The 72,089-nt window shown below is 29.6% G+C and overlaps 3 protein-coding genes and 1 non-coding gene across 5 annotated transcripts; all 4 read left to right on the plus strand.

The window, feature by feature from the left end:
• The first annotated feature begins 8,446 nt into the window (after nt 1-8,446).
• LOC113386802 lies at nt 8,447-32,713 on the plus strand. Its single transcript, XM_026624560.1, has 5 exons — nt 8,447-8,578; nt 8,977-9,144; nt 10,246-10,415; nt 30,578-30,702; nt 32,632-32,713. The coding sequence occupies exons 1-4, from the start codon at nt 8,495-8,497 to the stop codon at nt 30,609-30,611; spliced, it is 456 nt and encodes a 151-aa protein (XP_026480345.1). The 5' UTR covers nt 8,447-8,494; the 3' UTR covers nt 30,612-30,702; nt 32,632-32,713.
• On the plus strand, nt 28,559-28,722 carry LOC113387181. The gene has a single exon (XR_003368131.1). It is a non-coding gene; the product is annotated as a U1 spliceosomal RNA (small nuclear RNA).
• Nucleotides 32,714-35,089: 2,376 nt separating the features above from the next.
• Nucleotides 35,090-57,069, plus strand: LOC113384919 (rab11 family-interacting protein 4A). Of its 2 annotated transcripts, none has more exons than XM_026622693.1 (9): nt 35,090-35,320; nt 39,495-39,794; nt 42,646-42,684; nt 49,034-49,157; nt 49,229-49,363; nt 51,816-52,105; nt 53,764-53,933; nt 54,000-54,154; nt 56,823-57,069. In XM_026622693.1, exons 2-9 carry the CDS (start codon nt 39,748-39,750, stop codon nt 56,940-56,942), a joined length of 1,080 nt encoding a protein of 359 aa, XP_026478478.1. In that variant the 5' UTR covers nt 35,090-35,320; nt 39,495-39,747; the 3' UTR covers nt 56,943-57,069. The 2 variants fall into 2 exon arrangements, with proteins under 2 accessions (XP_026478478.1, XP_026478479.1); XM_026622694.1 differs by having other exon boundaries at nt 54,000-54,130.
• An 8,531-nt stretch (nt 57,070-65,600) lies between these two features.
• LOC113384927 (small ubiquitin-related modifier 2) lies at nt 65,601-71,493 on the plus strand. The gene is made up of 3 exons (XM_026622706.1): nt 65,601-65,866; nt 69,131-69,244; nt 71,110-71,493. Exons 1-3 carry the CDS (start codon nt 65,849-65,851, stop codon nt 71,248-71,250), a joined length of 273 nt encoding a protein of 90 aa, XP_026478491.1. The 5' UTR covers nt 65,601-65,848; the 3' UTR covers nt 71,251-71,493.
• The last annotated feature ends 596 nt before the right edge of the window (nt 71,494-72,089 follow it).

Here is a 72,089-nt window from a genome sequence, read left to right on the forward strand (position 1 = left end):
AGTAGAGTCTTTTTTTTACTATAATTTGCTCGTCAGTAGAGTCCATTTATTTTAATTTGCTCCTTAGAGTCCTTTTTTACTTTAATTTGCTCGTCAGTAAAGTCCTTTTTTCTTTTATTTTAATTTGCTTGTCAGTACAGTCCTTTTTTATTTTAATTTGCTTGTCAGTAGAGTTTTTTCTTCTTTTAATTTGCTCGTCAGTAGAGTCCTTTCTTCTTTTATTTTAATTTGCTCGTCAGTAGAGTTCTTTTTCAATTCAATTTTAATTTACTCTACAGTCATGTTTCTTTATCTTTTTTATTTAATTTGCTCGTCAGTAGAGTTCTTTTTTATTTTACTTAAATTTGCTCGCAGTAGAGTCCATTCTTTTATTTTAATTTGCTCGTCAGTAGAATCCTTCTCTCCTTTTATTTTAGTCTGCTAGTCAGTTACAATTTGTTTAAAATTTTATTTTAAGTTGCTTGTCAGTAGAGTTCCTTTCTTCCTTTTTTTATTTTAGTTTTCTCAACAGTATTCAATTTATTTCAAGTTGCTAGACAGTCTTCTGATTTTAGTTTGTGCGTCAGTAGAGTCCTTATTTATTCATCTAGAGCATAGGTTCCCAAACTTGTTTGTGCCGTGGACCCCTTGCGATATTTTTCGTTTTGTCATGGACCCCCTATATTATGGTTTATCCGGGACAGTTCCAGGTTCCATCTTTTGATCCGGATTTTTTCAAAATCAATATTTATCCCGGATTTTTGAAAAGCATAGGTTTAAATCTTAATTAAAATTTTCTTAATTAAAATTTCTACTTATCAAATTATAATTATAATTATGTGAATCAATGTGTTTTTTTTATCTCTCGTAAAACGTTATGAATGAGAAAATTGCTGAATACAAAATTCCGAAGGCGAATTTAATTTCATAAAATTAAAAAAAAAAGAAAAAAAACAAGCCAATAGTAACTTTTTCAAGTTAATTATGAAGAAAATTGAGCAAACTTTTATAGAAGTCTCAAATGCGAAAAAACATATAGAATAAAAAATATAAGATATAATATAAAATGGTAAAAGATGATTGTAACATATAATCCAGTAATCAATTTCATACTAAAAGTCCGCAATTGTATGTAATTTGAAAAAAATATTTATGAACAAACTGTTTTTTATTGTATTTTTAAATAGTATCTTTTTACTACGTAGCGTATATTTGTTATCTGTGATACTATTAACAGATCGTCCTATGCTCAACTCAATATATCGAGCAACAAAATCAATTTAAAATGAGTTTAGTTTCAAAACTTAAGTAATAAATAGCGGCTTTATCATATGTTATTTTCGAAAATACGCTTTACTAACTTAGACTTTTTTAAATTAAGCAAATTTGATTCTTAACTCCCCGTAGGGTAAGTTATAGTAATCGCAAAAAAATCGACAATGAACATTTTTATATATAGTATAATAATTTTTGCAAAGGCAGGTCTAGCGGTTTCAGAGATCGAGTTAAAAAAGTAAAAAAAATGTCACTTGGCAGTCAAAAATGATCATTAGACAAATGCATATCAAATTATCAGATACTTTATAGAGATTTTTATCGTCATGCGATGCTTACGATATTTTTTCTCTAAAACAGCCGCGCAGCACAATTGCTTTCAAAAAAAGTTCAAAATTTTCAGAAAAATTAAAAGTACATATAAAAATATTTCGTAATATAAAAAAAATCAAATTTTTCAGAAAAGTCAATTTTTTTCAGAAATCTTAAAATTCTCAAAAAATTTTTTTTAATGTTTTTAAAATATTTTAAAGATTTTTTAAAAAATTTAATTAACGGTACGGGAAGTTCCAGCAATTTGCCTTAAGGTACGATCCATGCAACCAATTACAACATTAATCCACGTCGAACAACTGACGGTATGAACTGCTATAATAATCAGAAACATCATTAAACACTACCAGACCTATAACATTTGTCAGTAAACATTTCATATAAGCAACTTTTTTCAATAACCAACCCAGAAATAAACTATATCTGTAATTTACTGTCCACCAAATCACAAAATTACCTGTGTAATTTAAATGTCTAAAAGTTTAGTTCAAATCACTTTCTGAAGAGACTAAAATTCAAATAAAATTTTGTTTATCGAATCCAAATAAGTGGTATCTATATCACACTTTGTGTGATATTGCCATTTAAACCGCTATATTTGGCATGTATAAATTCTAAGGGCAAAAATCTTACCAAAATTAAGCTTTTCAACAGCCAGCGTATAGTTTTACCACAACTCGAATATCTTACACAACTTACACACTTTATATAAATATGTAATGTTTTTCTTTACTTTTTGAATCATTTCTAAATATTGCCAACTATATTAAAAGATTTATTGTAAATCTATATATTTATGATATTATTGTTTAACGTAAATAAATAGATTTTAACATGGTATATTGTAATCCACTGCCGTGGACCCCCATTTTCATTTCGTGGACCCCCAAATTTTGTTTTTGCATCCGTGGACCCCTTGAAAGTTGCCATGGACCCCTGGGGGTCCATATGGACCACTTTGGGAATCACTGATCTAGAGTATTAAGAATACATTTTTCATAGCTTAAGTAAATCCCTTCTTATATTTTTATTATTAATGCGTCATTACTTTAGACTTATGTACCGTTCTAAGAAATTGTACCAAATTGTAGGATTGTAGAAAAATCCCAAATTTTATAGTGGTATTAGTGTATAATTGTAAACTGCCATCCACTCCAGGCAGTATTATAATTTTTATATTATATTTTTAAATTTATAATATATTCAGTATTCATTTAATCGCAATACTAGGCAGATGTTAAGCCTAGCGCGTATTAGTTACTCAATTATTTTAATAAACTTTTTATATTTCTATAACTACTGTCCTCTTTTCATCTTCTAATAATTACAGTGCACACCGGTTTTTAAAAGTTTAGTAATTAATAATCTTTAAAGTGATAACGGCAAAGGCAGCAGTAAGGTGTGTTTCGACGCCTTAACAACAGTTTCTTTCTATTCTTACTTTACTTTGCTCTTGAAAACACAAATTTTTATATTACTTAATCATTTATCTTTTTTCAGATCAATTCATAGTTCTAGACACCAGTAACAACTCTTCCCTCACCAACGTTTCGACTGCAGGAGCCATTCGTCAGGATTCGAACAAACTAAAATCTAGTGCCGACAATGAATCGCTGAAGAGTGTCGACACTTTTAATTCGATGTGTGTGGATGGCGAGAGGAGACGGGAACTTTGCCAGGAGTATGCGACTCTTTACAAGAACAACGACAGCTTGAGGAGGTGCAACTATGTGCTGCACGATTTGATGGCCAATCGACTTGTTGACGAAAATGTAAGTGGAAATAGATAGGAAATATATACATAGATATTATATATATATATATATATATATATATATATATATATATATCACCCCATAATTTTTATTCCCCAGATAAGAATCTCGGTAGCAGAACTCCAGTTCAACTCCGACGAGCAGTGCGAAGACGAGTATTTGCAAAAGTTGCAAGAATACGGTGAAATCAAAAAGGAACTCGACTCCTTCGCTTCGAACCATTACAAAGTGGTCAAGGAATTGAAGATGCTACGTGCCGAGAGGATGGCGATTTTGCAGAAGGAATTCTACTGTCTCCTGATACGAGAGAAGGAGGTCGCCAGCGGCCTGCAGGGGAAGAGGAGCAAGATACCGATACACGAAAAGGTAATACTAGGATAAATGATATGTTTAGATTCAGTTCGTCGAGACCTTTCAAATGATACCCCACACGATATGTTTGACGCGAAACGTTTCGACACCGCATTTGATCCATCGCACTGAATATAGTTCAGCTATCGGTGCTTGTATTTACTAAATCTCTTGTAACTTTTGAACGGCAAGTCAGATTTGAATGAAATAATCGACAAATTTGTACAAAATTAAATAATCTACAAGTTTTCTTAACAACAAAAGTCTCCAGAGCAACTTGGTGTACTATAAAATTGCCATATAAATCTGAAGAGCTACGCATTGTACTAAAATCAAGTGGTGTACAGAATCCTATTGTATTCTAAAGTCTGCAAATCATATATTTGAATTTAGTACGTCGATACCTTTTAAATGATACCCCACACGATATGTTTGACGCGTAACGTTTCGACCCCATATTTGACCCATCGCACTATCGTGCATATATTTACTAAATCTCTTGTAACTTTTGAACGACAAGTCTGATTTTAATATTATATTCGACAAATTTATAGCAAATTAAAAAATCTACAACTTTTATCAATAATAAAAATCCCTAGAGCAATATAGTGTACTTTAAAATTGCAATATAAACCTGAAGAGCTACGCATTGTATTGAAATCAAGTGTTGTACAGACTCCTATTGTTTTCTAAAGTCTGTCAATCATATATTTTAATTCGGGTCGTCCAGACCTTTTAAATGATACCCCACACGACATATTTGATACAAAACGTTTTGACCCCATGTTTGACCCATCGTACTGATGTATTTATTTACTAAATCTCTTGTAACTTTTAAACGACAAGTCAGATTTTAATGAAATATTCCATAAATTTGTATAAAATTAAATAAGTTGCAATATTTTCGAACATCGTAAACCCTAGAACAACTCAGTATACTAATTCATAATAATCTTTAATTATGTCAATATTTACTTCAGTGCATTTGTTAATTATCTTTTGTTTATAACTTTTTAAGTAATCTCGGAAAATTAATGATGCTTTTGGCAAATTTGTACAAAATTGAATGATTTATAACATTGTCTTATTTTAAACTAGTAATTAAAAACAAAAAAATATTGGATGGAACGTTATTGTTTTATAAGCTCCATCAATTTCATATTCGAATTGGAGTCGTCGAGACCTTTCAAATGATACCCCACACGACATATTTGACGCGAAACGTTTCGGCCCCATATTTGACCCATCATACTATTATTCATGCAGTTACTAAATTTCTTGCAACTTTTAAACGGCAAGTCAGATTTGAATGAAATATTCGACAAATTTGTGCAAAATTAAATAATTTACAACTTTTATCAACAACAAAAGTTTCGAGAGCAACTCGGTGTACTTCAAAATCGCAACATAATCCTGAAGAGTTACATCTTGTACCGTGACAAAAGTGGTGTACAGAATCTTATTGCATTCTAAAGTCTATCAATTATATATTTGAATAGGAACCGTCGAGACCTTTTATTTGATACCCCACACGACATATTAGACTCGACGTTTCGACTCTGCATTTGATCCATCATTTAATTTACCATCTATTTTTCCTCCCCCAGGTTATTGAGAAATATCTCCGCCTGCAGCAGCAAAGAATGTCCGAGTTGGGGGCTGCAAGACTACTTTTCATCCGCCAGAAGAACAGAATCAGTTGTCTTATCAATGAAAACAAATTGAAGTCCCTTAAAGGTCAGGATAATCAAGACTCGTCGGACTGCGAGGATTGTCACAATTGCAATTGTTACGGAACCGGGGACGATATCAGCGAATTGAGCTTTGGGAAGGATTGTTTTAACGTTAATGGTGAGTTGGTAATTTTTTAAGTAAAGACTAAATCAAATTTCTATTATTATTAACTTCCCGTAGGGTAAGTTATAGTAATGGGCCGAAAATCGAAAATGAACATTTTTGCATTTCTCGACGTTTTGAAGGTTTCTGAACAATTTACTGCCATACCTCGGAAACTAAATGGATGTGTGTGTGGGTGTATGTGTGTGTTTTATACGTATGTCTGCATTTTTTCGTCCACGTTTTCGGGTGCACGGATCAACCGATTTTGAATGGTTCAAAAAACATTCGATCCCTATTGATAGGGAGATGTGCTGATTAGTTTTTAGCAAAGGCAGTTCCAGCAGTTATGGAGATAAAGAGCAAAAAGTCCAGAAAATACAAATCGAGTTTTTGAGAGAACGGATTATCCGATTTGTATGATCTAATTAACATTCAATTTGTAATGATTGGGAGAAGTGGTTATTAGTTTTTGACAAAGACAGGTCCCGCCATTTCGAAGATACAGAGCTAAATGTGCAAAAAATGGCAGTTTTTGAGTGAACTAAGTGTCCGATTTGAATGATCTAAAAAACTTTCTGCTTGTATTAAAACAACAATTGCTTTTGAGGATAAAAAAATATTACATCTTTTTTTAATATTTTTGTAATTTTGGATTAAAAATTCAAAAAATTACCCAGGCTAAGCACAGTCTAAGTACAAATGTTTATTCAAGTGCGTTTAGACTGTTTATGTACAGGAGCACTTTTCCAATTTTGTGAAAACTATTAAAAAATGTGAAAATGCCGCCAAGCTAAGCACAGTATAAGTGAAAATGTCGCACAGAATTATTTGCAAATGCGTTTAGACTGCGACTTAATTTGTTCGTCAGTAGAGTCCTTTTTCTAATAAAATTTTAATTTGCTGGTCAGTAGAGTCCCTTTTTGTATTGACATTTTATATAATTTCCCTTTTTATATAATTGGTCGTCAGTAGAGTCCCTTTTTATATAATTGGTCGTCAGTAGAGTCCCTTTTTGTATTCCCATTACAAATATGCTCATCAGTAAAGTCTCTTTTTGTATTAGAATTTTAATTTGGTCGTCAGTAGAGTCCCTTTTCTCTTAAAATTTTAATTTTATCGTCTATATATAATACTGTATTATGATACAACTTTCTCAATTTTGTGCAAATTAGGCAACTATTTTTTTTTTTAAATTGAATTCAAAATGCAATGACGATTGTTAATTAAGATTAAGATAAATTGATTGATTTATGATTTACATTTGAATTCAACTTCTTAGGTTCGCGATGTATAAATTAGTAAAATAGAATTTTATTTTTGAAGTAAAACTTCTTAAGTCGCGATGTGATATAGAGTCTGTTTTGATTAAACGTAAAAGAGACAACAGTATACAGTGATAAAATGAGAGAGAGAGATATAAAACACTAGTGCGAAAAAGAGCAACATATACCTGACAGTGTAGAGTGACAGAGTAAGATACATGAGTATGATGTAACCTCCAAAATTTAGCAACTACCTTTTTAAATGTAAATTTTTGATAAAAGGACAAGAGATACCAATTTTTGTTGTTAGTAAAAATTGTAAATAATTTAATTGGCTATAAATTTGCTGAATATTTCAAAATGGTGAGACATTTCGTTTTGAAGTTATAAATAAATAAATAAAAATCGAGCTGGTTCTAAAGTATGAAGCAAGATATACTGATGTAACCTCCAAAATTTAACGACAACCTGTTTCATTGCAAATTTTGGGTAAAAGGATATGAGATACAACATTTTGTTATTAACAAAAGTTGTAGACAATTTAATTGGCTATAAATTTGCTGAATGATGCAAAACAATCGGACAATTTGTTTAGAAGTTATAAACAAATAAATAAAAATCGAACCGGTCCAAAAGTACAAAACGAGATATATTAAAATGCAGCCTCCTCGATTTAACAACAATCATTTTAGTTCTTATAAATGCCGCCAAGCTAAGCACAGTATAAGTGAAAATGTCGCAGAGAATTATTTGCAAGTGCGTTTAGACTGTGACTGTGCGGGAGCACTTTTTCAATTTTGTGCAAATTAGGCAACTAAACTAGTTTTTTTTTAAATTGAATTCGAATTGAAATGACGATTGTTAATGTTCTGGAGATAAATTGATTTATGATTTACATTTGATTTGCTCAGATATAACAAGATAATGCAAAAATAATGAAAGTTACAGCATTTGTTGTAATAATATATTTGAAAACGTTTAAAATTTTTCGAATATTTTATTACGGTACGGAAAGTTCAAGCAATTTTCCTTAAGGCACGATGCCATACACCACTAGTTATCTATATTATTTATTCGTAGATGATGAAATGGCTCAGTACACGAGTGTGATGTCTTTGGATGACAAACAACTGAAAGAAAAGTTACAAGGGGCTCTGAAAATTGTCTCGAAAAAGGATAAAGAATTGCAGGAACTTGTTACAGACAGCGAAGATGTGAGTATTATATATATAATACTGTGTTATGATTTTTTACTTTGAAAAACTATTTATTTTTAACAAGAATTGTTCACCCCTAAAATTTGGAATCAATATTTTCTTATCTTTAATTCTTATATTGCAGAAATAATTTTTACCATCTTTTCACGATTTTGACACTCAAATTATCAGTAATAAATTGCCATGAAAATTACAGGTCTGCTATCACAGATGGCCCAAGAATTTACTTATTAATAAATATACGAAACTTTTGATTGAATTGCGGACTACCTAAATGTTAATATTAAGAGCTAAAACTTTCAGAGAATTTTTTTGTATCAATTTGGAAACATTTGAGCCCTTGGGCGCAAGGAAATTCGAAAATGTCCATATTAAGGACCACCCTTATATTACACAATTTTTTTTTTAGATCAAAGAACGCCTAGAGGCTTTAAAAAGCGAAAAGGAATCAATCCGCAAAGAAATGGACAGACTTCGAAAAAAGTCCAATCTCACCAAAAACATCAAACCGGGAATGGTTTCTGAATTTACATCATTTGTCGATAAGGTAATAAACAATAAATAATTTCTTACAAAAACAAATGTTATGGCAAGGCCCTGTTACATACATTATGCTACTGAATCATACTGAATACTGTCAAATTCTCATGTATTTGCTGTGCATTCAGACGTTTTACGCATAAACTGCAACGACACTTGTATGTTATGAAGCTGAGTCAGAAAGACCCTGTTATTTAAAATGGATTTTTTGACATTTGTGCGGTTTCTACGTTAGGTTTTCTTTTCTACAACCTGAGAAATACGCCTGTCTGTACAACAAGCGCATGGTTTTTGTCAATATTTAGTATGGAAAGTTCTTCATAACATAGCTTTGCCATAACATTTTCACTATTTACAACTATTTTTATTTATCACGTAATTTTTATTTTTTTTTATTAATTGTAGACCAAAGAATTGACAGAATTGCTTCAAACTCTGAAAGACGGCTATGCAAACGATCAGGCCAAATTGGAAAGTATGCGAAGAGAAATCAGTTACATGGCACATTTGAAAAGAAAGGCTGAAAAGCCGCAGGTTATTGACGAACCCGGTGACCCTACTCTTCATTATCAGGTACTAGTTAATCAATCATCAAAATTCTACTAAATTAAATATTAACTAATGGTGTATGGCATCGTGCCTTAAGGCAAATTGCTAGAACTTCCCGTACCGTAATGAAATATTCGAGAAATTTTAAACGTTTTCAAATATATTATTACAACAAATACTGTAACTTTCATTATTTTCGCTATCCTGTTATATCTGAGCAAATCAAATGTAAATTATAAATAAATCAATTTATCTCCAGAACATTAACAACAATCGTCATTTCATTTCGAATTCAATTTCAAAAAAAAATAGTTGAAAAAGTGCTCCCGTGTGTTCACAGTCTAAACGCATTTGCAAATAATTCTGTGCGACATTTTCACTTATACTGTGCCGAGCTTGGAGGCATTTTCACATTTTTCAGAAACAGTCTAAACGCACTTACAAATATATTTACACCAGGTTATCACTTAGACTGTGCTTAGCCTGGGTAAATTTTTGAATTTTTAATCCAAATTACAAAAATATTTTATGAAAAATAAAAAAAAAGATGTAATAATTTTTTATCCTCAGAAGCAATTGTTTTGTCAATACAAGCAGAAAGTTTTTTAGATCATTCAAATCGGACGCTTAGTTCTCTCTCAAAAACTGCAATTTTTTGCACATTTAGCTCTGTATCTTCGAAATGGCGGGACCTGTCTTTGCCAAAAACTAATCAGCACATCTCTCTATCCATAGGAATCGAATGTTTTTAGATCATTCAAATCGGATCCTCCGTTCTCTCAAAAACTTGATTTCTATTTTATGCACTCTTTGCTCCGTATCTCCATAACGGCTGGACCTGCCTTTGCCAAAAACTAATCAGCACATCTCCCAATCATTACAAATTGAATGTTTTTTAAACCATTCAAATCGGTTGATCCGTGCGTGAAAACGTGGACGAAAAAATGCGGATATACATACGTACACACATACACACACATCCATTTAGTTTCTAAGGTATGCCAGTAAAATGTTCAGAAACCTTCAAAACGTCGAGAAATGCAAATATTTTCATTTTCGATTTTCGGCCCATTACTATAACTACCCTACGGGAAGTTGAAAATTGACTTTTAATTAAAATTTCAGAGTCGTCTGAGTAGAACTGGACTATGCCCAGCTGTCAGAAGAATCCCTAACCAAAGTTGCACCAACAACAAGCCCTTGGCGAACACCAAAAAACCTGTGTTCAAGGCAACACTGTCATGTCTACCTTGCAGACCGCCACCAGTCGGCAAGAGCGAATCTGCCAGAATGTGGTAAGTGGGAAAAAACATTTATATATATATATATATATATATATATATATATTGTTTCCACCATCCATCCCTTTCCTTTCCTTTACCCTTTCCTCTCCAGTTCGGGTGCAAACTCCGTCGTCCAGGCGCCTCGTTATAACAAAATCCTGACAAGGAGCACATCGTTGAATCGAAACGTTACGCAATCCTGTCGAAATTCTAAGGCAAACACACCCAGGGGAGTAAATTCGAAGGCGTTTACTAAAGAACCATGGAGAAAATATTAAGAGGAATAAAAAAAATGTTGATGTCGTGATTTGTGCGTTTTTATTTTATTTTAAGAATTATTTTAAGATTCATTTTACGATTGGTGTTTTATGCTGTATTTTAATTCCTTGACAATATCCCTGTGGCCTTTGTTCAACGCGATTCCTAAAGCAGTTTGATGAGAATCCACGTCTAATTTTTTGAGATCGGCTCCTCGTTTTATTAAACTTTGAATCATCTTGACATCGTTCCAATACGCGCACAGATGGACAGCATTGTAGGAATAACTAGGAAAACACCAAAATTACTTTATTCAATAATAATTACTTTATTTAATAATAAAGGATAAGGATTTAGACAACTAGTGCAGTAAACGGAAATTAAAAAAGTGTGTAACCTCTGAATTTTTTTACTGTCCTCCAATTTGCGTGAAATGTTGGAATTATGTTCCTCTTAACCTCAAGTTTAAAAGTGAAAACAATTCGGGTTCCCCCTTAATGAATAAGTGGACATTGAGCCATTTTATCGCTAGAAAACGTTTTTAATATTAAAGGATATAATTAAAAAGTATTTTTTAATACATTTACCTTGCAATAAAATCATTTTCAACCCCGTGAAAACCCTAAAAGCTTTCAAGTAACCTCTCAATTGAAAAAAAAAACATTTAAAAATAAATTTCAGTATGATATAATGAGAATTACGTATAATGCAAATGATATTTTATGTTTTCTATCTTGATTATCAAATTTTTAACCCTTTTTAGACTTTTAAAAACAACCCCTTGATGAAAAATTGTTTAAAAAAAAGAACTCTAATGATGAACAAATAAAAATAAAAAGAGAAAGAAACTCTACTGACCCGCAAACTAAAATAAAAGAAGAAAGAACTCTACTGACGAGCAAATAACATTAAATAGATAAATTAAATAAGATAAATTAGAGTAAGAAAGAAAAGGACTCTACTGACAAGTAAATTAAAATATAAAAAAGAAAGGACTCTACTGACGAGCAAATTAAAGTGAGAGAAGAAAAGACTCTACTGACGAGCAAATTGAAGTAAAAAAAAGAAAGGACTCTACTGACGAGCAAATTAAAATAAAAGATGAAAGAACTCTTACTGACAAGCAAATTGAAATAAAAGGACTCTACTGACGAGCAAATTAAAATAAAAGATGAAAGAACTCTACTGACGAGCAAATTAAAATAAAAGATGAAAGAACTATTACTGACAAGCAAATTAAAATAAAGGGACTATACTGACGAGCAAACTAAAATAAAAAATGAAAGGACTCTATTGGCGAGCAAATTAAATTAAAAGAAGAAAGAACTCTACTGCCGAGCAAATTAAATTACTGAACTAAGAAAAATTGAATTACTAAAAGAAAAAAGGACTCTACTGATGAGCAAATTAAAATTAGAAAAGAAAGGACTCTACTGACGAGCAAATTAAAGTAAAAGGACTCTACTGACGAAATAAAAAGCGACTTTGCTTTATCAAATCTTGCTTAATATTATTCCTAGAACACTTTTTGAAACACCGATTTGTTAAAAAATTTATTGACATTATTTTGTTCATTACACGATTTTCGTTAAAATGGATATTTTAGGAGATATTTGCAAAAAAACGAAGAAAACCGCCAAAAATATATGAATTTTTAGTGACTAGTAACTTGAAAAGCATTAGTAAGACACATTTATTTCTTATAATTAGTTCTTCTATCGATATCCGACGTTATTTTGAAAAAAAATGTAATTACACAATTGAGAAGGGATGTCATTCCTCCGGAAAGTGGCAAAGGAGTCTAAATAATTTTTACTTTTAAACTTGAGGGTAAGATGAACCTAATTCCAAAATTTCATGCAATTCGGAGCACGGTAAAAAAAATTCAGAGGTTATACCCTTTTTTCTTCCCCGTTTACTGCAATAAATATCCCACAGGAATTGTTAAATTCCTAAAGAATTGATATAGTATTGCTATATTTGGTAAAGTTTTGCAAAAAAAACTGCACTAAACTTACCCTAATGCATCATCATAGGCATTTGGATCAACTCCTAAATCTAGTAGACGTTCCGCAATTGCATGGTGACGGCAATAAATTGCTCTGTGCAAGGCTTCGACGCAACTAGAAGATTCAAGAAATGTTGGTTTTATTTTTAAGCGATTTATTATACCTTACTTTTAATTATCTTACCCAAATTTGTTGTCTTTAAATGCTGCAGATGTATACTGTTTAGCAATTTCATTAAACGCATCTAAGGAACCGCTATCAGCAGCAATGTACATGGCGTTTTTATCGTGCGGAGGAAGCTTTCTAAAGACATCGGCTCCATGTTTTATCATTTTTTTCACCTACAAACCAAACATGTTTTATAATGTTTTTCACCTACAAACCAACAACTTATTATTGTGTAATAATGCATTTCGTGCGGCTTTGATAAATAATCAAAGTACATGGCCAGAGCGCGAATGCGGAAGTGCACATATGTTACGTCCTATACCTAATAAATAAAATAGAGATCGTTCATCGAATTTAGTGAGTCTTAAGAGAGAGTCTAGTAGACTCTACACTCTCTCAGTGGTTCCTAACCTGGTGGTAATTTCCCCTGCAGGGATAAAACGGAGATTCTAGGGGAGTTACACAGGTACAAAAAGCAATGAACATAATGCTTTGTGTTTACAATTACTGATGTTCACACGATACATTAAAGATGATGATGTTTAGAAAGAATAATTGTTTTGCAAGGTATTTGCCCACTACTACTCGCGGCAAAGACGTATTTTGAAAATCAAAGGTCACAAAAAGAAAAAGAATATTATGCAAAAATTAAAGACCAAGCATTTCTTCTAAAAATGACATACCTCGCTGGTTTTTTTTTTCACTGAAATAAATAGTCTGAATATTTTACTGCAAGGAAATGAAACGAATATTTTGACGTTGCAGGATAAAATCGCAAGTTTTTTGCGCCAATTGGAACTTTACCAACGCAGGGTTTAAGCTGGTGATATGTCAATGTTTACACAACTAAGTGAGCAATTAGTAAATAATAACAAAGACAAAATCACGTTTGAAAATTCCGTGGTTCAACATTTTTTATATTACTTTACTTCACTAGTTACCTAAACGTCCATTTTGTTAGAATTTAATTAGATAATAAACATATTTTTGTTCGAATTTGTGTGGTTTCAATAATTTTAAATTAGCTAGGGGTAAACTCAATTCCCATACTTGTTCAACGCCTGGACCAATTTGGCCAATTCTTTTTTTAAAATGTTCGTTGAAGTCCAAGAATGGTTCTTACGATGAGAAAAAATCGAATAATTGCCGAAAAAAACCCTAAAAACAGCCCTTTCTCTTTCTCGTACAAACGTTTTCTAACTAAAACGTAGAATCAATTTCAGCTTTATTGCTATTATATAAAGTTCATAATAAATTACAAGCACTCACTCCTTCTAAACGATTATGCGGATTTTGATAAAACTTTCTGAAGTTTGTTAAGGAAATTTTCTAGGATGTATGTGATTATAAAGTACTGAGATGTATGTGCAATATTAATATTGTAGAACGACTACGACATGTCATTGTTTGCATTGAAAACAAATGAAAACTATCATCTGCCAAAAATTTCAATTTGTTTATGAACCTAGACAATATTAGAATATGTATAATAAATTTATGATTATGAATAAGAAAAATGAAATGTCTACATTATTATTGCCAAAAAGCAGCTTCGATGTGCCAGATATTAAAATAATATAAAATACAGTGCATGTATGGCAGATAGAATGATACACATATGAACAGGATATGACAAATTAATTCACTTAAAATATGAAATTAAGTATTAATCAGGGCCGGTTCTACCTTTAATGCGATGTATGCGAAAAATACGAGCGCCAACACAAGATTCGGATATTAAATTTTCAATATAGTTTTTTTTAATATATAATTTCTTTGCATCTTTTATTAATCTTACCACAACATTTTTAAAATTCGTAAATATTCCACTTTAAAACAACAAATGGGAAAGTAAAGATGAATACATACAATTCGGCCCTCACGATATCGATTAGGAGAAGTTTAAGATGCAATTTTGGATATCTTAAATAATAAAAAATTAAACTAATTTAATCCAACATGAAGTACCAGTGTTATGTTATGGTTATGGTTATGTTATACCGTTTAAAAGAATTCAATTTCCAATATAGTGTGGGAATTGAGACTCATTATTTTATTTAAAGCAGTTCTACATTTACCATCGCTCATATTATAAATGTATATGCATTTTGGCGTGAAGAGTAATTTAAAAAACAATAATTATTATTTTTAGGTAAACGGTAAATATTAGTATATTATATTAAAAAATTGTAGACATGGGTACAGGACAACGTCTGTCGGGTCATCTAGTAAATAATAAATATTAAAAAAAAAGTTACCATTGGATAGTTATTGTATTTGATCATCAAGGAGAAGGCGATATCCGTGTACTTTTCAGGCAAGTAAAGGTTGACCAGATGTACGACTATTGCTATATTGGAATCCATGTGTATCAGATTGTCATCGGCATTCAGGAGCTGGTGTGTCACTTTGGCAGCTGCTGCATAGTCCCACAACTCCTTGTTTTGCTCGGTCATTTCACTTTGAACAGCCTGGGTAAAAAGATAAGAAAAACTCATTTCTACAATATTGCACATATATCCCAGTACTTTATAATCACATACATCCTAGAAAATTTCCTTAATAAACTTCAGAAAGATTTATCAAAATCCGCATAATTGTTTGGGAGGAGTATACAGCGAGTGCTTGTAATTTAATATGAACTTTACATAATAGTAATAAAGCTCAAATTGACTCTACGTTTTAGTTAGAAAACGTTTGCTGAAATGTAATGCTGGTTGGTTGGTAACGTGGTTCGTATTGACCTCCTAGTCAATACAGCCTTGCCAAACGGTGGTTATAATAAAAGTAGCTTCGGATGCCTTGAGCTCTTATAAAGATATTGGCTGAAATATCTTGTCACTTCTAAGAAACAACACTGATTGACTAGTTTTAACTATACTTTATTAAAACCCACTTACAACGATTAACTATTATCTTATTAACGACTAATACCGCGACTCTGGCTAATCGCACAATTCCATACTTTTATATGTGCCCATAATTATGAAAGTGGTCTAAGTCATATATTTCTTGTTTCGAGATATTTAATGATTTGCATTTGAATAAATTAAAAAATATTTTTACATTATGCGACAATTCAATTTTTAATTTTATTAGTCTTAATTAATGTAAATTTATTATGAATATGAAATTTTGTGTGAATTTCATACGATAATATTGATTTTAAAGTTTGAATTGATTTAGACCATTTTCAAAATTAACTGTATGTCCTATAAATGACTTAAAGAAATAAAGAACTTTGAGTTTTATTTGAAACAATAATTTTATTGAAATAATTCGTGAGCATTTATTAATTATTTTTAAACGGTAATCCATTTTTATCATTATCTCAAGTATTTAAGATCCTTAAAATGTAAAAGGAGGGATGTACGGTAGTAAACTCATAATATCTTTATGTTTTTCTTCCGATACTGGTCTAATGCTGGTGTATAATGGAAGTAATTTAATATTTCCGTATATTTTTGGTCTTTCTCTTTTAGGTGAAAGATCCAAAACGTGAAATGTGGAATCATCTAAAGAAGTTTTATAAAACATAAAAAAATTTATAAGGTTCATTTTTCAAGAATCTCATTCATTGAATTTGTAGCCAAAAGACAGATTCGCCCGCGGTATTTTTTACTCTTCTTGTTATTGTATCTACTAATGATTTCGTTGAAATAAAATCCGCCTGCGACATTCGCTTTATCGAAAATGTATTGCTTCTGCTTCTTCTGCACTTTTCTATCAATTCAAAATAATGCTCAGGGTTGTATAAGTAATTTGCTTTTTTTATTTTCATTTCTATCAACCCAAAATCACGATCATTCGGTAGAAAGGAATGACCTGATACCAAAAATTTTCAAGATGTTTCTATAATTTCTTTAATTTTTTGACTTAGACCACTTTCATAATTAACACTAAATGAATTCCATATAATGTTGAAATTACAACCACTATCTAATGGTTCATTTTTGACAATTTCGTAAAAATTACATTGAATATATTTAGTTTAAACTAATGTGGTATGAAATAACTGATAAACTCATTTTTTTTAAATTTTGACTTAGACCACTTTCATAATTATGGGCACATATATCCAAAAAGTAGGACTGCAAACACCTTACGATGGCGTATTTAAAATATTTGCTGATGGTTATAATGACTGCAATCGATATCGAATTTAAGTTAATTGGCATTTCATAACATATTAACAATATTGTATATGAAAAATAAAAGGGCTGTTTTTAGGGCTTTCCCGGCAATTATTCGATTTTTTCTCGCCGTAAGAACCATCCTTGGACATTAACGAACATTTAAAAAAAATAATTGTCCAAATTGGTCCAAGCGTTGTTGAGTATGCGCTTACCAACACATTTTGCGATCCATTTTTATATACATAAGATGATAAAAATAAATAATGAAGATTTCCTTCATCTTACCTTGTTTAAGACTTCGTTAAAAAGTGGCACGGATCCATTCTGTGCAGCAGCAGCTATCAAAGACACCCCACTGTCGTTGCATTGTCTGGCATCGATTCTTGGGACTTTAAACAACATATTGGTAATTTCCAAATTTCCACTAAGCACTGCCAGGAAGAGACAAGTGTCACCACACACATCCTTTTGGTAAGGATCAGTGCCTAATTTTAGCATCCTTTTGAAGATGTCGGCGTAACCTCGCACGGCTGCGAGGTGAAGATAAGTTTGTTCGCGATGAGTCCTGGGAAAAATTTAGTTGAAATATCTTGAAGGTGTGGGGATATATATATATTTTTTTGATTTACTTGTAGTTGACATCCAGAAGTCCGTTGCAAGTCAACTCTTGCCTGAATGGTATATCGGAATTGTGGAAGGTCACGAGGATAACTTCTGGATATTTGTGGTTATACAGCAGGACCTTTTCTACTGAGAATGTCTGAGGAAAAAAAATTAGGGTATTTCTACAAAATAGAGAAGCTGGTCAAAAATGGAAATTGGCATGAACACTAAAATAAGGGGACAAAGCGTTATGCTTGTTTCTTGTTAATGTCTATCTATTTGCTGTGCGATTAGGCGTATTTCACATTTAAACAAACAAGGAATAATGTTGCGATAACAGAATTCCAGATGGTGCAGTTATTATAAAATTTTTTTTTTTAAATTTTATACTCTGCTGGTTTTGTTTTACGAATATTTTATTCATTAATATGTTTCTTTTAGATTTTAGCTTTTTGAAATTTTGTTCTTTGAAATTCCTTTTTTAAATTGTATGCTCTAAAATTTTGGCCTGTAAATTTTTGTTCTTTGAATTTTGTTTTGCAATTTTTGTTTTTTTAAATTTGTTCTTTGAAATTTCTCTTTGTTTTTAATTTTGTTGCTTGGTACTTTATTATTCTGAATTTTGTTCATACAATTATGACTTTTCTTCTTTTGAATTCTGTTATATTTTGTCAGTAGAGTTCTTTTTTTAAAAAAAAGTAAAAGAAGAAAGGACTCTACTGGCGAGCAAATTAAATTAACAGAAGAAAGGACACTACTGACGAGCAAATTAAAATAAAATAAAAGAAATGACTCTACTGACGTGTAAATTAAAGTAAGAAAAAAGAGGACTCTACTGACAAGCAAATGAAAGTAAAAAAGAGAAAGGACTCTACTGACGAGCAACCTGAAATAAAATCTTCAAAAACTACTCACGTGAAAATTAAAATAAAAAAAGAAAAAAAAAACTCTACTGACGAGTAACCTGAAACAAAATAAAGAAAAAAACTACTAACGTGAAAATTAAAATAAAAAAGTCTACTGACGAGAAACCTGAAATAAAAAAAAAGAACTCTACTGATAAGCAACCTGAAATAAAATTTAAAAAAAGAACTCTACTGATGAGCAAATAAAAATAAAAAAAGAAAGAAACTCTACTGACAAGCAAATTAAAACAAGAGAAAAAAGGATCTTTACTGACAAATATTTACCCAATAGAAACCCATCGAAATATAATCAAAATTTATACTAATTGTTAAAATCTCTATAAAATATCTGATAATTTGATGTGCATATGTCTAATGATCATTTTTGACCGCCAAATGGTATTTTTTTTTACTTTTTTCATTAGATCTCCGAAACCGCTAGACCTGCCCTAATGAAAATTTGATCAATTCTTCATCTTGTCCATACAAGTAAAATGTTTTTTGAATTATTCAAATCGGACGCTCCGTTCTCTTAAAAACTGCCGGGTGTTTTCGGCACTTTTTGCCCCGTATCTTCGGAACGGCTAGACCTGCCCCCGCCAAAAACAGCACGTCTCCTTATCAATACGAATCGAATGTTTTTTGAATTATTCAAATCGCTTCATCCGTGTTCCCACAAACACACACACACACACACATACATCCATTTTTTCTAAGGTATGCCAAAATGTTCAGAAACCTTTGAAACGTAAAGATATATGAAAATTTTCATTTTCGTTTTTTTTTGCGATTACTATAACTTGTCCTACGGGAAGTTAATTATATTATTTTTCTTCCCTTCACCTTTTTTCCCTCGATCCTGGTGCTGGTCCTCCCGCCGCCGTCGTCTTCCGCTTCCGAATCGCTGACGTTGAACATGGCAGCATGGGCCATGTCCCTGACTCTGGCTATCTGATATCTCCCGTGGGCCACCAGGACCGGCTCGTAGTTTTTGCGTCCGGCCCAAACGACTCGCATGTCGCGCTCGTAACACTGGCACAGGATGTGGGCCATCTCCTCGTTTTCGTGCATCATGGCGTGGAAGAAGGCCGTGTCTGCACCCTAGAATAATAGATAATGGGATAAAGGATTCAATGTTATGGGTAGGCTGTATATAAATGGTTAAATGTGTTCATATAATTTTCTCGAGATTTTCCGATTTTCCTGAAATTTTACAATAGCAACTCGCCTGTAGGCCACACCGTTCGGAATTCGGAATTGCGATATATGGGAAAAAAACTAAGAATTTTGAGACCTTTCTAACGATGTATAATACTTTATATGTTTTCTTTACAGAAATATCGAATCGTGAGGAGTGTTGCTTAAACCTAACCTAACTTACCTAACTAACTTAACCTAACCATACTTTGCCTTTGAACATTTGAATAATCACACAAATTCCATACTACACACTAAACCGTAAAAGATGCGCAAACATGTTATTTGGAGAAAAGATGCAGAATAAAATTACGAATAAAATGATGTATAATTAATATAATAATAATGATATATGTCGCAATATAATTTTCTTGAGATTTTCCTATTTTTATTGCTTCTCACGACTGCTACTTGCCTTTAGGCCACACCGTGCGGAATTCGGAAGTTACGATATATGGGAAAAAAACTAAGAATTTTAAGACCTTTCTAATGATGTATAATACTTCATATGTTTTCTTTTGAGAAATATCGAATCGTGAGGAGTGTTGCTCTAACCTAACCGCACTTTGCATTTTGACAAGTTAATAACTGCACATATTGCTCTATACTATCTAAACCGTGAAAGATACGAAAAAACTTTGTTCGTACGAAAGATGCAGAATAAAATTAAAAATAAAATGGTATATAAATGGTTAAGTGTGTTCATATAATTTTCTCCAACTTGCATACATTATGCTACTGAATCATACTGAATACTGTCAAAATGTCATATTTTTGCTGTGCATTCAGGCGTTTTACACATAAACTGCAACATCACTCGTATGTTATGAACCAGAATCAGAAAAACCCTATTATCTGGCATAGTTTTTAGACATTTGTGCGGTTTCTAGGTTAGGTTTTCTTCTTCTTTACAATTCTTTCATAAGAATTTGCTCGTCGGTAGAGTCTCCTCTTTGTTTTTTGGTCGACAAGCAGTTTGCTCGTCAGTAGAGTCCCTTTTTTATTTTCTCATCTTTATTGAAGCTCGTCAGTAGGGTTCTCTTTGTTCTTTGGTCAACAGGCAATTTGCTCGTCAGTAGAGTCCCTTTTTACTACCTCATTTTCATTAGACTTTCTTTTCCTTCTTTCATGTTTGTAATATTTGCTCGTCAGTAGAGTCCCTTTCTGGTTTTTGTTAGATTAAAATTTAATTTGCTCGTCAGTAGAGTCCTCAATGTTCTTTGGTTGACATGCAGTTTGCTCGTCAGTAGAGTCCTTTTTTACTATCTCATCTTTTTTGGATTTTTTTTCCACCTATCTTTTTTGGTCGACATAAAGTTTGCTCGTCAGTAGAGTCCCTTTTTAGAAATTGAAAATCATCTTTACTGAACCTTCTTTTACACCTATGAGGTTGAAAATAATTTGCTCGTCAGTAGAGTCCCTTTCTAGTTCTTTTTTAGATTAAAATTGAATTTGCTCGTCAGTAGAGTCCCTTTTCTTCTTTGGTCGACATACAGTTTGTTCGCCAGAATTATCAATAATAAATAAAACACCAAGAACAATTTCACTTTAACCTAAAAAACTGTCATTTTTTCATCAATATAATTAGTGCAAAATAGTGTTGCATGCTATAAATAAATTCCCATCTATAACTCCTTGCTCGTTAATTTTATCTACGCAAAAATTAACAAAAATTAAAAAACTGCTAAGAAAATTCCGACCTTAACCTAAAAATCTGTCAATTTTCTTTGCAACAATAGATAGTCCTAAAAAGTGTACCCACATTATAAATTTGTATGGATAACAATAACCATTGAACCGATTGTGCCGCACAACAGACAAATGTCATGGTAAAGATGTGTTACATGCATTATGCTACTGACTCACACTGAATACTGTCTAAATGTCTTGTATTTGCAGTGCATTCAGGCATTTTGTACATAAACTGCAACGTCACTCGTATGTTATGAAGCTAGGTCAGAAAGACCCCGTTATCTAACATCGTTTTTTGATATTTGTGCGATTTCTATGCTAAGTTTTCTATCTGACAACCTGAGAAATACGCCTTTCGTCAATATTCAGTATGGAAAGTTCTTCATAACATGGCCTTGTCATAACATTGGTCTGTTATTCGGCAGAATACAGGAATTTTCTCATGGGTCCTTTACCTTGACAGGTCTGTAGACGCAAACTCCATCTGCGAGTAACCTTTTAGCCTCCTTGTTATTGTGTTGCTCGATGGCCGTGTACAATTTCTGCACCCCGATCATGTTTATTGCTTATTTATTTATTTTTTTGTTAATTTTAATCATTAATTAATTTTTGGTCACATGTTTGAAATTTTGAAAATGAAATGCATTTTTTTGACAGGTGGAAACAAAACATTCAATCGCTCGAAATTTGATAGAAAAAATCAGTTAAGATGTTTGCAATGTTAAAAGATATTTACAGTAACAGTTATAACTAGTGGTGTATGGCATCGTGCCTTAAGACAAATTGCTGGACCTTCCCGTACCGTAATGAAATATTCGAGAAATTTTCAATAAACGTTTTCAAATATATTGTTACAAATACTGTAACTTTCATTATTTTTGCTATCTTGTTATATCTGAGCAAATCGAATGTTAATCATAAATCAATTCATCTCCAGAACAATCACAATTGTCATTTCATTTCGAATTTAATTTAAAAAAAAATAGTTGCCTAATTTACACAAAGATGAAAAAGTGCTCCCGTATAGTCGCAGTCTAAACGCATTTGCAAATAATTCTGTGCGACAATTTCATTAATACTGTGCTTAGCTTGGCGGCATTTTCACATTTTTCAATAGTTTTCACAAAATTCGAATTGGAAAAGTGCACCAGTACATAGACAGTCTAAACGCACTTGGGTGAACCAGAGTGGCGCTTAGTCTGTGCTTAGCCTGGGTAATTTTTTGAAATTTTGATCCAAAATTACAAAAATATTTTATGAAAAATAAAAAAAAGATGTAATAAATTTTTATCCTCAAAAGCAATTGTTTTGTCAATACAAACGTTTTTTAGATCATTCTAATCGGATGCTTAGTTCACTCAAAAACTGCCAATTTTTGCACATTTAGCTCTGTATCTCCGAAATGGCTGAACCTGCCTTTGCCAAAAACTAATCACCACTTGTCACCATCATTACGAATTGACTCTTTGTTGGATCTTTCAAATTGGATACTCCGTTCTCTCAAAAACTCGATTTGTATTTTCTGCACTCTTTGTTTCGTATCTCCGTAACGTCTGGACCTGCCTTTGTCAAAAACTAATCAGGAAATCTGCCTGTCAATAAAAATCGAATGATAAATGAATCATTCAAATCGGTTGATCCGTGTGGACGAAAAATTATATTTATACATACATAACACACATGCATTTTTTCTGAGGTATGCCAAAATGTTCAGAAACCTCTGAAACGTGAAGATAGGCCAAAATTTTCATTTCTTATTTTCGGTCCATTACTATAACTTATTCTACGGGAAGTTAATTACAATTTTATTATCTGACAATGTCAATCGTCAATTTGTTTTTTGCAAATTTTGACGTCTCGTTAATAATTATTATTTTATGATTTAATTTTTGTCAAAAAAATCTTTAGTATTTAATTATTTTTTAAAATGTCGAACGATTTCGAGTACGACGTCCCGGAGGATGCTCCGGAGTTGACCCAGGAGGAGTTGATAGAAATCCGGGAAGCTTTTTTTGCATTTTCCAGAGAGGACAGGGTCAGACCTAAGGTGACGGGATAAATGAAAATTATTAGTACTAATAATAAGTCTAATAATGTCTATACATTTGCTGTGCGATCTGGCGTATTTTACGTTTACGTTTCAATGTTTTACATATATCTTTACGTTTCAAAGGTTTCTGAACTTTTGGGCATACGTTAAAAAAAAGATGTATGTGTGTGTGCGTGCGTGTGTGTGTGAGTGCGGATACAAATTTTCGTCGACGATTTCGGAAACACCGATCAATCGATTTGAATAATTTAAAAAACACTAGATTCGTATTGATAAGGAGACGTGCTGATTAGTTTTTATCGAAAGCAGGTCTAGCCGTTCCGAAGATATGGGGCAAAAAGTGCCAAAAACGGTAAATCAGTTTTTAAGAGTCCGATTTGAATAATTCAAAAAACATTTTATTTGTATTGACTAAATGAAGAACTGATCAAATTTTCATGAAGGCAGGTTCAGCGGTTTCGGAGATCTACTGAAAAAAGTAAAAAAAAATGCCATCTGGCCGTCAAAAATGATCATTAGACATATGCACATCAAATTATCAGATATTTTATAGAGATTTTAACAATAAGTATGAATTTTGTTTGCATTCCTATGGGTTCCGTACCAATGTTTATCCGTTAGACGGCGGCACGTCACTTGCTTTGACATTTCGTCTCTATGCAGTTAAAGCGGTACGATTGCTTTGAAAAAAAAGTTTAGAATTTCCAAAATATTTCAAAATAAAGAAAACATGTTTTTTCAAAAAAAAAATTTTCCAAAAAAGTAATTTTTGACAAATTTATAGTTTCTTAAAAATCTATTTTTTTCGAAGTAAAATTTTTTCTAAAATGTTAATCGTTTTTCAAAAAAATTATAATTTTTGGTACGGGAAGTTCCAGCCTTAAGGGCAGTGGTGTTGTCGAGCCGGAACGCGCCGGAACGTCGTTCCGGCAAATCATTTTTGAGCCGGAACGCGTTCCGGCAAGAAAAAATATAAAAAAATCGCTACATACAGAAAATGATTTAATAAGTAAATTTTATACGTTATTATTCAACTAATTTTTATTAAATGTTATTATTGTAATAAACATACATATATGTGCACAAAATGGGTTTTGTGATAATTTTTGTTTCTTTCCTTTTCGAACAAAACTGGAAAAAACTGGTTTTAGAACCGGTTTTTAAATTTTAGCGTTCCGGCAAAAAAATATTAGCGCAACACCACTGGTTTTATCAAAGTCGTTTTTAATTTAGTAACAAATTGAGGTGTATGAACTTCTTATAGAAAAATAATATTTATAAATTAAATCTTATATTCATTCGCATTTCTTATACGCTAACACCTACATCATAGGTTCCTTTTTGTATATTTTCATAGCCTTACGTGTGCCTATACGTTGCATTCTATACTACACGTCTTACATCTATACCATACGCTATATTTCATCACATACTCTCAAATCCCTACATTGTATACCGAATACACCTAACCTATATCTACTACTATATATCCTATTACCTATAATTTTCCTTACACGCTACATTAACCCTACCGGGAATCGAACCCGGGTCCGCCGCGTGGCACGCGACGACCTTATCCACTACACCACCGTAACGCTACAATCAACCGTCTTTTTTCGCGTGTCGTCGCGCCACCTTAGTATTAATTACCCAATTAATTAGAAAATGACCCGCGGAAACAACAGTGCGTCCCATATTATATTATTGATGGGGGTAGCCGATAGGGTAGTGGTTAAGGTGCGCGACTTCCACGCGGAGGTCCCGGGTTCAATTCCCGGTATAGACAATAGATAGGTAGAAATAATACATAGGGCGTAAGGTAAACCTATATAATATAGGTGAATATATAAATTAGACAGTAGTATTTATAAGAAATAAAAGATATGTAGGTATATAATAAGTTAATGACGGTATAGGTATCTCACGGTATGATAGATAATAGATATCTACCTATAATATACAATAATATAGTATAGCAAGATAAGTAATAGTGTGGCGATATCAAGCAGGCTGGTTTTGATTTGTAAAAAACGATCGGACATGTCATGTATATTTTTGATATCGAAATATTTTTACAGTTAATAAATTTATATTTTTTTATTATGTTGGGAGTTTCTAATTAAATATATTATCATAATCATTACTACTCCCACATTGGTGACCCTGACGTGATGAAGATGAAGATAAAGGAGTTTTATTTTTCGAAGATTTAAGAAAAATTGATTTTGACGCAGCACCATAATCACTGGTCTTCAGTGACGACCTATAAGGTATGTCCAGTCCAATCCATCATAGTTAACGCACTTACTATCTGGATCAGACTTCCGAGGTTACTCATTTGGTATACCCAGACCTCAGTGTTTATTGCTGACAGAAAAAATAATTTGGAGCCTGAACTTTTCATTGGAATGCAATTCAACCTCTCTTTCTCTGTTAACTCAACAAATCGTCTTATAATGCTACCTCCTATTATCGGTGACAACGGCGAATCAAAACAAAATTTGACATAATTTATTGGATTCCACAATTCTGGACTCTTATGTCAAAGAAACCAATGATCCTGATTTGGATAAAGAGCCAACTTCTTTCTCTGATCGGAACTCATCAGATACGAATGCAACGCTTGCAGAAATGGAAACTGTACCCATAAATTATGCATTCTAAACATTAAGTTATTCTGATATAACTAATACCCATTAGATCGAGAACATTATGCAGAATATGGAGTTGATGGCAGGTCGAATCACCACATACGGTGGATCTGCTGACGAAACATGGAAATTTGTAATTGACCAGTATTACAACACTGGTCTGCTATAATCTGCTTTCCCACCACATTTTTATAACGTGTTTCCCTGTATTTTTTTTTAAACTGTGAGATCAACACTGGGCAGGGAGTGTGTGGCGATATCAAGCAGGCTGGTTTTGATTTGTAAAAAACGATCGGACATGTCATGTATATTTTTGATATCGAAATATTTTTACAGTTAATAAATTTATATTTTTTTATTATGTTGGGAGTTTCTAATTAAATATATTATCATAATCATTACTACTCCCACAATAGGTTATCTATCGTATTATTAGGTTAAGTCTTATAAAGTATTGTAATAAATCTTGAGTACTTTTATATCATAATAAATACTTGTAAGTATTAATGAATACAAATAATACCAGAATAAATATAATTAATATTATTAAAGAATATAAATTATGTACTCAATAATTCCCTCATACTTGTACAATTTAATGTATAGACTAGCTGTGTATAATAGAGTTAATTATATAAAAAGTCAATATATTAGATTTGTGAGTTCTTATCGAAATATATCAATTTTTTTGAACCGGTTTATGAACCGGATTTTAAATTTTAGCGTTCCGGCAAAAAAAATATTAGCACAACACCACTGCTTAAGGGGCACAACTAGTGTAACCGCCTAAAAAAAGGTGATTTTTGGGGTTTATATTAAAAACACTACTGTATCAATCATTTCAAAATTTTAGGAATATATTTGTACATGTTTTAAGAATACATAATAATAAGTTATCATCGATCTCCAACGGCGCGACAAAAAAAAGCTCTTCACTGATGCAGTGATTCCGGCCCTCTACGTGGATGAAATTTAAAAAAAAAAATCTCGGTAAACCAGATAATATTGTCTGTAAAATAAACTACGATAAAGAAAAAAAATCAAAAATTGACATAATGACGGCGTTTTTTTAAAAAAAGTCGAATTTTACCCAAAATTTTGGTGGTTTTTGGATCCGATAAAAAAATCGATAGTTCATTTTACGGAGAACTATATATAGAACATGTCAAAAAAAATTGAGTAGTGATCGGAAAATGCTGTTTCGAGAACAACGCGTTTAAAGATTAAATGATCGTTATACTATACGAGTATACTATGTATATACTCTTTAAATGGCTGTAACTCAAAAACTATTTAAGATATCAATTTAAAATTTTGATATGTTATTTTTAAAGGTATAACCTATCAAAATATGGAAAAACTGAAAATTCGCTTTTTTTAACTTCCCGTAGGGCAAGTTATAGTAATGGCAAAAAATCGAAAATGAAAATTTCTGAATATTTTGGCATACCTTAGAAAAAATGGATGTATGTGTGTGTGTGTGTGTGTGTGTGTGTGTGCGTGTGTGTATGTATGTGCGGATACAAATTTTCGTCGACGATTTCGGGAACACCGATCAACCGATTTGAATAATTCAAAAAACATTCGATTCGTATTGATAAGGAGACGTGCTGATTAGTTTTTGGCGTAGTCAGGTCCAGCCGTTCCGAAGATACGGCGCAAAAAGTGCCGAAAACGGTAACTCAGTTTTTAAGAGAACGGAGCGTCCGATTTTGATAATTCAAAAAACATTTTACTTGTATTGACAAGGTGAAGAACCGATCAAATTTTCATAAAGGCAGGTCTAGCGGTTTCTGAGATCTAACAAAAAAAGTAAAAAAAATGCCACCTGACGGTCAAAAATGATCATTAGATATATGTACATCAAATTATCAGATGTTTTATAGAGATTTTAACAATAAGTATAATTTTTTTTTTACATTCTTATGGCTTTCGTACCAATGTTTATCCGTTGGACTGCGGCGCGGCGCTTACGCGCTTTGACATTTCGTTTCTATGCAGTGAAAGCAGTACGATTGCTTTGAAAAAAAGTTCAGAATTTCGAAAATATGTCAAAATGAAGAAAACATTTTTTTTTTCAAAAAAAAAAATTTAAAAAAAAATTTTTCTTTAGATTTTTTTTTTAATTTTTTTTTTCAAAAAAAAGTAATTTTTTGTCCAATTTATAGTTTCTCAAAAATCTAATTTTTTCGAAGAAAAATGTTTTTTAAAAATGTTAATCGTTTTTAAAAAAATAATAATTTTTGGTACGGGAAGTTTCAGCAATTTGCTTTAAGGCACGATGCCTTAATTGCCTTAAGACAGAATAACACTTACAGCTAGTTCCGCTTATATTCTTGTATCGTAGAACCGCTCCCCAGTGTTATATTACCGATTAACAGATGTCTGCGCGTAGCTCACCCTCGGCGAGAGCGACTATTATTATATCTGCACGCCGTGAAACATAGACCGTTCTCGGTTAGGCAACAATTTTTCGACCGTCGAGCATACTTACCTGGCGTGGGGGCTACCGTGATCACTAAGGCGGTTCCCCCAGGGCGAGGCCCTTCCATTGCACTTTTGGGTCGGGCTGACCCCTGCGATTGTCCCTAATGTGGATAACTCGGGCGCGTAATTTTTGGTAGTCGGGACTGCGTACGCGCTGTCCCGGTAATAATAAACTTAGCATAGAAAACATAAAACAAGTAATACAATATACTTGTGTTAACATTAGAATTAAAATTGGAATAGTTAGACACTTGGCCACTTTATCAACAATTTTTATTATGATGATTTATTGATAAAACTATTGGTGTATGGCATCGTGCCTTAAAGCAAATTGCTGGAACTTCCCGTATCATAATGAAATATTCGAGAATTTTTAAACCTTTTCAAATATATTATTACAAATACTGTAACTTTCATTTTTTTGCTATTTTGTTATATCTGAGCAAATCAAATGTAAATCATAAATAAATCAATTTATCTCCAGAACATAAACAATCGTCATTTCATTTCGAGTTCAATTTCAAAAAAATAATTTAGTTACCTAATTTGCACAAAATTGAAAAGTGCTCCCGTACAGTCACAGTCCAAACGCATTTGCAAATAATTCTGTGCGACATTTTCACTTATACTGTGCTTAGCTTGGCGGCATTTATAAGAACTAAAATGATTGTTGTTAAATTGAGGAGGCCACATTTTAATATGAATCTCGTTTTATATTTTTGGACCGGTTCGATTTTTATTTGTTTATAACTTCTAAACAAATTGTCCGATTGTTTTGCAATATCCAGCAAATTTTTAGCCAATTAAATTATCTACAACTTTTGTTAATAACAAAATGTTTTATCTCATATCCTTTTACCCAAAATTTGCAATGAAACAGGTTTTTGTTAAATTTTGGAGGTTGCATCAGTATATCTTGCTTCACACTTTTGGACCAGCTCGATTTTTATTTATTTATTTATAACTTCAAAACGAAATGTCCCACCATTTTGCAATATTCAGCAAATTTATAGCCAATTAAATTATCTACAATTTCTATTAACAACAAAAATTGGTATCTCTTGTCCTTTTATCAAAAATTTACATTTAAAAAGGTAGTTGCTAAATTTTGGAGGTTACATCATTTTTTTCAATTTTTTCATTAGATCTCCGAAACCGCTAGACCTGCCTCCATCAAAATTTGATCAATTCATCTTGTCAATACAAGTATAATGTTTTCTGAATTATTAAAATCGGACGCTCCGTTCTCTTAAAAACTGAGTTACCGTTTTCGGCACTTTTTGCCCCATATCTTCGGAACGGCTAGACCTACTTTCGCCAAAAGCTAACCAGCACGTCTCTTTATCAATACGAATCGAATGTTTTTTCAATTATTCAAATTGCTTCATTCGTGTTCCCGAAATCGTCGACGAAAATTTGTATCCGCACACACATACACACACACATACATTAATTTTTTCTAAGGCGTGCCAAAATATTCAGAAACTTCTGAAACGTAAAGATATATAAAAATTTTCATTTTCGATTTTTTTGCGATTACTATAACTTACCCTACGGGAAGTTAAAAGGAACATTCGGTTGTTTCGTATAGCAAAGTTTACGGGATTTTACACGTCGGCTAACAGGACTATACTCGTTATTACAGTGTGGACAGATTGTAAAAAGACGGTAACACAATTTATGTAATAAACTATTTATATTCTAAAATTGATGAAAAACTAGTGGGGCGTATGGCATCGTGCCTTAAGGCAAATTGCTGGAACTTCCCGTACCGCAACGAAATATTCGAGGAATACTGAATGTTTTCAAATAGATTATTATTAATATTGTAACATTGTTTAATATTTATGAGAATTATATAAACTGAATTACAAAGTTGAAATTATTTGTTCAAAGTATATTAGAACTATAGTCAGAATTAAAAATAAAATCTGAATTATTTTCGTTATTGATTAAATCGAGCATTATTTAACTAGCTTTAACGCTAAATACCTCTTACACCTTACATTTATTTACAGGATTTACCGTACGTTTTGCGAGCTTTGGGAATAATTATCAGCGAAGAGGAAACTGAAGCAATCATCCAGCAATGTCTGAACCTGGTAGATGTCTCCACGGTGCAAGACGATGAGGATGATGATAGGTAAGTAAATAAATATATTATATATATATATATATATATATATATATATATCTTATATATAAAAATATATCTTATATATAAAAATGGAGCTCACGATAAAATGATCCGCTAAAACTCGAAAACGGCTGAACCGATTTGGCCAGTCTTAGTCTTGAAAAATTCGTGCCAATCAGTAGGTTGTCGGAAAGGTGAGATATTGTTTCAAAATCGCGTAGAAACTTTACATTTTTAATTTGAACATTTTTGTAGAAGTGTAATTTGATTAAAACAGTGGACGGTGGCTAATACGTCAAATGTCAAACGTTTTTGACAGATGATGTTCAATTACATTTAATACAATGTTTTACGTGAATTTTATTTAATTATGATTAAATTGTAGTAAGCAGTTTTGTTTGTAGTTATATTTATACACAAAAACGTTAGTAAACGGGCCGCAAGTGTTACTAGAGACTCAAAATATCAACTTTTTTGGAATGTTAATATGAAAATGCACCTTTTGGCATATTTTTCTCAAACACGGTACTTGGAAAGATCTCATTTGTATAATTATATACTCATTGGTATTTAAAAAACATTTTCAAGTTTATATTATTTTTTATTTATGTTATTTAAATTCAGAACCTAAATTTGGTATCGATCAAAGGGACATTTTGTTGAATAACATTTTTCCAGTTTTAATTTCCCAGAATTTATCGAAAAATAGATAGTAATATATGAAGGTCGGGGGTTAAAAACCAGTAAAGTTAAGCATTGTTTAACAACAATATTTGAAAGTAGAGGGAAAAAGATGTATAACCAGCTATAATCTTGATTCTCATGACTTTGCTATCGGGAGATAAACGGTAATCTTTGAAAATCTATAATAAAAGTATTTTCTTCCGTTGGTAGTTTTTTGGCATTAGTTAAATTCTCTCTTAAATTCGCCTATTCTACTTATGTCCTCTAACTTTAACTTAATTAATAATGAAATAGATATTCACAACACTTCACCTAATCAAATAATCTCCATCTGCACAAGTTAACCTTTTTATTTTCTTTTCAAATATATCATTATTTTATCTTATTTTGCTTATAAATAATATTGTTACATTCTGCATTATATGTAATTATATCTTAAGCATTTTATGTTACTAACTATATATTGTAATTTTGTATATATTTTAATTGTTATTCATTATGTAAAATAACTGTATTTTTGAGTCCTCTTGGAGAAATCTGTGGGCTATATATTTAAATATCGATCCTTCTCACGCCGTCAATTAATATATAACTGTAATAAATGTAGCTGAATGTACTTTGTATAGCTTGCTATGAATAATAAATCAAATATATATATATATATATATATTTAAATAAATAAATAAATAAATAAAAGTGTAATTATTGTGTAAAATACCTTTAAAATTAAAATAAGAACGTTAAGCTTTAAATTTTGCTTTAATTATTACTTTGAAACTTTTACTTGAAACTTTTAAAAAAGCAGGTCAAAGAATAAATACTTAATTCGTTTTCTATCTCTCCTTGCAGAAATTTGAAATTTTTGTATAAGTTCAGTAGTATTATTCACAATTATACACAAAATCCGAATCTGAAAAACTTGAAACGTAATCAATAAGTCGAAAGACCAAAAAAGACTTGGATTGGATTATACCATGTTTTCTATAGAAAGTGTATAAATCTTCCAATTTGCTTATGCTGAAAAAATATAGACAAACTAATGGGATTTATTTGTTTTTATAGAACTTCATTGTATGTAGCATTCAGACAACACATCCTTGTACACTTGAAGTATTAATATTTTTGATTCTCTAGAAATTGTTTAGAATATACCTTACTTAGCAAAACAACGTTTGCCGGTTCAGCTAGTATATATATATATATATATATATATATATATATATATATATATATATATTTCTATTACCCCAGGCCTCCAATTGTGACCCTCGATCAGCTCAACAAGGTCCTAAGGGGCAGAATGCCGGATGCCCTGAGCCAGTCCCAAATTTTCATGGCGTTTGCGATTTTTGACCCATTGGGCAATGGTTTTATTGAAACAGAAGAATTGAAAAGATGCCTGACGACTTATGGTGATAAAATGACCAAAAAGGAGCTCAAACAGATCATCAAACTTGGGGATCCTGATAATATAGGTATATATTCGTATGAAAAAGTCGCCGAAAAATTGGCATCGTAATAAAAGAATTTTGTCGAAATGTTCGTTTTTTTTAATATAGTAATTGATATATATATATATATATATATATATATATATACATATACTAGATGACCCGACAGACGTTCTGCCAAACATATAATTTCATTTCATCTGCCAAGCATTTACTGTTGACTGTATCTTATATTATTTTAATTCCTGGCACATCTCACCTGCTTTTCGGCAATAATAACGTAGACATTACATTTTTCTCGTATATTATATTCTATTATTATTTAGGATCATAATTTCAGCAAAATTCAAATTTCAAGTGAATTGACATTTCTATAGCAATTGGCAGTTTAAATGTCAAACAATGGTAAGTGTTTTTTTTGTAATTTTTGCCATTTATTTCTAGAATATCACTATTGTTTTATCGTTCATTAAATCCTAAAAATTTCCTTTGACAAACTCTAAAAAGATTTATCAAAATCCGAATAACCGTTTAGGAGAAATATTAAAGATGTATGTAGTTTTAGTGGCAGCATCTGTCGATACGTTATAGTACTATTTCAAGCTTAGTTATGAACCTAAAAGTGTAGTTCTACGTTTTTGCATGAGTTTTTATTTGGCAAAGAGCTGTTTTAGGGCTTTTCTGTGCACTTTTTTATTATTACTTCTTAATATTATTTATTGTACAATCTGCTTGTTGTTATTGAAACCAATATAAATGATTTATTTTAGTTTTCTTGTAGTTATAATGCTAGAAATTAAAAAAAAAGGTTTTTTTTTGTTTCATATTTTCAAAGTTTAACTATGTATTTAAGAATATGTGTACGAAGGGATTTTTAGATATTCAAATTAGTTTTGGATATACAGCTGTTTGGCCCATGATAAGACACTTTTTTTCGCAGAACTTTAAACGCTGTTTTCTCAAAACTCTCAAAATTCTCCAGATTTTCTGGGAAATTATGGAAAATCTTTTTTATAGACTTTTCTCCAATATATACTAGCCTCAACCCTAAATTTCAATTTTTACTATTTTCAAAAATTTGAAAAAACTCAAAAAAGGGGTAATAAATTGATATCTGTTTCCTTTTTTGTTTTCATTTTGTCAACAAATTAATTTTTAACTTAATCCTAGTATATACCATTACGATATCATTCTAGATTCATAATTTTTATTATGTTTTCATTTCGGATAACTATAAGGGTTGCAATTGTGACCACGTGTCAACTTTTTGAGACCTTCCACTTCAACCACTGCTAATTTTTTAAATTATTAACTTTTTTGTTCTAATTTTTTCTGTACTCTTTTAACATATATGAAGAAATTATAAAAAAGATGATAGTATATAAATCAATATCCTTTTATTTAGACGCATTCAAATATTTTTCGTTTTTTTTTTTTGCTAATTTTTTAACACTTCAATGGCAAAGTAGCTATAAGTGTACTTATAGCTTGAGTAGCACCTTATAGCGTCAAGTAGCTTGAAGCGTTAAAAAATCAGCAAAAAAACAGAAAAATATTTGAATTATTTTATTTCTAGATCTTATTCGCTTAATTTAACATTGAAAATATTAATTATTAAAGGGAATGTGGTCAAGTTCGAAGTGCTTTCATATATGGAGAGATTTGATACTACGGCGAGAGCAGCAAAGATTTTGAGGCGGCCGTACTCTCAAACTATCAATGTTACAAAAAAACGGTGTTTTAAAGAATTGTAGGAAATTTTCTCTAGTTTAATTCGTACATAGATACTTTTATAGTAGATTGAGCCAGAAAGGAGATATTTTAAAAGAGCTGTTTTTTGACGCCATTTTTTCAATATGGCGGCAACTTGCCGTTCAAATTTGAGGTGGCAAAGTTGATTTTTGTAAAGAGCACCTCGAAATCTATAAGATTACCAATTTTCAGAATTCCCGGAGTACTGTACCGCAAAACGACCAAATGACTGGACTATTATGAACTAGGCCAATAAGTGGATACTTATCTATCTATATTATTATTATTATTATTATTATTATCATTATATTTTATATATATATTAACACAAAAGTTTTGCTTAAGTACGAGGATTTTGCGATGCAAACTTTCTCATAAAATCAATTTCTACCGATTCAAATTTCGCGCCGACAATTTCAAACCTCCCACCATTTTTCTTTTTCCTAACTTCACACCTGTTCGAGCGCTCTAGCGTTCAGTCTCAGAAAACATCTCACTACATACAGACAATGACAGTTTTGTAACACAATTTACTTTTTTTATGTTAAATATTATTAACTAGGTCATTAGGTGGACGCTTATTTATTTATTTATATATATTTATATCGAAGTTTAATTTTATACGAGGATTTTGTGATAAAAAGTGATTGAAATAGTAATTAAGTGACGTGCGTGCAAGAAGGAGTACCTGTTTGCTTGTTGAGGGATTTTTTGGAAGCACCTGAAGGAAATTAAAGGTAATTAAGTAATATTGTGTGTATTGTATTTGTGCAAAAGTATATATGATGTTCAGTGTGTGTTTTTGTGCAAAATTTGTGGATAAATATCATATTTGTTGGATTAAGTGTTTTAACCTATATTTGTCAAAAAGGTTGTACAAAATTTTTATTTGTTTTCCATGAGTTTTTTTATTATGGTCAGTCTTTAATATTTTGTTGTTTAAAATTTCATTTTATTTCATACAAAAATGCATTACTAAAATACTATTATATTTTATTTTATTTATTTTATTTATTTAATTAAATTACCAAAATGCAATTATATTATTATTATTTCTATTTACTAACAATAAGTCTTTATTACTACTAAATTAAATATAAAGTAAATTATGTACAATTGAATATAAAAAAATTACCTGTACACATATGGTAATTGAATTTAATTTCATGGTAAATTTAATTTGATAGTTTCATTCTTAAAAGAATTTTGTTCTTGGAATTTTTGCCTTAAGAAATTTGGTTCTTTGAAATTTCTTCTTTTACATTTTGCTGCTTCGTATTTTATTGTTCCAAATTTTGTTTTTTGAATTTTTTTTATATTTCTAATATTTTTTTTATTAAATCTTGTTCTTTAATAATTTATCAAATTTTTGCTTTTTAAATATTGATTCTTCAAAATCATGATATTTAAAAAAAATTGTTTTTAGAATTTCTTTTTTTTTTAATTTATTCTCTAAAATTTTGTCCTCTAAATTTTTTTTTAAATTTTACTATTAAATTTTGTTTGGTATTTTATTGTTCTAAATTTTGTCCTTTCTCTTAAAATTTGTTCTTTGAAATTTTTTGATGTTTCAAATTTTATTCTTTGATATGATGTTTTAAATTTAAAAGAATAAAGAGGGAAAAAATCAGAGAATTAAATTTTAAAAAATAAAGAGAATAAAATTTCAGAGAACAAAATATAAATAAAAAAGAATTTAAAAGATCATCAAAGGAATAAAACTAGAAAAACCAAATTTAAAAAAGTGAAATTTTGTTGTTTTAAATTTTGTTCCTCGAAATTCTGTTTTTATACATCATATTTCATCTATTGTATTTTTAATTTTATTTTAAATATTTTTAATTTTTTTGTATTTTCATTGTTTTAAAATTTGTTCTTTGAAATTTCATTGTGTAACACTAGGCTTCACTCATTGGAGTGAACTCTAGTTAATTATTTCATTTTTTTTTTCCTTTAATATAATAATAATAATTATTATTATTATTTATTTGCTCATTTATTTATTCATTATTATTATTATCATTTTTTATTATATTTTATCCCCTTTGTGTCACAATAGCTTATAAGATAAATTGTATCTTGATAGCTATAAATAAATAAATGTATATAAAAAATGTCATTGTGTAAAGTTTTTCAAATTTAATTTTCTTAAGTTTTGTTCTGTGAAATTTTGTTTTTGAAAATTAAGTTTATTCTCTGTAATTTTGTTCTTTGAAGCTCTGCTGTATATTTTTATTTTTTGTAATCTGATTCTTTGCATTGTTTAAATTTGTTTTTTTTTTAATATTTTATTTTTTGAAATTCCATTCTTCTAAATGTTCTTGCTCGATAATTTGTTCTTAAGTTGTGTTTTTTAATATTTTGCATTGTGTTATTTTATTCTTTGATATTTTCTTCTTTGAAATGCAATATTTTAAAATTTTATAATCCGAAAATTTATTTTTTTAAATTTTATTTCTTTATATTTTTTTTAATTTCATTCTTTAAAATTCTTTAAATTTTCATTTTGAACTTTGAAACTTAGTTTTGGGAAATTTTGTATTTATATTTTATATTATGGTTAATATAGTTTATACTTATTATATTTTATATGTTTGTTAATAAATTTTATTCAGAAATTTTCAAATTTAATTTTTTAAAAAAATATTCTTCGAATTTTGACAAAAACATTTTTGTTTTAATTTATTCTTTGAAATGTTTGTTATGTTAAACTTTGTTTTGGAAATTTTGATTTTATTAAATTTTGTTCTTTGAAATTCAATTTGTTCTATGTCGCCTTTGCATTAAAATTTGTTAAAATTTTATTATTTTAACACAACAATCGAATTTATATATATTTTACAAAATACTCGTTTCGTCCTTTTCGACCTTGTTCACAACCCTAAAGTACTAAAAATCGTCCCTTCTGACAATTCCCCTTATTTCTTGCACAACAGGTGTTGCACAGGTAAAAATTCATACCTGACATGCTTGAATAAATAATAAATATGTACACTTGTAAATGTATGTTCTTTTAAAAATATCATTCTTTCAAATTTCGTCATCATCTTCAAATCTATTTTTGTAATTTCCAAAAAAAATAGTTTTAATCACTCTTAGGAAACCAGACGCATTCATTAACCTAAATTTCGTGTCATCGAGAATAAAACAGTAAAACAGTTAAACATAAGAAACAGACTTTCTTAAAATAACTTTATGTGTTCTGGATAAAATCGAATTTTTATAGTAAAATTAGAAGTATACTAAGTTGATGTCAGGTATTTAATTTTGTCCGAAATGCTGTATTTATTTTAAACAAATTGTTTAAACTTGCAAGATATTTAATAAGTGAATTCAAAGAAATCCAAAGAATTTACAAGTCGATTAGCTAAATGAATTATTTATTAACTTCCCGAAGGAGAAGTTTATGTTTCAATCAAAAAATCCGATTCGCTAATTTTATGTTTTCTCGACGTTTCAAGCCATTCTGAATCGAATGAGACCAAATTTGGAAAAAGTATGTATGTGTGTATGTGTGAACAGATTTTTTGCCGTAAATCGACGTTTTCTCCAAAACGGCTGGACCGATTTCATAAATTTAAAAGCCATTCGATGTATCTCAATGAGGACTATTGTTTATCAATTTTGCGCGACAATCAGCCAAGCCGTTTCTTTATAATTAATAAAAAAAGTGTAAAACATTTCGTCCATGTTTTAGCCCGCAATTTTGAGCCGTTTTTTTTAATTTAAAAACTACTCGTAAGATATTGGTTGGGAATCGTGTTGATTAATTTTTGATAAAGATTGGCCGAGCAGCTTCTTCGTAATCGCATATGTTAAATTTTTTTTTTTACGATTTTGTTGAAACTTTGTATGAAGCTAGATATTGCAGTATTAAATAACAGATTTATAAATTATAAAAAATCATTAAAGTTTAGAATTACACCGATTTTTGTTTGTGTCCAACTTCAATAAAATGCATTTTTAGAACCCGAAATTGATAAAGTAACACGTGTTAACAAATTAATTTAATATATTCAATTAGAGATGTGTGTTTAAAGACAACAATTTCATATCTGATCTGATCAATCTGAGTTAATTGATATCTGAATCTGAAATTATATAAATAAAAAATTATCTTTTAGCACATTTCATTTTATTCTACTTCATGTCCTAAAAAAGTATTTAATTTAAGTCCAATCTTAAACAACGTCAACGTTAATCAGTAGACACGTACAGTTGTTCAATTCGTTTCGAATCGTATTTGCTTCGAGTTGGCTTCGGATTTTTATTTTCATGGAAACGTTTTTTTGGTATGTATTTAAATTTTTCTACGTACTTGTTTCATTATGGTTATTGATCGAGCAACGTCCAAACATCTTTTGAGATCGCATTATTTTATTTCTATTTCCAAAAAAAATTTTAGAATTTTTTTAAATTTTTTTTTGAATATCGATAATAATTCCAATTGTTATTTTAATTCTGGCTAAAGTCCTAAACCTCCAATATGCTTTAAATGAATAATTTTAACTTTGCAATTCAGTTTATATATCTGTTATAAATATTAGATTTAGATTTAATATAAATATAAATATATATAAGATATTAATATAAATATAAATATTTAGTTTTATTCAAAACATTTAATATGCCTCGAATATTTCTTTACTGTGTGGGAAGTTCCAGCAATTTTCCTTAAGGCACGATGCCATACACCATTAGTTCATATTTAAATTGATTAACAAATTAGGGACATTATGCTCTCTTATTAATTTTCTGAAATGTTTCTGGTGTTCATAAATAGATTTGCATGACTTTAATTAATTAATGGTCGTTTGTCATTTATAAATATAAATTCGGTCATTTCCTATTTAACACTCACATACATATATATATATATATATATATATATAATTATTTTTCCTTTTCCAGATTACGCTGCTGAATATGTGATACGAAAAAAAGTGCTAAATACAAAGTGTTGTTATTAAAAAAGTGCAAATAGTTTTTAACAAATATATATTTATTTTAGTTAAATAAGATCTGTCTTAACTTTATCTGATATGTTATAAATAATTAAGTGTGTGTGTATGTTTGAAAATATATAAATGTGCAAGTAATTCCCAAGAAATGTGTTTCTTGGTTGTGAAATCTTCGTGAAGAATAAATAATAGAAAAAGATCACATGCAGAAATCGAAAGAGGAACTATTCATTAGGCCGACTTATGAATGGTGAGTAGATATTATATAATTATAATTATATATATATATATATATATATATATATATGTGTGTGTATACTAGATGACCCGACAGACGTTGTCCTGTACCCACGTCTACAATTCAAAAGTTCCTGTTTTTTTAATATCCTATCCTATACTTTTTAATATCCAATTTGATGTCCTGCCTTTGTGATTCATTTATGCTCTTAGCATAAGCAATATAAAAAATTCTGAGAAAAAAATAATATAGTATCTGCGGTAAAAGAACAATATCACAGTTGATTTTACCACACAACATGATTGCTTCAATAGTTTAGTCTATAATTTTGATAATCTCGTACCATAAACTAGTTGCTTTTTGGCAATTATAATTTCCAAAGTTCTTACTAATAATTTAATAAACATTATTGTTTATGTTCAAATCTTTGGTGAATTAATTTGTAAAATCTAGTTCATATGTGCTCTATGCAATCTACGATCAACTAACTAAATATTCCATATGCGATGCCAAACAAATGAATTTTTGATGCATGAAACAAAATTCTAAATATTTTTTTAATGAGTAGAAATATTTTTTGTATTGTTAAATGATTTAGTAAAGTAAAGCAAAATGAGGCATGCATAAGTTTAAAAAAAATATCTGCCAAACATCATATACTGTTGACTGTATCTTATATTATTTTAATTTCTGGCACATCTCAGCTGATTTCGGCAATAATAATGTAGACATTACATTTTTCTTGTATATTATATTCTAATATTATCTAGACTCATAATGTCAGCTAAATTCAAATTTTAAGTGAATCGACATTTCTAGCAGATGACACATCAAATGTCAAACAATGATAAGTGTTTTTTTGTGTAATTTTTGCCATTTATTTCTACGATATTACTACAGTTTTAACGTTCATTAAATCTTAAACATTTTCTTTGACAAACTCCAAAAAGATTTATCAAAATCCGAATAATCGTTTTGGAGAAGTAGTAAATTATACACCCGTACAGAAGAATTTTATATATAAGATTATATTTCTATCCTTTTATCATCTAAAATTTTCTATTATAACTTTTCCATATATAACTGCAATCGACATTTTAGTATGTTACTCATTTATTTTTTAATTCTGGATTTAGTAAGCTTATTAATGGAGTAGTTAGTTATTTTACTCGTTAGTAAAGTTCTTTTACTTTAGAGTTAGAATCATGTCTCTGTTAGGTGCAGAACTTATTTTCCAAGTCAAGAATTCTTTTTTTTTTATTTTCTATGTAATCTGCTTGGTAGTCAAATCTTTTTCTTCCAAGAATGATCAGAATGTTTAAATATATATATAAAGTTTATTATTTTACATAATGATTCAGTATTCGATATTAGTCATTTGAATTTTTTATTATTTAAATTAGTCATATGAACAAAAAGAATAAAGATAGTTGTAACAATAGACAGTTATCACGCCCATATTTCACGAGAGTGAACTTTCTGAATCTGTGTCGCGTTTTTTTCTGTTTTGACGCCCACAAATGTCTGGTCGTGAATTTTTTTTTGATAGTTTTTAATAGTCCAAAATAGATAAATAGTCCAGTCATATAGTAAGTTCACCTCGGAATTCGAGATACCCAGCTGTAAGTCTGTAAACACTGTATATTGACACCCTAAAAGTTGTCTCAAAACCTACATAAGGTAGGGTGTATTAGATGTATTAGATGTATCAGATATACAATTCACAATTTTACCATTAACTAACAAAACAACCAATTCCAATATATAAAAAACAAATGAAGGAATGCTAAAATAAATAATTTTGTGTCTTGATTTTATGAAACTTAATATTTTGATCTTTGCTTAGAGCATCTTCAAAAATTGAGGTCCTGTATATATGTATTGATTCGCAGAAATTTTTAAGAAGTTTAGAAGCTTTTCTGAAAAAAGAGCAGTGTACCATATGTAGGTTTTGGCACAACTTTTAGGGTGTTAATATACAAGTATTTACAGTCTTACAGCTGGGTATCTCGAATTCCGAAATTCTTACCTAATTTAAGTTTAAAAGACTGGACTAAAAATATTTGAATTGCATTGGAGAGATATTGAACTATGCTGGAACAGCAATCCCAAAATGATTGTTAATTTTTCATGAAACATACATATGGCAAACGGCACAAAAACATATTTTTTTATGTATATATATATATATATATATATATAAGGTTATTAGTTTTCAATTAAATATGATATTGGGCCATATGGCACCCATCCATCTGCGCTTCCTGCAGAAGTTATGCAAGGAAACAACTGCTCCACTTTTTCTAATGAATTTAAATTCCTTGCACCTGGTCTTCAAAATGATGAAGATGACTCGTGCCAATATATATATATATATATATATATATATATATATATATATACTAGATGACCCGGCAGACGTTGTACTGTACCCACGTTTACAATTTTTTAATATCCTGTACTAATATTTACCGTTTAGCTAAAAATAATAATTATTGTTTATTAAATTTTTCTTATTCTTTTTTATACATATTCTAATATGTATTATCTAGGCTCACAAGTGGAATGAAATTTTTGGCTGATGACAGTTTTCATTTGTTTTCAATGCCAAACAATGTCTCAAATATTTTCCATTTATTTTCACTTATTTCTACAATATTACTATATTTTTATATTAGCATACATCATAAAAAAATTCCTTAACAAACTTCAAAAAGATTTATCAGAATTCGAATAATCGTTTATGAGGAGTATATTTACATACTCATTACAGAAGATTTTTATATATATATATAAATATATAATATATATATATATATATATATATAAATAAATTTTTTAATTTATTTTTTTCTATTTTCAGTTTAGGAAAACGCCAACTCGGTTCCAATGCATTAGCCAGGTGAGTCACTTATTATTATTATTAGTTTCATTTAATTAGAACAAATTGGGTAATTGCGCTAATTGGATGACGTATTTAGAGAGCGAGATTATTCTTTTTAGAAATTTCTATTCGTCAAACTAGGTGTAAGTGGCAAGTGTAATCGATTGATTTAATATAAGAATTATTTTTCGAATTGTCACCATAAATTTTTAAAATCAAACAATTCAGAACGACTTGAAGATACATCGAGAAAAATCATCAAGTTACCTATTCAAATTTTCTGTTAAACAAATAAGAGGAATTGAAAATACTAATTTTTTTGTACTTTTAGACGACTTTTTGCTGAAAGCAGTTTGAATTTTTTAAATTCGTCAAATTCCTCCTGTTGCAATTTGGTTAACAAAATTTTTAAATTTTAATCACGCGTTTTATTTATTTTTGATTCAACTTTTATCTTACGAATTATATTTTATCTTACTCGTGTACGAGTTGCAAAATTTAAGCGAAATATTTGCATAGGAATTTCTCAATAAATGTTTTGCAACTTAAAACCGCTTATTGACGTGCAAATAATTTCGTTCGACGTAATAATAAATTAATAGTTTAAGCGAATGTTTACATATTTGCAAATACTGTAAAACCACTTTAAGATGATTTCCCAGGAACCAAAAACGCGTCTTATGCGGGATAGGAACAATATGATTCATGTACTATATAATCGTCTCATTGTTATCAGTCATATATAAAAAATGAAACATATCTTTCTATGAAGTCAAAATTTTTTTTAGGATTTTTGAAAAATTTTGTCCCTTAGTAATATCACATTTTTTTAAATAACTAATAATTCTACCAACTATATCCAAATTAAGAATAAATATAAAGAAGCCCGTGCTTTGTATCATATTGTGCGCCACTGCTCTGGAGAAATTTTGCTCTAATTATTCCAAGCGGAGCAGAATGAACAAAAATGAAATTTCCTCTTCACGATCATAAATTAATTAATATTTAATAATTGTTTATATACATATCTGCATGTATATATATATATATATATATATATATATGTGTGTGTGTGTGTGTGTGTTTTTTATAGTTTGAGAATAATCTTGAGATAAATTAATTATATGGAACCCTATTACTCTGCTAGATTTTTTACCTACATATTATTATTATGCTCGTTAAGACCTTTCAATTGATACCCCACACGACATTTTTGACGCGACAACGTTTCGACACCCTATTGTACCCATCGCAATGAACATAGTTTTTCAATCCTGCATTTGTTTACTATATCTACTGTAACTATTAAACCGTGCGTCTGATTTAAACGCAATATTTGACAAATTTGTACAAAATTAAATAATCTAAAACATTGTCTAACATCATAAAGCCCTGCAGCAACTCGGTGTTCTCTAAAATCGATGTCGAATGTTGTGATTATATTTTTGTGTAAATGGACACGTATGTTTGTTTTTTTCCGCGCACTCGAGTGACATTGAAATGCGAATTTTATTGTGCTTGCGAAAATATCACATGTTTTGTTCGATAATAATAATAATGGAGTCTTTGTGTATTTATATGTATTTATATGTATATATATATATATATATATATATAAATTATACGCCCGTGTACATTTTTCGTAGAATTTATCGACAAGAACGTCGGATCATATTGCACAAATATTTACACAAATGTTTGAAAGTAATAAATTTGGCGTTCAAGTTGCTTTTCTATATCATTATAATTATCATCAGAAGTTTATATTTTCACTAGAAAATCTGATTTGCAAATTTTGTTTTGTCGACGTTTCAAGTCATTCTGAATCGATTAAGACCACATTTGGAAAAAGTGTGTGTATGTTCATGTTTCACCTTTCGTCGTTTTCTCAAAAACGGCTGGACCGATTTCAAAAATCTAAAAGTCGTTGATCGTTAATCAGATTTTTCTGTTCCTTTTCTATTTCTTCCTCGTACGTTTCGAGAGTGAGTTTCCCCCATCATCAGGATATGTGAGTGCGTGCGTGTTTTTTATTCATACTTTTTACACATTAGCGTAGAATAAATAAATAAATTAAAGAATAATAAAATTAATATCTAGGAAAATATTCCAAGACTTTCACCTGTGTTCGCCGTCTGTTACACACTACCTTTATGCTCGTGCCCGATCGTGCGAAAAAAACGAACAAAAGAACTGTATGGAGACACCGTGTAATATATAAATATAAATATAAATATGAATTATTTTCTTAAGTCTGGATTAAGACCACCAGATAAAAAAGGCATTCGATCCCTTTCTCGGTCAGCTCGATATCAATCAGTAAGAGTAAATTCTTCGACTAAACTCGATCTATTTCTCATCGCGTGTATTCTTCCAGAAGTTACCAGAACTTCATTGGTGTTCAACGTTTTTTTTCAATTATTTTTTAAATTTTAGCATTGATAGATACGTCTCATAGGCCTATACTATTTTAAGGCGTTCATTTCGACTATCAAGAATATAACCATACAAAGTTTTTCATCAAATTTCCATGAATTTTCATATTAATATTTAAATACAGTAAAATCTAGTTAAGGCATTTTTTTACTAACCGAACCAAAAACGCGTTTTATGCGGGATGATGATAATTTGTACTGATAGAGCTATTGCAAATCTGCTTTATAAATTATAATTTTTAATTAATTAGTACTGATTTAGCCAGGGCTGGTGACGAGATAGTTCTACTCATTTTTCATATTCTCTTGATTTGTTTTTGTAATTATTTTATATCTATAATGCTAAGACGGTTGTCACGAATTAATAAAATTTATATATATATATATATATATATATATATATAAATTAATAATTTATAACTGAATCACTCAGGGCTGGGGGCGAGGGTGTCCTGTAAAATCGCTTATATGATGTTTTTTTTATTGATATTTAAATTCAGGTCGTCGAGACCTTTCAAATGATACCCCACACGACATATTTCACGTGACATCGTTTCGACACCGCATTCGATCCATCGCACTGAATATAGTTCAGCTACTGGTGCATTTAGTTACTAAATCTCTTGAAACTTTTGAACGACAAGTCAGATTTAAACAAAATATTCGACAAATTCGTGCAAAATTAAATAATCTACAACTTTCCTCAACAACAAAAGTCCGTAGATCATCTCGGTGTACTTTAAAATCGCAACACAAACCTGAAGTGTATCGAAATCAAGTGAATATTATTGTATTCTAAAGTCTGTCAATCATGTATTCGATTTAAGTTCGTCAATACCTTTCAAATGATACCCCACACGACATATTTGATGTGACGTTTTGGCACCGTATTAGACCCATCATGCTATGACTCCTTTATTTACTAAATCCCTTGTAACTTTTAAACGACAAGTCAGTTTTCAATGAAATATTCGGCAAATTTGTACTAAATTAAATAATCTACAACTTTTATTAACAACAAAAGACACCACAGCAACTCGGTGTACTTTAAAATCGCAATATAAACCTGAAGAGATACATGTTGTACCGAAATCGAGTGGTGTACAGAATCTTGTTGTATTCTAAAGAATGTCAATCATATATTTTCATTGACGTCATCGAGACCTTTCAAATGATACCCCACACGACATATTTGACGTGACGACGTTTTGGCACCGTATTAGACTCATCATACTGTGAATCATTGACTAAATCCTTTGTAACTTACAAGCGACAAGTCCAATTTGAATGAAATATTCGACAAATTTGCACAAAATTAAATAATCTACTAATATTGTCTAACATCATAACAACCCTACAACAACTCGGTATACTTCAACTTCGTCACTTGAATAAAACGAAATCATTGTACGTATGCATTCCTTATTATGATTCCGCGTCACGTTCTATTTGTTTTTAAAATCAAATTGTATAAATCAAAAGTATTTAACGAATCTTATCTTGCCCGGTAATCTTATCACGAATAATTTTTTTAAATTTATTTCAACAATTCGAAAGATAACACACTTGTTTAAGAACCGGAAAAGTATTCGAGGTAACAACAAATGTATAAATATAAATATATAAATAAACACATATATACGTGAAATATTTGTATTTCATGCATTTTATTTCCAAAGTTCTCATCAGTTAGATAAAAGCTACTTTATCTTCTTTGTCAGTTACAGGAAATAACACTTAATAATAAGTGTTGCCCCATTTTAGAAAACAAAGCAAACAGCATCTGGCAATACTGTTTAAAAGCCTATTCGACATGGTCTTTTTCTTTTAACACCTGTCGGGAAATAAATAAAAAGGGCTTTGAATGAAACATAAACACACATTAAGGACTTGTTCTAGTATACGAATTATTTCTTATCACAGACTTTATTCGTCAATTTATTATAAAATATTTTTCTAAAATTTACCATTACCATTTAAATATTTTTATTGATATAAATTACTATAGATTATTATTATAAGTAATGGCGTTATTAGCCTTTCCAAGAAGTGCTTACAAATGTTTTTGTTTATAATCTGATAGAAATATAAGATTATTATTAAGCGTACGTTTTTATAAACAATAATTCTTAATAACAACTTGCACTGGAAAAATTTACAAACTTGCTCTGATAAATCATTATTGTTTTTAAACTAAATTTAAATAGATATTGAATTGGTACTAATAAGGTTCTAACCATAAAACTGACTAGATCCCAACCTGATATAATAAACTAGTGGTGTATGGCATCGTGCCTTAAGACTAATTGCTGGAACTTCCCGAACCGCAACGAAATGTTCGAGGAATATTAAATGTTTTCAAATAGATTATCATAAATACTGTAACATTGTCTGATATTTATAAGAATTATGTAAACTTTAGCTTTAGAACTTTAGCCAGAATTAAAATTAAAGTCTAGATGATTTTTGACATACATATAAAAAATTCTGAACTCTTTGCTCCGTATCCCCGGCATGGCTGGACCAGCCTTTGCGGAAAACTAATCAGCACATCTTCCTATCAATAGAAATCGCAATTCTTGGAAACATTCAAATCGGTTGATTCATGCTCCCGAAAACGTCGACGAAAAATTGTGGAAATCCATTTGCTCGTCAGTAGAGTTTCTTTTTTCTTTAAAATATGTTCAAAATTTTTCGAAAATCAGTTTGCTCGCCAGTAGAGTCCCTTTTTCATTTCAAATTTATTCAGAAGTCTTCGGAAATCAGTTGACTCGTTAGTAGAGTTCTTTTTTGTCAATTTTTTAAGAATACTGTCGTAAATCAGTTTGATCATCAGTAGAGTTACTTTTTTCTTTCAAATTTATTCAAAAATCTTCGGAAATCAGTTTGATCATTAGTAGAGTCCCTTTTTTCTGTCAAATTTGTAAGAATACCTTCGGAAATCCGTTTGCTCATCAATAGAGTCTCTTTTTCCTTTCAAATTAATTCAAAAACTTCGGAAATCAGTTTGCTCGTTAGTAGAGTCCATTTTTTCTGTAAAATTTTTAAGAATACTGTCGGAAATCCGTTTGCTCATCAGTAGAGTTCCTTTTTCTTTCAAATTTATAAGAATACCTTCGGAAATCCGTTTGCTCGTTAGTAGAGTCCCTTTTTTGTCAAATTTATAAGAATACCTTCGGAAATCCGTTTGCTCGTCATTAGAGACCCTTTTTTCTTTCAAATTTATTCAAAAATCTTCGGAAATCAGTTTGCTTGTTAGTAGAGACTCTTTTTTGTCAAATTTTTAAGAATACTGTCGAAAATCAATTTGCTCGTCAGTAGAGTCCTTTTTTTCCTTTCAAATTATTTCAAAAATTATCAAAATTCAATTTGCTCGTTAGTAGAGTCCTTTTTTTTCTGGCAAATTTTTAAGAATACTATCGGAAATCAGTTTTATCATACTAGAGTCACTTTTTCATATTATTAGATTCTTACCATCATCTTTTCCATAATCTCAGTAGATCCATACTGGGTTTCAGAATCCTTCCATTCTTCTTGCTTGTATTTTCGAAATTAAATTTAGTTAAAAAAATTTTTTCATGGATAATTTCACTTTAGATAAATTCTCTCTAAAATTTAATTTTCACACTTTTCACGTTGTTTTCTTTTTCGAAGTCATTACTTAAGATTTAACTTAAAATTAATAACTTAAGTTTTCGTAATTAATTCCCTTTTATTAGGAACGTAAGAGTCCGCGTTTGTCGTCGGCAATGTTCGCTCAGACATGTGACGTCACATACCTTTCTATTTTTAAGCACTATATACAACGGAAAACATATGAGAACTAGCAGTCCATGTAGTGCAAGGGTTACGTCCTTGATGCATTTTTTATTTCTTTTTTGAATTTTGCTTCATTGATATCATCTAAAATAAAATTACTATATCCTTTCTAGTCAGCTCTACCGCTCGTCCAGTTTCAACTCGTCTGGACGGAGTTCCATGGTCGACCAGGTCGACTCTGAGATGATGTACAACGACGCCTCGCTCGAAGACAACGTGTTGGACCTGAACCACCAGGTAAGAAAATAATTGACATAGGTTATTAAGCTTTCGAGAGACTTGTATTTAAAAACTTGATCTATTTCCAGGTGCAGGTTTTGGAGCAGAAAGTATCGTACCTGGCCGATTCTCAAGTCGACTCCGATGACAGGTACAGCAGGGTGAGGGCTGACAATGCGGTGCTGCAGGCGAGGATACTTATGCTGGAGGAGCAACTCAGAGAGGTAAGGACAAAATTTTCTGCCTTATGTAGCAGAATGCCTATTTGATGGGATAATACTAATCGGAAATCAGATCGATAGTCAGTAGAGTCCTTTTTTCTTTTCAAATTTGCTGAAAAATCTTTCAGAAATCAGTTTGCTCATCAGTAGAGTTTTTTTTTCATTTAAAATTTATAAAAATAATTTCAGAAATCAGTTTGCTTGTCAGTAGAGTCTCTTTTTACTTTGGGAATCAGTTTGCTAGTCAGTAGAGTCCTTTTTTTCTTCAAAATTTGCTGAAAATCTTTCAGAAATCAGTTTGCTCGTCAGTAGAGTCCTTTTTACATTTAAAATTTATGAAAATATTTTCAGAAATCAGTTTGCTCGTCAGTAGAGTCTCTATTTACTTCGGAAATCAGTTTGCTAGTTAGTAGAGTCCTTTTTTCATTTAAAATTTGCTGAAAAATCTTTCAGAAATCAGTTTGCTCGTCTGTAGAGTCCTTTTTACCTTTCAAATTTATAAACATAATTTCCAGAAATCAGTTTGCTCGTCAGTAAGAGTCTCTTTTTACTTCGGAAATCAGTTTGCTAGTCAGTAGAGTCCTTTTTTCCTTTCAAATTTGCTGAAAAATCTTTCAGAAATCAGTTTGCTCGTCAGTAGAGTCTCTTTTTACTTCGGAAATCAGTTTGCTAGTCAGTAGAGTCCTTTTTTCCTTTCAAATTTGCTGAAAAATCTTTCAGAAATCAGTTTGCTCGTCAGTAGAGTCTCTTTTGCCTCTTAAGTTTATAAAAATATTTTCAAAAATCATTTTGCTCGTCAGTAGAGTCCTTTTGTTCTTTCAAATTTATAAAAATATTTTCAGAAATCAGTTTGCTCGTCAGTAGAGTCCTTTTTACCTTTCAAATTTATAAAAATATTTCCAGAAATCGGTTTGCTTGTCAGTAGAGTCCCCTTTTCTATCAAATTTATAAGAATACCTTGGGAAATTAGTTTGATGGTCTATTTCTTTTTTTTAGAGTCCTTTTTACCTTTCAAATTTATAAAAATAATTTCAACTAGCTGTAAGTGGAATTCTGTCTTAAGGCAATTAGGGCATCGTGCCTTGAGGCAAATTGCTGGAACTTCCCGTACCGCAATTCAAAATTTTAGTAATTAAAAATAATCAATAATAATCAATAAAAGTTGATCAATGATTTGAAACTTTTAATAAAATTTCGAATCATATTGAACCATATTCGAAACCATATTCGAACCATCATGTGCAAAAACATACCGTGTTGAAATAAAAACGTAATTTCTGAAATATATTATAATTGATTAATAATATATTACATATATTATATATTAATTATCTTCTATATATATAAAAATAAGTCGGGTTTTCCTTCCTGACGAAATAACTCCAGAACGCACGAACCGATTTCGACAATTTTGCATTCGTGGGAAAGGTCTCGGGCTCCGCAAGGTTTATAGCTAAGAAAATTAGTTGTGCATGGCATCTAGCCCTAATGCAAATTGCTGGAACTTCATGCACAGTAATTAAAAATTCGAGTAATAAAAATGATCAATAACTGTTTTAAATAATTTCAAATAGATTATCTTCTATATATATAAAAATAAGTCGGGTTTTCCTTCCTGACGAAATAACTCCAGAACGCACAAACCGATTTCGACAATTTTGCATTCGTGGGAAAGGTCTCGGGCTCCGCAAGGTTTATAGCTAAGAAAATTAGTTGTGCATGGCATCGTGCCATAATGCAATCTGCTGGAACTGCACGCACCGTAATTAAAATTCGAGTAATAAAAATAATCAATAACTGTTTTAAATAATTTCAAATAGATTATCTTCTATATATATATAAAAATAAGTTGGGGTTTTCTTCCTGACGAAATAACTCCAGAAAGCACGAACCGATTTCGACAATTTTGCATTCGTTGGAAATGTCTCGGGCTCCGTAAGGTTTATAGCTGAGAAAATTAGTTGAAAATTTGCGAATTAATTATGGATTCACTTTCATTTACTTAGAGAAGTTCAACTAAAAAATACTTCATTTTTGTAATCGAAATAAATTCATTACTGTTGTATAATAAAATTAAATTTTTCCTTTTCAAATATAAAACAAACAAAAAATTTCTTCATCTTTCTCACGAAACCATCTGGTGGCGAAACGGAGTTCGTCGGGTTTGCTAGTTAATATATAATAATTAAATAATACAATAATCAAATAATTCAAAAAAATATTTCAACATTATACTGATTATATTTTAATTAAAATGTGACTATAAATACTTAATTATTTTTCATTTGTCAAATTTTACTTAAAATGATAATTTTTTTAGAGTCCTTTTGTTCTTTCAAATTTATAAAAATATTTCCAGAAATCACTTTCCTCGTCAGTAGAGTCCCCTTTTTCTATCAAATTTATAAAAATGCCTTCGGAAATTAGTTTGATCGTCTATTTCTTTTTTCCTCAGGTTGAACTCCGGTCCGAAGAGCGCCTCCGCGAGGAGCAGTCCCGCAACCGAGATCTCCTGACTCGTGCAGAACGCGAATCGCGCCTCCAATCCGAGAACTGCTCCATCAGAGTGAGGGCGGCGGAGACGGAGTGTGCAGCCTTAAGGCAGGAGGCTGCGAGAGAGAGGACGCACGCCGACAGAATGAGGCAGGAACTGGAACGTGTGGCGGAGCAGGAGAGAGACATCAGGAGGGAACTGGAGGAGACCAAAGAGGAGGCCAGGAGGAGAGAGGTGGAGATGGATAAGAGGTAAGGGCAAGAAATATTTACGTAACCACCATTGATTGTAGATCTTAAGGGAGCGTTTATTGATCACGTGTGGTTTTTTAGGGGAGAAAGGTTTGCCATAATATCATTTTTGACAAAAAGAATACCTTCGGAAATCAGTTTGCTCGTCAGTAGAGTCCCTTTTTCTGTCAAATTTTCAAGAATTTTTTCGGAAATCAGTTTGCTCGTCAGTAGCGTCCCTTTTTTCCTTACAAATTTATAAGTATACCTTCGGATTGAGTTTGCTCGTCAGTGAGTTTCTTTTTCTTTTAAATTTTCAAGAATACCTTCGGAAATAAGTTTGCTTGTCAGTAGAGTCTCTTTTTTCTTTCTAATTTTCAAAAATACCTTTGGAAATCAGTTTGCTCGTCAGTAGAGTCCTTTTTTCTTTCGAATTTTCAAGAATACTTTCGGAAATCAGTTTGCTTGTCAGTAGACTCCGTTTTTTCCTTTCAAATTTATTCAAAAATCTTCAGAAATCAGTTTGCTCGTCAGTAGAGTCCCTTTTTTCCTTTCATATTTATTCAAAAATCTACAGAAATCAGTTTGCTCGTCAGTAGAGTCCCTTTTTTCTTTCAAATTTTCAAGAATACATTCGGAAATCAGTTTGCTCGTCAGTAGAGTCCCTTTTTTCTTTCAAATTTATTCAAAAATCTTCAAAAATCAGTTTGCTCGTTAGTAGAGTCTTTTTTTTCTTTCAAATTTGTTCAAAAATCTTTGGAAATCAGTTTGCTCAGTCCCTTTTTTCATTTGAAATTTATTCAAAAATCTTTAGAAATCAGTTTGCTCGTCAGTAGAGTCCTTTTTTTACAAATTTATAAGAATACCTTTGACGCATAAATATAAATTTAATCATCAGCAGAATTCATATAACTATTTATTTAATTTGTAAAGTTGCTTTTTTTTCAATTAATATATTTTTATTTGCTTTTTTTTTATTTTTTACACATTTGCCAGGGTATAGGTTCAGGTGGTCCTTTTTACCCCACCCAGGTGTAATCTCTTACGTTTACGTTTTTAAGAAAAACTCTTGAATCCAACTCGAAATTAGCAATATATCTTATAAAACAATTATCTAACGTATACTTAAAAATTATATTAAGGTCTCGTAAACTAAACAACAGTGCTCACAAACAAAACAAAGAACAACGAAAGAAAATACTTTTATTATGGATTCTGAAACATTCCTGTTGTATTGTACAAAACAATTGCTTTTGAGGATAAAAAATTATTACATCTTTTTTATATTCCATAAAATATTCTTGTAATTTTGGATTAAACATCGAAAAAATTACCCAGGCTAAGCACAGTCTAAGCGCCACTCTGGTACAAATGTTACTGTAACACTTTTTCAATTTTGTGTAAATTAGGCAACTATTTTTTTTTTTTTTTGAAATCGAATTCGAAATGACATGACGATTGTTAATGTTCTGGAGATAAATTGATTTATTTATGATTTACATTTGATTTGCTCAGATATAACAAGATAGCAAGAATAATGAAACAATTACAGTATTTGTAATAATACATTTGAAAACGTTTAAAATTTCTCGAATATTTCATTACGGTACGGGAAGTTCCAGCAATTTGCCTTAAGGCACGATGCCATACACCACTAGTTAATGATTATTTTTTCCCAGGCACAAAGAAGAGTTGAAAGCATCAGAAGCACTCATGATGGATCTCAATGACGAAATAGTTCGGTTGAAAGAAAGAAGATCTTTACCAGCTACCCCGGACACACTGCCAGAGCAACTTCGATTAGAAGAACTCCATAAGGAAATAAACGATTTGCGAGAGGAAAACAAAAGTAAATATAATAAAAATATTAATACACCACTAATATTATTTATTTCTTGATCTTTTTCTTCTTTAGATTTGAGAGAAAGCAACGAAGAATTGCAGGCGGCTGTTTTGAATCGAAGTGTGGAAGAAGGGCGCAGCCTGTTGAACGGAAAGACGAGCAACAGTTTGGCGGCGGAGCTGGAGGCGATGTCTAAGGATGAAGTGAGTCAGGAACATGCTATGAAAGTAGGTTAAGGATGCACTTGGATGAGGATTGAAATTGTTCTTAAGATTTTTTTGATAAATGCACTTTTTGAGATGAACTATGGTGAAAATACGCTAGGTGTAAGGGGCACTTTAGCTTGAGACAAAATAATCGACATGCACAGTGTATATCTTAAAAGCGCACTCCATTATTAACTTCCCGTAGAGTAATTTATTGTAATCGTTTAAAAATCGTAATTGAACTTTTTTGCATTTCTTCACGTTTTGAAGGTTTCTGAACATTTCGGCATACCTCAGAAAAAAATGGATGGATGCGTGTGTGTCTCCATGTATGTATGGATACAATTTTTCAATCAGTTTGCTCGTCGGTAGAGTCCTTTTTTCTTTCAAATTCATAAAAATGACGTCGGATTTTTTATTCTTTTTCAAATTTGTAACAATGTTTTCAGATATCAGTTTGTTCGTCAGTAGAGTCTCTTTTGCCTTTTAAGTTTATAGAATATTTGCAGGAATCATTTCAAAATAATTTCAGAAAACAGTTTGCTCGTCAGTAGAGTCGCTTTTTACTTCGAAGATCAGTTTTCTCGTCAGTAGAGTCCTATTTTTTCTTTCAAATTTATAAAAATGATGTCGGAAATCGGTTTGCTCGTTAGTAGAGTCCCTTTTTTCTTACAAATTCATAAAGATAGTTTCAGAAATCAATTTGCTCGTCAGTAGAATCCCTTTTTTATTTCAAATTTATAAAAGACACCTTCAGAAATCGATTTGCTCGTCAGTAGAGTCCCTTTTTTTCTTTCAAATTCATTAAAATATTTTCAGGAATCAGTTTGCCCGTCAGTAGTCTCTTTTGCCTCTTAAGTTTATAAAAATATTTTCAAAAATCATTTTGCTCGTCAGTAGAGTCTTTTTGTTTTTTCAAATTTTTAAGAATACCTTGGAAAATCATTTTGCTCGTCAGTAGAGTCTCTTTTTTCTTTTCAAATTTATAAAAATATTTCAAAAATCGATTTGCTCGTCAGTAGAGCCCTTTTTTTCAAATTTTTAACAATATTTTCAGAAATCAGTTTGCTCGCCAGTAGAGTTCCTTTGTCCTTTCAAATTCATAACTAGCTGTAAGTGGAATTCTGTCTTAAGGCAATTAAGGCATCGTGCCTTAAGGCAAATTGCTGGAACTTCCCGTACCAAAAATTTTTTTTTTAAAAAAACGATTAACATTTTTGAAAAAAAATTACTTCAAAAAAATAAGATTTTTGAACAATTAGACAAAAAATTACTTTTTTTTGAAAAAAAAAATTTTTTTTAATTTTTTTTTTATTTTTTTTTTTGAAAAAAAAATGTTTTCTTTATTTTGACATATTTTGAAAGATCTAAACTTTTTTTCAAAGCAATCGTACTGCTTTAACTGCATAAAGACAAAATATCAAAGCGCGTAAGCGCCGCGTCGACGTCTAACGCGTGAACATTGGTACGGAACCCATAGGAATGTAAAACAAAATTATACTTATTGTTAAAACCTCTATAAAATATCTGATAACTTGATGTGCATATGTCTAATGATCATTTTTGACCACCAAATGGCATTTTTTTTTTTACTTTTTTCATTAGATCTCCGAAACCGCTAGACCTGCCTTTATGAAAATTTGATCGGTTCTTCACCTTGTCAATACAAGTAAAATGTTTTTTGAATTATTAAAATCGGACGCTCCGTTCTCTTAAAAGCTGAGTTACCGTTTTCGGCACTTTTTGCCCCGTATCTTCGGAACGGCTACACCTGACTTCGCCAAAAACTAATCAGCACGTCTCCTTATCAATACGAATCGAATGTTTTTTGAATTATTCAAATCGGTTGATCGGTGTTCCCGAAATCGTCGACGAAAATTTGTATCCGCACATACATACACACACGCACACACACACCCACACACACACACACACACACACACACACATACATCCATTTTTTCTAAGGTATGCCAAAATATTCAGAAACCTTTGAAACGTCGAGAAATGCAAAAATTTTCATTTTCGATTTTTTTGCGATTACTATAACTTGCCCTACGGGAAGTTAAAAATGACCTCGAAAATCAGTTTCCTCGTCAGCAGAGTTCCTTTTACCCTTCAAATTTATTAAAAAAGCTTTCAGAAATCAGTTTGCTCGTTAGTAGAGTCCCTTTTGTCCTTTTAAATTTATAAAATATTTTCAGAAATCATTTTGCTCGTCAGTAGAGTCTCTTTTACTGTCAAATTTATAAAAATTCTTTCAAAAATTGATTAGCTTGTCAGTAGAGTTTTTTTTTTATTAATTTATAAAAAATACCTTGCGAAATCATTTTTCTCGTCAGTAGAGTCTTTTTTAACGACGGATTTTTTTTTTTTGCTCGTCAGTAGAACTTTTTTTTAAATTGTAATTATTGTTTCTTCATCAAAATTAAATGCATTAAAAATTCAATATAAAATAAAATAAAATAAAATAAAATAAAATAAATATTTTAACTGTTTTTGACTAATATTTGTAATCAAACACCTTCAAGAGGTCTGTAATATTTTACGATCTTTTTTGAACCAAAATGCCCCTTGCACCAATGTTATATCTAAAATCCTTTACACACTCTCCTGACTTTACGAAAAAAAACACAAAACTACAAATTTAAAATTTTATTACATTAATATTATTCATATTTTTTCACCAGATCCAACAAACGCTGAAAGAACTGCAAGAGGACAATTACAGACTAAGAAGTTACATCGATTCGATATTGCTGATTGTCGTCGAAAATCATCCGCAGTTGCTGGAAGTTAAACCGAATTAAATAGGACTTAAATATTATTATTGCCTTAATGATAATAGACGATGCAATCGATAGAACTGCCAGGTTAGGGTAATATATAATAATCACTCGATTTATTATTTATATTTGCTCGAGGATTAAATTAAAAGCTGTAGATCAGATGAAAGCAATAAAATTTTATACCTTTCTCTAGGAATTAGACTTTATGACAAATAAGTGTTTCGATGTTGACATCGACGTTGTGATGATGTTCACTGAGTTTATATAGTTTTAGAGAAATTCTATATATATATATACATATATATTTTTTATTAAGTATTAAGAATAGTATTTTTTTTAAGTTTTAAACGCTCTAGTATTATTATTATGAAAATTGGCTTCAAAAGATTCATTTTGACAAAGACGTAACTTAAAGGTAACGAATGTAATCTTTACGACACTTTATATATCTGTTTTAATGTTAAAATACGTTATTATAACGTAACCGATGGAATCTTCTACTTCTTAACGTTACGTTATTACGATATAAAATTCAAATATGTTTTTGTCAAATAAATTGTTGACAATGTTTTATTTAACAATATATACTTAATTTATTTTTATAAAAGACGCAACAAATGCGTTGTTTTAAAACATTTTAATTTACGAAACAATATATGTTATTAAATAAATTTAAATTCGTTAATTTATTATCTATATTGTAGAAATTAAAACTGGTTTCAAAAGACGTAACTTATACGTTAATACATAAACGAGATTCATTCTATTAGAAGACGTAACTAATACGTTACAACAACGTAACCGATGTAACCTTCTACTTTGCATTTTAACTTTTTCATAAATGCAAAATTAATATTGTTAATGTTAAAACATTTACTATTGCTATTGAAATAAGATTTATTTTTGTAAAATATGCAACAAATACGTTCCTTTAACGTAACAGGTGAAATCTTTATCACTATTATTTTAATTGTGGAAAATGAGGTTGAATTTGTTAATTTTAATTTATTAGGACTGTAATTTGTATGTAACTCAAGCCATCGGAAATCAATTTGCTCGACAGTAGAGTCCCTTTTTTCTGTCAAATGTATGAAAATATATAATAATAAGTTGTCAAATATCTCCCTTCCGCTTTTTTGCTCTTGATTTATAATACAAAAAGGCGGAAGGGAGATATTTGACAACCTATTATACATATAAAATAAAAATTTGATTCGGGTTTTTTTTATCATTTATCAATTTATTATTCATCTTTTTATAAAAAAACATACGCCACTTCGCATGTAACATTTAAGGAACGATAATTCGTATATGCTACGTAAAGATTACAAGAATATATTTTCGAGTCCAACTTCTTTTTAAAATTTAAGCATGAATCTCAATTTTGTATGAAACCGGGATACGTTTATGTTACGTAACAAACCAAAATACTTCTAAAAACAAATTTTCATTTAATATAGTAATTAATATTTAATAATTTTCATATTACGTTGATGTTACGTAAAGAAGCAAACTGTCTCCTTTGAAACCAGGTTTTCTGAAATCAATTATATTTATATAAATATTATTATATTTATATATGCATATATATTTTTGCAATTTAAGTATTAAGTCTGTACTTAATTCTATTTTAAAAGTTTAGTATTATATTTAGTTAGTAATAATAGTTAATTGCTCAAAATGATATTTGATGTGAAAATTTGCAATCTTTGTGCCTTCGTGAATTTATTTGCCGAAAAACAACAATAGTTGATATAATATATTAGGGTGGTCCTTAATATGGATATTTTAGAATTTTTTTCTCCCAAAAGCTCAAATGCTTCCAAAGTAATAAAAGAAAATTCTCTAAAAGTTTAAGAAATATACGAAATTACGAAAAATACGAAAGTTTTAATTGAATTGCGGACTATCTAAATGTTAATATTAACAGCTAACACTTTTAGAGAATTTTATTTTATTAATTCGGAAACATTTAAGCCTTTGGGAGCAAAGAAATTCGTATTAAGGACCACACTAATTTAATATTATAATATATTATATAATCTTACAAATGCTCTATTGAGCTGTGATTTATAAAAACTAATAGTATTTAAAACTAGGTATTAGGTAGTTTATATGTACAATTCACACGTTAATATTATTATATAAATATATATATACCAGTATATTTATATAATATTAGGGTCTGATGCCGCCGCATAACAGAAAAATGTTATGGCAAGGCCCAAGTTTCATACATAATGCTACTGAATCGTACTGAATACTGTCAAAATGTCATGTATTTGCTGTGCATCAGGCGTTTTACACATAAACTGTGACGTCACTCGTATGTTGTGAAGCTGAGTCAGAAACACCCTGTTATCTAACATCATTTTTTTAAATTTGTGCGGTTTCTAGGCTCGGTTTTCTATCTGACAACCTGAGAAATACGCCTGACTGCACACCAACCACATGGCTTTTGTCAATACTAAGTATGGAACGTTCTTCATAACATAGCCTTGCCATAACATTTGTCTGCTGTGCAGCAGAATCGGTCCTTTAATAATCAATCACACATTACAAATATTTAGCAAAAAGCAATACTTAAATATAAAAAAATATTTAAAAAGTTACCTCACTTATAAGTTAGAATAAAAAAAATTGCTCAATGAAAACGCGAGAGGAAAAAAAATATAACGGCGCCATTGGAAGAGACAATAAATAAATGAAGTCCTGTGAAATTGAATAAAATTAAAATTTTAATATATTATTTAGTAATATTTCTCTATATATATAAATATGGTTTCGTTTTGGCTTTTTTTTTGCTTCGATTTGTGCAAATTTATAAATGCCACAGTCCACGACTTTGCCTTAAGTATATAATAGTAGAAATGCAGTTTCGTTTATTAATATGATAATAATAATAATAGTAAATGTATTTGAATTGTTTAATAAATGATTTTGGATATTATATTAGCCATGTGTACTATCATATATTTATTATTAATTTTTACGATATAAAATTTGAATATGATTTTGAATTTCGCGCGTACGCGTTTTATGACGCCATTGCTCAACTGTCAAACATGGCGGACATTGATTAACTGTCAACTAATATATTGTTGACAACGTTTTATTTAACTATATATACTAATTTAACTAAAATTTATTGTTATATATGGCGCAACAAATACGTTGTTTTAAAAACATTCTAGTTTACGAAACAATATATGTTATTAAATAAATTTACATTCGTTAACTTATTATTTATATTGTGAAAATTAAAATGGGGTTTAAGAGACGTAACGAATGTAATCTTCACGTTAGTTAACGAAATAATGTTGTTAAAACAATAATAATGTTGTTAACTAAACAATTAAAGTTAAAACAGTTTAATTGGATACAAGACGTAACGAATGCGTTATTATAACGTAACCGATGTAACCTTCTACTTCCTAACATTTACAAAACCAGATTATTGTTAATACAATATTAATTTTGTTAAAACTGATTGATATTATATTACTATTCTACTACTATCATACATTTATTACCAATTATTACGATATAAAATTCAAAAATGTTTTTGAATTTGGCGCGTACGTCTTCTGCGACGCCATTGCTCAACTGTCAAACATGGCGGACAGTGCCCAACTGTCAATAAATATATTGTATTAAGTGTTACATATGGAAATCATGAATTTATTGATAAAAAAAATAATTTTTACTTTTTTAGACTTTGTGCGCAACAAGATTTTGCATATTATATTTAAACTGATATTAAAAGGCTACTTGATACCAGGTAATTAGTGAATGTACGCTTTTGTATTTATTTACTTTTTAATTTATTTATTTTTTTAATTTTTTTTTAATTAAAAGAACTCTACTAACATCCTTATTTAATCAACAGTAGAGTTTTTTTATCGTCTGATATATTAATTTTTTTTTTAAATGTGCTTGTTAGTACAATTTTTTAGTTTCTTTTAAATAATAATAATCTTAATATAATGCTTATTAGTAGAGTTCTTTTGATTTGAAAAAAAAAATTAATTGACAGTAGAGTTTCTTTTTTGACCAATGTGATAATAATTGGAAATAAGACCAAATAATAAATTTGCTTGTCAGTAGAGTTCTGTAATTTTCAATCAAATATTTTTATAGAAAACAAAATTTGGAAATTTTGAAAAAAATCTAAATTTTTTTTTTGATTTTTACTTTTAGTACATAATAAATAGCCGGAAAATAAATCTACTAACGAACAAACTCAAAATATAAGAATAGGGAACTCTACTGACGACCAAACTAAAATTTATTATATTAGTATTATTGAATTAGTAATGTGCGATTTGCCAATAGGCATAAGTAATACTTATTTGCATGTAATATATTATTATATCAAGATATAGATAAAAACAAGTCTAATATATTTTTATTATATTGTTCTAAATAATATTCCTCTAAGTATATAATATGCTCAAGTACAAATTCAAATTTCGCGCGCTTTTGTTTTGTATTGCCAGCGTATTCAAAAAAAAGTATAGATATGAATAGATAATTTATAATATGAATACATATAATTAATGTATAATTTATATTTATAATATATATGTATATATATATATATATATATATATATATAAAATAAATTTATTATAAATATAATATTAATTAATTATATATCCATTATAGGAAAAGAGTGCCACGTATGCAGTTCTGATTGGTTGGGCGCGTTCGCTCGTGTGAGAAGTGTAAACGAAAAGGTTTACATCGTTATGATCAACTGTCAAACATGGCGGACAGTGATGAGCTGTCAACAGGGTTTGAGGTTCAGGTATGCGATTAAAATATTGGTTTGTTTCTTTGATTTCTTTGAAGGACCGTTATGATTGGTAGAGAATACTTCTATTGGAATATTAATTTCGATTTTATTTTCAATATAATTATAAATTTTATTGCGTATAATATATTCAAAATCATTTTATATATATATATATATATATATATATATATATAATTTTTTTTGTTCATATTATGGGGTGCTTTGTTTTGGCGTAAACAACGTTATTATGATAGAATAATATTAATTTGTTGCAATATAAATTATTATTAAAATAGTCTGATGTGCTATTTATAGAACACACAGAACAAATTTTAATAATATTATACAAAAACCTATTATTTTCCAAGACAGTTTTATATTTTACTACATTTTATTTCATTTCTTTCTTACACAAAATATTTTTTTATGTTCATGAGCACTTATTTATAATATATTCTCTAAAACATTTGTACGGAACCCTGTGAGTTTGTTGAAGGTTTTGCTATAATATTTGGGTGCTGCTCGTTGAGACCTTTCATTTGATACCCCACACGACATATGTGACGTCACAAAGTGTTGACCCCAATTAGACCCGCTGTACTATTTATAGTACACCCAATCGTTTATTCCTTGTAACTTTTAAACCGTACGTCCAATTTTAATGAAATATTAGAGACATTTGTACAAAATTGAATCGTGTACAATATTGTTTAACATTATAAGGACCTGCAACAACTCTATGTACTTTAAAATCGCAATTTAAACAAGAAAAGTAACCTCACAATGTGTTGTACGGAACCCTAATGTTTTTTCAAGTCTGTCATTTTTATATTTAAATTGGGGTTGATGAGACCTTTTAAATGATACCCCACACGATATATGTGACGTCACAAATTCTTGACCCCAATTAGACCCGCTGTACTATTTATAGTTCAGCGACTCATTGGTCGTGCATTTATTCAATAAATCTGTTGTAACATCTAAACAAACTAAGGAATTTGAATGCAATATTCAACAAGGTTGTGTAAAATTAAATTACAAACAATTTTATCTAATATTATACAACCCCCCTACAACAACTCAGTATACTTTAAAATCGCAACTGAATAAGGAAAATTTATTCAGGTGCATTTATTTGGTATAAATTATGTCTTCGGCAAATTTGTTTAAAATTAAATTATCTATAATATTGTTTAACATCATAAAGCCTTACATCAAGTCGGTATACTTTAAAATTGCATTAAAAAGCTACAAACGCGCCAAGGTTAAGTGAAATAATAAACAGTAAATAGAATTGTATACAGGGCGTGCATTTATTTATAATATCCTCTCTAACTCAAAAACCATTTGAGAAATTTAAATGATGTCTTCGGCAAATTTGTTTTAAATTAAATAATCTATAATATTGTCTAACATTATAATGGTCTATATCAACTCGGTATACTTTAAAATCGACATTGAAAATTAAAATATGTCTTCGAAGCGCTGATTTAAAATATATGGCGTAATTGTCAAACCATTCAATTAATATGGATGGTGTTTTTGGAAAACGTATTTAAAATTTAATATGTAATATATAGTATTTTTCTTTCTTTTTAATTATAAATCGTGAATACCAAAAGTATATTTAAAAATTTGCCTAATGTAGTTTACTCGAATTATTTATATAGAGTAAAATAACTCAGCAAAAGCATCATAATTATTATTTATTATTTCGTATCGATTTTAAGTATACCAAATTGCTGTATACCTAATAATAATTTAAGACAGCAAACTTACCGTTTGAACGTTACACAATATAATTAAAACAAATCCACAGTCACTATAAACATATAAAGTTAACTCATATAAAGTTTTTAAACGACACCAATATATAATATAACTATTTATTTTAGTTGTATGCACATAATCACTTGATTAGTAAAATATTTATGTAAATTTACATTGTTATTTGCGAAATAACGTAAAAAGTTCTTGCACTCTATTAGCAAATTTATATTAAACCGCCATTTTTCTAACAATAAGTTTTTATCTTCAGCTTCGATCTTATCATCCATCTCGCTCTAACTCCATATGTGTGAGCGAGCGCGATGTATACGTTATCTATAGCTGGCAATACCAAACTTCAGGATGAACACAAAAGCATAGAATGGTAATACCAGTAACAAATGTCAGTTTAAAATATATGTAATTAAATTCATGAGCCTATTCATGAGTCTCAGTTAAGTTATTAAAAAGTTCGTGTGAGTGAATTAGATGATAATAAAAAAAGGTCTCGACGACCCCAATTCAAATATAAAAACGACAGACTTGAAAAAACATTAGGGTTCCGTACAACACATTGTGGAGTTAATTTTCTAGTTTCAATTGCGATTTTAAAGTATACAGGGTTGCTGTAGGTCTTTTTAATATTAAACAATATTGTACACGATTTAATTTTATACAAATTTCTCTAATATTACATTGAAATCGGACGTACGGTTCAAAAGTTATAAGGAATAAACGATGTACTATAAATAGTGCAGCGGGTCAAATAAGGGTTGAGACTTCGTGACGTCACATATATCGTGTGGGGTATCATTTGAAAGGTCTCGACGACCCAAATTTAAATATAGAAATGACAGACTTGAAAAAACATTAGGGTTTCGTACAACACATTGTGGAGTTAATTTTCTTGTTTCAAATGCGATTTTAAAGTATACTTAGTTGCTGTAGGTCTCTATAATGTTAGACAATATTGTACAAGATTTAATTTTGAACAAATTTCTCTAATATTGCATTAAAATCGGACGTACGGTTTAAAAGTTACAAGGAACAAACGATTGGGTGTACTATAAATAGTACAGCGGGTCAAATAAGGGTTGAGATTTTGTGACGTCACATATGTCGTGTGGGGTATCAAATGAAAGGTCTCAACGAGCTTTATCCTAATATTATAGTAAAACCTTCAACAAACTCACAGGGTACGGTAAAAAAGTTATTTTTAATACAAAATTCGTTAGACTGTTGTAAAACACAATTGATTTTGTACAAGTTTTCCGCAGACATCATTTATATTAATTATAAATAAGTTTTTATGAACATTAAAAAACATTAAATATTTTATACACTGTATTGTCATAACTCATAATAATTATGATAAATTTCAAAAAAATTATATAATTTCTGAAGGCACTTTTATTATTTTGTTATATTAAAATTATTTTAAGAATCGTATTTCAGTATTTCACTATTTTTGTTATATTTTATTGTTTTCCTAGTATTATTTTATTATTCAGAAATTTTATTTATATTATTTATAAATTTTATTTTTATTATTATTTGCTTTTATTTTATAATAAATCCTCATACTACAAATATTATTTAGATGTAAATTCTATCCTTTGCACTCTTATTTATTTAAATTTATGTTATTATTTATCTTTATTGCTAGATGTTAATTATTTAACAGTTGTAACAAATATTGTAATTAAAAAAAAATTATACCATGGATTTGGTGTAAGATGTATTTAGTTTAATCAACATTTGTGTATATACGCGAAACTATAAATTAAATAATTAAAACGCCAATATGTTCATAAACTGTTTTGATGTTTTGAAATTCCCGCGCTTTTTATTCTATATGAAAGTTGAATACAAAGGACAAATATTAAAACAAAAATAGTTGTTTCCAGCCATACTATCTAGGGGTAAAGCATTATTTATTCAATTTGTTATTAATTATTTATTATCTATCTCCATTTAACAATTATTAATTAATTATTCCTTTCTATTTATCGATTTAATTCATTTTCAAACGGTGTAAACTTCGTAACGGTCGGATTTACATTTGGAGAGGGGATACCAATCGTAGAAGAAGAAGAAGAAGCGTCGAACGGCGTCGCGTTCGTTCGTTGTTCATCGTGTTGCTCGAACGAGAACCATTTCCCGGCACTTTCATCTTACTCATCGAGGACGGCAAAAAAACCTTTATAAAGTCGTATTTAATTCAATCGGGGTGCTACGAATCAATTTGGAAACTATCCAGAAAAATCCGGCGTGATAATAAACTATCACAGTGGTCCAGGCTTTGTGTTTGAGGGGCAGTTGAAGTTACTTTTGTTATAAACAAATTAGAAAAGGAAGAAAAATGGCTGATGAACAAAAGGTGAGCGATTGCTTGGTTAATAGTAACATAGTAGCATTAAATATGATATATTTGTAATATCCACGTGCAAGTGTACTTTTTGTATTGTAAAAATGTGCTAAATGTGTGTTTTAAGTACTACAAAGCATTTTGTGGCGTTTTTGCCAACCGGCGCGTGCGTTTGGAAATAGAAGCCGACGGCTTGACTTTACACATTTTAAGCATTTTATACTATTGTAACATATACTCTCCTACAAATGTTAAATTTTAATATCCATTTCACTATAAATCAGTTTTGTACATGTTTTTTACATACAAAATGTGTACTTTACACTTTTGGCGCGTTTGCAAATAGGAGCTGACACAAGCGGCTTGGTTTTACAAACTTTCATTGTATTTTGTTGTAGTTTAAGTTTATATAGCAATATTTGTTGTAGCATTTATGTAAATAGTGTATTTGTACACAAAAACGGTATAAGTTGTGTAGATATTTGTGTTTTTGTTGAAGGGGATATTTGTGAGGTTAGTGTAACTCATAAAGACAGATAAAAGGGCAATATTTCTTTTGGTGTAAAACGTCGAGTCTTATTTGTACACGATATTATAATGTTTATAAGTTTATTTAGAGTAATTTTAGTGCTGGATTAAATTCTATGTCTGAAGAGACTCCACAGTGCTTTGTGTCCCCTTCGACTTGTCTTTTAGCCAAAAGCTTAACTTAACCTGTTGTGTCTTCTACATAATACTTTCAATTCCATGTACTTATAATTTTGCATATTTAGTACAGTTTTGATGATTTAGGAGACATTTTACAATGCTTTTTGTCTTCTTTAACTTAACAGGAAGACCTCACTTAGTCTCTCGTGTCTACATAATACTTCTAATTCCATGTACTTCTAATTTTGCATATTTTAATACTGTTTTGATACAGATATATAAAATGCTCGGGCTGAAGAGATTCCACAGTGTTTTGTGTCCCCTTCGTATTGTCTTTTAGCTAAAGACTTCGCTTAACCTCTCGTGCCTTCTACAATGATACTTTATTCATTGTACTTCTAATTCTGCATGTTTTAGTTCCATCACTGATGGATGAAATGCTCGGGCTGAAGAGATTTCACAGTGCTTTATGCGTTCTTCGACTTGTAGTTGCGTATAGAAGATATAGATATAGAAGCAAATGCTCAACAGGATGACCTCACTTTACATAATACTTTGTTCGTTATCCTTCTAATTTTGCATATTTTAATACAGTTCCATCACTGATGGATGAAATGCTCGGGCTGGAGAGGTTCCACAGAGCTTTTTGTCTTTTTCGACTTAATAAGAAGACTTTACATAATCTCTATTATATTTGTTATACTTCTAATTTTGGATTTTTCAATCTATATGGAAATGGAGATAATACTCTGCTCAAAAGGGCTCTACAGTGATACTTTTAATTTTGCATATTTTAATCGATAGTCGTTTTCAGACAGAGGTAGCCTGTTCGTATGTATGTATATATATTAGGGTGGTCCTTAATATGGACATTTTTGAATTTCTTTGCTTCCAGAGGTTAAAATGTTTAGGTAAATTAAGTTGATGATATTGATAACAATAAAATAATAAAATTTTGAGCTCGTAAACTAATAAATTTAGTGAAAAACTATAAGAAACCACTGGGAGCAAGGAAATTCCTAAACTTCCATATTAGGGATCATATCGATTCTGTTTGTTTCGATATTCATAGAGATTTTCACATATGTATGTGACATTATTTTTGGCCAGTACGTGAAATAAAAAATATAATTATTTTTGTTCGTCATCTTCAGCAAAATTCTATAAATATTTATATAAAATATTAAAGAGAATACAATAAATGTATCATGACAACAATTTTTGTTTTCAAAAAATATATATAAATACCTATTAGAACTTTCCAAATTCTGTTTCTGATTATAAAATAATATAAATTTTATATTAGATTTTAATCAAATCTACTTAAGCATTTTTTTATTGTTTCTATAATTAATTAATTATATTCTATTATTATTAAAATTGAAAAATTAGCTTAGAATTGAATATTATTACAAATATTTATTAAAATTTGATAGCTATCGAATAATAATGCTGAAGAACTTTGTTCATGAACATAGTGTCGAAACTAGTTCAATAAAGAAACTACATTATATTTTTTATTCGATTGGCCAAAAAATGTATTATATATACATACATACATAAAAAAAAATGTCTTTGTTCAACGTTTTGGATCCTGATTTGAACCATCTTCAGTGCATACAAATAATTTAAAGAAAAATACAAATATGATACACCAATTAATATAACAAGTTACATGTCAATAATTTTTTAATAAATATTAAATTAATAAAAATATAAGATAAATGAAAATATTTAAAAAGCTCTTCTCATTGAGACATGTTATTTGTTTGGAATTTGTTTAACAAGTAACAAGTTTTTCTTCAAATTATTCCTATATCGCTAAAAAGTGTAAGTTAGTTACAAATTTTATGTCTATGATGGGAACTTAATGTTTTATGATCCAAACTAAATTTCATGTGTGTATAAGCAAGTTTGTTTGAAATATCAAAATGAAGAGCATCATTGTTTTTAATTAATGTTTATATATAATAGATAGCGTTTATTTATTTAGAACAAATAACAGAATCATTTTTACAAGATCTTTAATTTATAACAATACGACAATAGCTACAGATGAAAATAAACTAGAGTAAAAGAAAGGTTATATCTATACAAAACAACTTTAGAGAAAATACAATACCTTATTTAGTTTTTTAATATATTTTTTATTGAAAAAAAATCCTATTTATTAAATATGTTTGATATTAAATATATCAATTTTTATTTTTTATTTAATTTATTAGTTATTATTCATACTAAAAACTTAACTTACAAAAAGGGCTTTTTATAGTGATTTTCGTTTAGCACGTTTTTTTCATCTAAAAGTGTATTTTTTGGGTTACATGTTTTTTCAGGAACATATCTTATGTATACATTATTCATTGTACCTCTAATTTTGCATATTTTAATCGATTTAGTTACTTTCCAGACAGAAGTAAATTTTCAGCACAAAAAAGAGATCTTTTTCTCTAGAGTTCTATATTTCTAATTTTGCGTAATTTTTCACAATTCCAGTTTACTCAATATTTGTAAATCAAATTCAGTAATGTTCATAAATGTTTATTGTATTATATTTTATTTTATTCTTTGTTTTATTTTATACATTTATGTTTCTATTTTTCATTAACAAATTTATACTATTTTCAGAGCGATGAACACATCAACTTGAAAGTCCTGGGACAAGACAATGGGATTGTTCAATTCAAGATTAAAAAACACACGGCTTTGAGGAAGTTAATGAACGCATACTGTACTAAAGCGGTAAGCATTTAATAAACAATAATTGCAATTCGATAATGAAAACATCCTACAGAATGGATTGAATTTCAAATGGTAATAATAGATATAATTGTCCTGAAGTCATACATTTAAAACAAATTTATTACTTAAAGGTAATAAAAATTATTTTTTAATTGATAAAGCAATTGAGCTGATTGAACAATTGTAAATAATTTTAGGAAACTTCAGTTATTTTTAATTTGAAATTTAATTCATTTTTTAACTTAATGAATGACAACACATACAAGGTCCAAAAGTACATAATAAATTTTTGAAAAATTTATAAAAACTCAATTAATTCTAACATATCACATATGTCATCTTCAATGGAATGTATTTTTTTTTTTAACTCAAGATAATAGTGTTATTGGGAATTGTTATTATTAAGAAGTAATTAGAGACATTCCAATTTACATTCACTGAAGATACGTAACCTAAACATTTGGATTTAATAAATATTATATCATATTTCAACATTGAGATTGGTATAGAATATTTTCATATGTGCACACAGACACACACGCACACATATATTTATATATATATATATATATATATATATATATATTGTATTTATTAATTTTTTTTAAATAGTATTTTATTTTTATAATTTATTCATATTTTAGTTTATTATTTATTCATAATTTATTTTAATTATTTTTGATTTCATATTATAGTTTATTCTTATTATTTATTCATAATTTATCATTTCATTAATTCATATATTAATTTATTAATTTTAATAATTTTTATTTTATATTTTACTTTATCATTACTTATTAAATATTGATTATTAATTCACACATTATTTTATTAATTTATTTATTTTATTTTTTTTCATATTTCATATCTGTTTTTATTAATTATTCATAATTCATTTATTTTATTTATTAATTCATTTATTTCAATAATTTATTAATTTTTCATAATTTGAATCATTATATTTTATTATTTTAATAATATTTATTACATATTTTAGTTTATTATTATGATTAATTCATTATTCATTTTTTAAATTTATTTCAATAATATTTATTTATTACTTTTTTCATTTTTATTTATTACTTTCATTTACAGTTTATGGTTTTATTAATTCATTATTTTTATTTATTGTAATTTGATATTATTTTTTCATATTTTTTCAATTCTTTATAAATCGTATTATTTTATTTATTCATTTTAATAATTAACTTATTTTAGTTTTTATTTTACATTTTATTTTAATTAATTTTCATTCATAATTCATTTTTTATTTTATTCATTTGTTTTGGATAATTTTTATTCATTCGTAATTCCATAATCATAACGTGTCATAACTCCACATTTTCACACACCTTTTTCCATTTTTTTTTTTAAACTTTCAAAAAAAAATTCAAGTTTCATTTTTTTTTCGAATTTTCTTTTTCCAATAAAAATTTCTTACCTATCTTTTTCCAAATTTTTTTTTGTCAATGATTTTTTATATAATTACATTTTCACTCAATTCAATCTTGTTAAAAAAATGTTTTTTTTTCACTCCAAATATTTTTTTCTCAACAAAAATTCTAAATTTTTTTTCCGATTTTTTCCAAACATTCACATTTTTCACTCTTCGATTTTTTGCCAAAATTTGTCCTTTTTTTAAAATATTTTTCAATTTTGTTCAACCAAAAATTTTTTTCGAATATTTTTTTTAAAAAATTTTTTTGTCGTAGATTTTTTATACATCATTTGTACTCAATTCAATCTTGTTAAAAATGTATGTAAATTCCATAATGTTTCGTTCATTTCAAACATGTCACACATTGAAACTATTCCTACATCAATCTTTAATTATTCTTATTTTACAATTTTCTTTCCTCTTCTAGGGTCTCTCGATGCAGGTTGTCCGGTTTCGATTTGATGGTCAGCCCATCAACGAGAGCGACACACCCGCAACCTTAGAAATGGACGAAGGTGACACCATCGAAGTCTACCAGCAACAAACCGGAGGATGCTCGCAATTATAAAAGGAGCCCCCAGATCTCCTGTTGTAACAGCGCAGCGCCCTCACCTAAATTATTTTTAAGGTTTAATATCTAAGCATTCTTATTAATTTTAAATAAAGTATGAATTTTCAATTCTGTTTTGTTTCTGATAAATCAAAAATAAATGAGCCCCAGTAGTAGTAAAAGTGAAAAAATGAAATCAACATTGAATCGATATTTTTCTTTTATACGATTCCTCTGTGGATAGATGGACGGTGTGATGGATTTTGGATTGTTAGCTTAGCACTTTCTTTTTTTTATATATAAATTATTAATGGATATAATGACAAACTAAATATAATTTCAATGTACAAATTTTGTTTTAATGAGGCAAGGGAAACCATGCACTTTTATTTCAATCAATATTAGTTTGAAGCAATGAAATTATGATTACGTGTTGTAAGAAATAAGTACAAGGTCATAAGTTAAAATTTTTTAAAAAATTGCTTTTTTGAGGAAACTTTCAGGTTTTATTGTTAAATATTACATTCTTAATTTTTAGCATCCCGTAGGGTAAGTTATAGTAATCGCAAAAAAATTTCTGAATATTTTGGCATACCTTAGAAAAAATGGATGTATGTGTGCGTGCGTGCGTGTGTGTTTGGATAGAAATTTTTGTCGACGATTTTGCGAACACTGATCAACCGATTTGACCAATTCAAAAAAACATTCTATTCGTATTGATAAGGAGACGTGCTGATTAGTTTTTGGCGAAGGCAGGTCTAGCCGTTACGAATATACGGGGCAAAAAGTGCCAATAACGGTAACTCAGTTTTTAAGAGAACGGGAGCGTCCGATTTGAATAATTCAAAAAACATTTT

Source organism: Ctenocephalides felis, unplaced genomic scaffold (assembly GCF_003426905.1).
Source record: "Ctenocephalides felis isolate EL2017-DRISC unplaced genomic scaffold, ASM342690v1 CF-g0.4_SCAFFOLD_03571, whole genome shotgun sequence".
In the NCBI taxonomy this organism is placed as follows: domain Eukaryota; kingdom Metazoa; phylum Arthropoda; class Insecta; order Siphonaptera; family Pulicidae; genus Ctenocephalides; species Ctenocephalides felis.

What these genes read in the sequence shown, in the direction of transcription:
- LOC113386802 (XM_026624560.1), top strand. Translation starts at nt 8,495, where the DNA reads ATGGACAGACTTCGAAAAAAGTCCAATCTCACCAAAAACATCAAACCG. An exon ending in TTACATCATTTGTCGATAAG is followed by an intron (nt 8,579 to 8,976) that starts GTAATAAACAAT and finishes TATTAATTGTAG; the next exon opens with ACCAAAGAATTGACAGAATT. An exon ending in AGCGAATCTGCCAGAATGTG is followed by an intron (nt 10,416 to 30,577) that starts GTAAGTGGGAAA and finishes ATTTATTTACAG; the next exon opens with GATTTACCGTACGTTTTGCG.
- LOC113384919 (XM_026622693.1), top strand. Translation starts at nt 39,748, where the DNA reads ATGCAGAAATCGAAAGAGGAACTATTCATTAGGCCGACTTATGAATG. An exon ending in TGGAGGAGCAACTCAGAGAG is followed by an intron (nt 49,364 to 51,815) that starts GTAAGGACAAAA and finishes TTTTTTCCTCAG; the next exon opens with GTTGAACTCCGGTCCGAAGA. An exon ending in TTTGCGAGAGGAAAACAAAA is followed by an intron (nt 53,934 to 53,999) that starts GTAAATATAATA and finishes TTTCTTCTTTAG; the next exon opens with ATTTGAGAGAAAGCAACGAA.
- LOC113384927 (XM_026622706.1), top strand. An exon ending in ACGCATACTGTACTAAAGCG is followed by an intron (nt 69,245 to 71,109) that starts GTAAGCATTTAA and finishes TTCCTCTTCTAG; the next exon opens with GGTCTCTCGATGCAGGTTGT.